Consider the following 71,098-nt stretch of genomic DNA (forward strand, 5'->3'; position numbering starts at 1 on the left):
AGAAAAAAGAAAGGAAAGGTTATGATTTAATAGTTTTGTGTTCATGTTTCAAGTTAACAAAAGGTTAATTGTGAGTTTTTTGGTTTTGTTTTGTTTTTTGTTTGTTTGTTTTTATTTTGTCGACTTGATACAAGCTAGAGCCATCTTGAAAGAGGGGACATTATTAGTCAAGGAATTGCCTGTATAAGATTTGCATTAGCAAACCAGAAACTTCTTGATTGGTAATCAATGTGAGAGGGTCTGAGACAGGTAGTCTTGGGGTGTATACAAGGCAAATTCATCAAGCTACGATGAGAAATGCAGTAACTGTCATTCCCTTGTGGTTTCTGCTTATTTCTGCTTCCAGGTTTCTTTCTTGAGTTTCTGCCCTGACTTCTCTTTATGTTGGACTGTAAGCTTTACGATGAAGTAAAACATTTTCTTCCCAAGTTGCTTTTGATCATGGTGGTTATCACAGCATCTGAAAGCAAACTAAGACAATTTTATAGTGTCTCATGTGCCATGGGAAAGACTGTATTCTATTTTTTGTATTGAATATTCAGTAGGTTCTGATCTGGGAAATATCTTAATTGACTCTTTATTGATTTTTTGTTTGGAAGCCTTATTTATTTATTTACTTATTTTTTATTTATTTATTCTCTGTATAGCTGTGGCTGCTCTAATGCTTGTTCTGTAGATCAGGCTAGCCTTGAACTCAGCAATCTGCCTGCCTTTACTTCCCAGTGTTGGGGTTAAAGGTATGTGCCATGATGTCTAGCTTGGAAGCTTCATTTAAATCTAAGAGTGGAGTATTAAACTTTTCCACTATTATTGTGTCAAGACCTATGTGACATTTTATTCTTTTAATGTTTTAGGAAATTGGGAGCCCCAATCTTTAGTGTGTAATTATTTATAATTGTTATATTTTTCTTGGTGAAACTTCTATGTAGTGGTTTAATTTATCTCACTGACTAGTTACAGTTTAGAGTCTATAAGATACAAGAATCATTATGATTGTTAATGGACTCCATTTGCTTGGTAGATTTATTCCCACTTACTAATTCTCAAGTTTGGACATCTAAGTGCATTTTTTAGAAACAAAGCTAATTGGATTTTGTTTAGTTTTGGTTTTTCAAGACAGAGTTTCTCTGCATAACAAAGCCCTGGCTGTCCTGGACTGAATTTGTAGACTAGGCTGTGTTGTTGTAAAATTATAAAAAATAAAACGCTGTCTTTTATCCCTCTCACCCACTCTGCTCCATCCCATATCACACTGCCAATGGCTACTCTCTGAGCCTGGCAGCAATCTCTCTACCCATCCAGTTCCCAAGGCAGGAACCATGCCAGACATATACATCCCAATTCTGTGGTGGCTTAGTGTCTCAGCTGCCACTTACGCTCTTAAACTTAATTCGCCACAAGAAAGAGCAATAACCTCTGATCCAATTGATAAGATATAATTGCCCACCTAAACATACAAAGCCCTGTACACATCCATCCCTTAAGAACATTCATAACAACCTGTAAAGGTGTAGAGTGGAATCTTAACATCCGCCTCCATGTTCTCTCTCAGTGGCTTCTTAGCCTTTCTCTTTCCATTCCAGTCTCCTCCTCTTCCCTCAAAGTTTTCTTCCGCCCATCCTTCCTTCTCATCTAACCACAGGCCTCGTTCTATCTTGTACCTACCTTCACCTGTATGATATGCTACAAGGCTGGACTTGAACTCATAGATTCACCTGCCTCTGCTTTTTGAGGACTAGGATTAAATGCATGTGCCACCAGGTCTGGCTGGATCTTGATTGTTTAATCCATTCAGTTACTGTGGATCTTTTTATTAGTGAGTCGAGGTTATTTGTATTTAAAGTTATTATTCAGAAGGATTTGCTATTTCCTGTGATTTTGCTACTTGATGTTTTGTTTGTTTGGATCATTGATATTTCTTTTCCTCTGCTTTATTTATGTTAGGTATTTGATTGTTTGCTTCTTTGGTGTGTTGATTGATTTATTTCCTATTCTTTGGTTATCTGTTCAACTCACAAAATGTATTGTTTTATGTTTTCTCATAAATGAGACTGTTACTTTTTTCTTCATGAGCAGTATTTCTTTAATAATTCTCTGCAGCAACGCTTGGTTTTCATGAATTGCCTTAATTCATGCTTGATTTGAACTCTTTTTAATTCACCATAGGGGTGAATAATTTATAATTAATTTTAAGATCCAGGGGTCATCTGGGAAGATGGAGTCTCAATTATATACCATTGGTTATATTATTGTGGTTTACACTGAAGTTATCTGTATTTTGATTCTAATTCCGCTGCCCCAAGGACGGCTGCCTAGTCATGTACTCAGGACTCAGGTGACTTCCTCAGAACCTTCTCCCCATTTAATTTGTAAAATACAGGTGAGGGGCAGGTACAGGATAGAAGGAGGCCTGTCACTGGAGGAGAAGGAAGGATGGGTGGGAGAGAAGTTTGAAGGAAGAGGAGGAGACTGGAACAGAAAGGAGGAGAGAAGAGGGAGAGAGAGAAGCCGTGGCAAGACAATATGGCGGTTGATGTTAAGATTCCATGCTGTACCTTTACAGGTTGTTACAAATATTCTTTTTTTTTTTTATTAACTTGAGTATTTCTTATATATATTTCGAGTGTTATTCCCTTTCCCGGTTTCCAGGCAAACATCCCCCTCCCCCCTCCCCTTCTTTATGGGTATTCCCCTCCCCATCCTCCCCCTCTTGCCGCCCTCCCCCCAACAATCTAGTTCACTGGGGGTTCAGTCTTAGCAGGACCCAGGGCTTCCCCTTCCACTGGTGCTCTTACTAGGATATTCATTGCTACCTATGAGGTCAGAGTCCAGAGTCAGTCCATGTATAGTCTTTAGGTAGTGGCTTAGTCCCTGGAAGCTCTGGTTGCTTGGCATTGTTGTTCATATGGGGTCTCGAGCCCCTTCAAGCTCTTCCAGTTCTTTCTCTGATTCCTTCAACGGGGGTCCTATTCTCAAATCAGTGGTTTGCTGCTGGCATACGCCTCTGTGTTTGCTGTATTCTGGCTGTGTCTCTCGGGAGAGATCTACATCCGGCTCCTGTCGGCCTGCACTTCTTTGCTTCATCCATCTTGTCTAATTGGATGACTGTATATGCATGGGCCATATGTGGGGCAGGCTCTGAATGGGTGTTCCTTCTGTGTCTGTTTTAATCTTTGCCTCTCTCTTCCCTGCCAAGGGTATTCTTGTTCCCCTTTTAAAGAAGGAGTGAAGCATTCATATTTTGATCATCCGTCTTGAGTTTCATTTGTTCTAGGCATCTAGGGTAATTCAAGCATTTGGGCTAATAGCCACTTATCAATGAGTGCATACCATGTGTGTTTTTCTGTGATTGGGTAACCTCACTCAGGATGATATTTTCCAGTTCCCTCCATTTGCCTATGAATTTCATAAAGTCATTGTTTTTGATAGCTGAGTAATATTCCATTGTGTAGATGTACCACATTTTCTGTATCCATTCCTCTGTTGAAGGGCATCTGGGTTCTTTCCAGCTTCTGGCTATTATAAATAAGGCTGCGATGAACATAGTGGAGCACGTGTCTTTTTTATATGTTGGGGCATCTTTTGGGTATATGCCCAAGAGAGGTATAGCTGGATCCTCAGGCAGTTCAATGTCCAATTTTCTGAGGAACCTTCAGACTGATTTCCAGAATGGTTGTACCAGTTTGCAATCCCACCAACAATGGAGGAGTGTTCCTCTTTCTCCGCATCCTCACCAGCATTTGCTGTCACCTGAGTTTTTGATCTTAGCCATTCTCACTGGTGTGAGGTGAAATCTCAGGGTTGTTTTGATTTGCATTTCCCTTATGACTAAAGATGTTGAACACTTCTTTAGGTGTTTCTCAGCCATTTGGCATTCCTCAGCTGTGAATTCTTTGTTTAGCTCTGAACCCCATTTTTTAATAGGGTTATTTGTCTCCCTGCGGTCTAACTTCTTGAGTTCTTTGTATATTTTGGATATAAGGCCTCTATCTGTTGTAGGATTGGTAAAGATCTTTTCCCAATCTGTTGGTTGCCGTTTTGTCCTAACCACAGTGTCCTTTGCCTTACAGAAGCTTTGCAGTTTTATGAGATCCCATTTGTCGATTCTTGATCTTAGAGCATAAGCCATTGGTGTTTTGTTCAGGAAATTTTTTCCAGTGCCCATGTGTTCCAGATGCTTCCCTAGTTTTTCTTCTATTAGTTTGTTACAAACATTCTTAAGGGATGGATGGTACTGGGCTTTGTATGTTTAGGTGGGCAATTATATCTTATCAATTGGATCAAAGGTTGTTGTGTTGTGTGTTCTTTCATGTGCAGATTTAAGTGTAAGGGAGTGTGGGGTGGCTGGTCTGGGCTGAGTTGGGATGTGTTTCTGACAAGATATCTTGGGGCACTGCGGTGCCAGACCTAGTGGGGTAAAAAGGCTCTTTTATTTTTATATTTTTACAACAACACTATATCTTCAGAGGAATTGGCTTCATTGTTGATTGATGTGGGAAGGCCCAGCCCACTATGGACTGTGCTGCCCCTGGGCAGGTGGTTCTTGGATGGATGAGAAATGTGGATGGGCCTGAGTCAGAATGAGCAAGAATCTCCAACACAAGGAGGGAAACTACACCCTAGAAGAAGCAAGAAAGTGATCTACTCTCGAAAACACAAAAGAAGATAGCCACACAAACATAATTCTAACTCTAATATAAAAAATAACAGGAAGCAACAACCATTTTTCTTAATATCTCTTAACATCAATGGAGTCAATGTCCCAATAAAAAGGCATCGATTAGCTGACTGAATATGTAAACAGGACCTGCATTTTGCTGCATAGAGGAAACATACCTCAGTGACAAAGACAGACAATATCTCAAAGTAAAAGGCTAGAAAAATTTTTTCCAAGCAAATGGTCCCATGAAACAAGCTGGAGTAGCCATTCTAATATCCAATAAAATCGACTTTTAACCAAAATGTATCAAAAAGACAAGGAAGGGCACTTCACACCCATCAAATGAAAATAATGAGCTCTCAATTCTGAATATCTATGCTCCAAATGCAAGGGCACCCACATTCATAAATGAAACTTTACTAAAGCTCAAAGCACACATTTCACCTCACACAATAATAGTGGAGATTTCAATAACCCACTCAGCAATGGACAGTTCATGGAAACAAAAACTAAACTGAGACAGAAAGAAACTAATGAAAGTCATGAATCAAATGGATTTAACAGATATCTATAGAACATTTCATCCTAAAACAAAAGAATATACCTTTCTCTAAGAAACTCATGGTACCTTCTCCAAAATTGACCATATAATTGGTCACAAAACAGGCTTCAACAGATACAAGAAGATTGAAAAATCACATGCGTCCTATCGGATCACCACAGACTAAGGCTGGTCTTCAATAACAACAAAAACAACAGAAAGCTCACATACAAGTGGAAGCTGAACAATGCTCTACTGAATGATAACTTGGTCAAGGAAGAAATAAAGAAAGAAATAAAAGACATTTTAGAATTTAATGAAAATAAAGGCACAACATACCAAAACTTATGGGAAACAATGAAAGCAGTACTAAAAGGAAAACTCATAGCTCTGAGTGCCTCCAAAAAGAAACTGGAGAGAGCATATACTAGTAGCTTGACAGTGTACCTGAAAGTTCTAGAACAAAAAGAAGCAAATATCAAGAGGAATAGACAGCAGGAAATAAACTCAGGACTGAAATCAACCAAGTAGAAACAAAATGAACTATACAAAGAAATAACAAAACATGAGTTGGTTCTTTGAGAAAATCAACAAGATAGATAAACCCTTAGCCAGAATTACCAGAGGGCACAAAGACAGTACCCAAAATAAAAGAATCAGAAATGAAAAGGGAGACATAACAACAAAAATAGAGGAAATTCAAGAAATTATCAGATCCTACTACAAAAGCTTATACTCAATGAAACCAGAAAATCTGGATGAAATAGACATTTTTAAGACAGATACCAGGTACAAAACTTAAATCAGGATCAGATAAACTATCTAAATAGTTCCACTACCCTTAATGAAATAGAAGCAGTCATTAAAAGTCTCCCCCTCAAAAAAACAAAAAACAAAAAACAAACAAAAAACAAACAAACAAACAAAAAACCCAAAAAAACCCAGAACCAGATGGGTTTAATGCAGAATTCTATCAGACCTTCAAAGAATACCTAATACCAATACTCTTCAAACTATTCCACAAAATAGAAACAGAAGGAACACTACCCAGTTAGTTCATTGAACCTCAATTATGTTTACACCTAAACCACACAAAGACCCAACAAAGAAAGAGAACTTCAGACCAATTTTTCTTGTAACTATTGATGCAAAAATACTCAATAAAATTCTCACAAACTGAATCCAAGAATACATCAAAACGATCATCCAGCATGATCAAGTAGGCTTCATCCCAGAGATGCAAGGATGGGTGGTTCACTATATAAACAAACTCAAAGGAAAAAAAACATGACCATTAGATGCTAAAAGGAAAAAGCATTTGACAAAATTAGATGCTGAAAAAGCATTTGACAAAATTCAACACCCCTCCATGTCAAAAGTCTTGGGAAGATCAGGAATTCAAGGCTTATACCTAAACATAGTAAAAGCAATATTCAGCAAACCAGTAGCCAACATCAAACTAAATGGAGAGAAACTTGAAGTAATCCCATTAAAATCAGGGACTAGACAAGGTTGCCCACTCTCTCCCTATCTAGTCACTATAGTACTTGAAGTCCTAGCTAGAGCAATCAGACAACAAAAAGAGGTCAAAGGGATACAAATTTGAAAGGACAAAGTCAAAATATCACTATTTGCAGATTATATGATAGTATACTTAAGTGATCCCCAAAAGGTTCACCAGAGAAATCCTAAACCTGATAAACAACCTCAGCAAAGTGTCTGGATATAAAATTAACTCAAATAAATTAGTGGCCTTCCTCTACTCAAAGGATGAACAGGCTAAGAAAGATATTAGGGAAATGACACCCTTCAGAATAGTCACAAATAATATAAAATACCTAGGTGTGACCCTAACCAAGCAAGTGAAAGATCTGTATGACAAGAAATTCAAGTCTCGGAAACTCAGAGGGATCCAACTGTCTCTGCCTCTTAAGTTCTGGGTTAAAAGATGTGAGCTACCATGCTGGGCATTGTTTTTGACATAAAAATATTAATATTTAGTGAATGTAGAAGGAATGGGAGGGAGGAAGTAAGTAAATTATGAGTGAGAAGGAAAGTATATCAGTTGAAGACATGAGGGGTAGTAGGGAGACAATTATAGGTGCAGGAATGTGGGCGTAGAAAAGTCACGAATGTCTTTTCTGGTAAGACAGAAGTCAAAACGCAGTAGTTTAATGACTAATATACACTATTTACATTGTAAATGATGCTAACAAATTTAGAAAAAGAATAAAACCTGAGGCAAATTTAGAAAGTCGATAATATGAAATTAAAACATTTTGCTCTTATTATGATTTTACCCCTCTTGGAATGATTCTCTCTTTCCTCCGAGTCTGTCATTTGTACCAATCTCAGGAGGTTCTGGGGTAGACTTGCTAGTCTCAATTTTCAGAGACGTGAAGTCAGGGTGCCCTTCCAGACAAGGGTTTCTGTGAGCATCAACCACTCTTTGCTAGAGCTTGCTGACCGATTTCCTTGGTGCCACACCCCAGTGAGGTGCAGTTATTCTCAATGAATCCTGAATGGAACTTTATTTGGGCAGGGCTTTCTGTACTCAGTATTCTGCAGGGAGGTGGGAGACCCTCCCGCCTGGGTGCAATGTCTACCAGCATAGTGCTGGATACACAGCCCAGAGCTCCATTATACTTCAGCTTGGCAATGGTGGGGGAGAAGGAGCCATTCTGTCTGATTTGCAGTCTCGCGGTCAGGGCCCCCTCTGTTCACCTTTATGCTTTCCTGCTCTGGGGTACTCTCCCTTTGCTTTTCATCAGACCACTGTTCATTGGCTGAGCTCTGAGGGGAGGGGTTTGATGGAGACGTCTCATTTAGAACTGAGAGTTCCTGCACATTGTTCAGTGGTAGGTTTCGGCATTTGTTCCCATTTACTGTAATAGGAAGGCGTGCCGGGTAGTTTTACGTCAACTCGACATAATCTAAAGTCATCTGTGAGGAGGGAATCTCAATTTAGGAAATGTCTTCATGATATTGGATTGTAGGCAAGCCTGTAGGGCATTTCCTTAATTATCGGTTGATAGGGGGAGGGTCCAGCCCATGATGGAAGGTGCCATCTTTGGGCTGGTGGTTTTGTGTTTTATAAGAAAGCAGGTCAGCAAGCCATGGTAAGAAAGCCAGTTAACAGTTCACTGCCTCTGCATGAACTCGTTCCTCCAGGTTCCTTCCTTCAGTGAATTCCCGTCCCGACTTCCTTTGATGATGACAAGTGAAGAGTAAACGAAATAAACTATTTCTTCCCCAAGTTTCTTCAGGTCATGGTATTTCATCATGGCAGTAGTAACTAACTCAGGCAGGAAGTTTCCTGATGATGGCTGAGCAAGACTGACTTATGAAGAAGTCATCTTCTTGCTATGTTCCTCTAGCAGAACAATAGAGTTTTGTTTTTCTCTGGGAACATGATACACCGAGGCTATGTTCTTGGCTACGTTGGGCAGCATCAGGAGTGTGTTCGCTCTCATGGAGTGGACCTTAAATCCAATCAGATAATGATTGGTTACTCCTACAACTTTGGGGCCACGATTACGCCAGCGATTCTTACAGGCAGGTCATGATCGTAGACCACTGGCTTTTCAGCTGTGTTGTTATTTATCTTTCTCCTCTGGAAGCAGGCACGGTGTCTTCCAGCAGCATGTACACTAGTCAGTAGGGGAGTGTGTGTGGGGGGATTCTAGGTGGGTACCAGCTCAACTGCTCAAGGTTCATTGACTTATATATGTGCTGTCTTCAGCAAATCTAATTTTTAGATAGCAACCAATGGCTATAACCTGGGCTCTTTGGGGGTGCTTATATGAACCCCTTTTGGCCAACAGCTCAATTAGGTGGAGCCCATTCTTGGAGGCTTCATTTGGTGGCAAGAGATGTCTAGTTGGGGCTTTTGTCTCCTTGTAGTTTTGGTGATTCCATTTAGATTTCTTATGAAGTGTCAGTATCAGATGGCCCCATGCTTGTGTGGAAAGTTTATTATATCACTCAAACCCCAACAGTAATTTTCCTTTGCAAATTGCCCCATTGGACTAAAATTTGTCAAGTGTATATTATGCAGAAAAAGAGCTAACCTCCCATTTATGGGGAGATATTTCATTGAAGAATATGTCATCTATATGAACAATACTTGTATAGGTACAAGTATTATTAACTCTTGTTTTATAAATGAGAAAATTAAGACACTGAGTTTAACTGACTTGTTCAAGGATGTACTAAACAAGTGATAAAATGAGTTTTAGACTCAGGCATTCTGTCTCCAACTGTTTCTCTGATCCATTGTACTTTATTACGTCTCATAGGAGCTGACATGTGGGAGAGTTTCAGTGGATATGAGAAATACATTTGCCCTTACAAAGTTTGCTGTTTCCCTCTGTGATCCAACTCCCCTGTAGGAGTCCCCAGTATATCCTCCATGAGGATGTTCTTGCAGGCCAATCCAGTAGCACTCTACAAACTGAGTTGCAGCTCCAGGTGCCCACTTCCTGAGTTTTTATTGTTCTGGAAAGAACTAAATTGAAGAACAATATAAAGTCTTAAAAACATATCATTAAAGATTTTGCCTAAAGGTGTCGATAGGACTTTTGGACTTGATTCCCTGCTATAGTGGTCTGCACATTCTACGTGCAGTCTTTCTGTCCACGTGTGTCTTATGAGGTTGGAGGCCTCCTCAAGTGAAACGCTTGGGGGAAATTTCCGTGCCTTGTGTCTGCACTGCAGAAAGCACGGCTTCGGCATTTTGTAACAATCAAGTAAGTTTAATTTTTGGAAAAAGACAACGTGAAAATCCTCTTTGTTAGCATTCCCTTGTACATGACATTAACCCAAAGAGGGTCCAAAAGGTGAAGGAAGGGTGTGTTGTGGTGAAAGGCTGCATTGTCTAATCTAGACGCACGAAGGACGTTCTTTAATGGTCTCTCATGGGGGTTGTTAGGTGAGACGTTGCTATGGAATGTCCTGGCATAGTAATAATAAATAGCAACTACTGTTAATTAATAACATTTCTAAATTGTATGCAAAAAAAAAAGGCAGAGGTAGAAATTCCCTCTAGATACACTGAGAACCGTTTTCGGTACAGGCCGATTGACATGTAAATCACTTTTGACTTTCTTAAAATAATTTTAACAGAAAGTCAGACTGATAAGAAAAACCAAACATTTAAAAGTTTGAGCAAACCATCAAGGCCACAGCCTGTTAATACAATAATTAGGAGTTAAATTCACATTTATGTGAGTCTCGAGTTTAAGCCCTTCCTGATAGTGTTTTGCTATTCTGCTTCCCCAGGTCTCTGCTGGGTCCCGAAACCGGGCAATGGATTCCAAACTCTCTCAAGATTCTTACTTCAGATACAAACCCTCAAAAATCACAAGTAACCCTCCGTGAAGATGATGGCTAAATTTTCTAATCCCAATTAGAATTGAAAAATACACCTTCACCTCCCCCTACATGGAAGGAGCAATTTATACAATGTCCACGGAGTGTTTAACATTTAAATCTCACTAACCTCCACTTCTCTTGCCAAATTAGTACCTGGAAAAAAAATCAATGTGATGACGAACTAGACTGTTTAGTAAGCAGTGTTTAACAACATTTCCTCTTTTTGTACCCACGTCCACAGTGCTGAGCAGTGCCATTAACTGTTAGTAGACAAACCGGAGCTTGTCTAAAAGATCTTAACTGCATTTGGAATGTGTTAATACGTCTACATGTTTTTAAGGACCCTCAAGAAACACTGTATCATATTTACTATATCAGTAAGGTATGGAGTCTAGAAATACTTTAATTCAAAGTCTGAGGTCTCCCAGTAAAGTAGATCGTAGCCCTGTGGATACAGACAACATGGAGAAATAGAAAAGCAGATCTTGCTTGCCCATTATTTTCCTTGTTTCTCGCCTTTTATCTAGAGGTGTGCTGCTGATAATCTGTAGCTTGAGATTCAGTGAACTTGATCACCTTTCTTTCCCCTGGCTGAAGTATTTTAAGTGTGAAAGGCCACCTGTCTGTTTCGCAATGAGACTGAGTGGAAGTCCCCAGTTCCTAGCTCCCAACTCTCTCCTGTACCCTCCTCTTAACCTCAGCTGAGCAGGGCCATGTCATTACTGTTGATGGTACACCCAGAGTGGCCATTTCTAGAGTCTTTTTGTGCTCAGTTGGACATTTTGGCAAAATCATTGGTGATGTCAGTTGCACAGGTAGTGGTGACACCAAGCACTCTGTGTTGGCAGTTTTTGAGCTTTGGATCAGTTTTATGCTTCTAATGGAATTTCTTTGGATAATTTATAAGAAACAAGAACGATTGGGTTGTGGTTCTGGAGGTTCAAGAGGATGATGTTGGCGTATACTTGGCCTTCGCCAGCCTCAGGGCAAGTGATATCACTCTGTGGGTGGGGTACCAGCAAGAGTAGTCAGCATCTGGAGGGGATTAGGGGCAGCGCCAAGCTCAAATAGAACAATTTGCTCTGTGGGGCATCCTGAGAGAGTGAGACCATATTTCCTTCAAGAAAAGTGTTAATCTTTCAGAAAGACCTAATGTTGACCCACTAAGATTCCCTCAGCCATGCTGTAACCCAAGTTCATCTTGAGCCATTGGGGGCTAAATTATACACAAACTATGTTACGGTCCATGCTGGAGATTTCCTGTGATCCATATGCAACTCCCCATTGTATGTTTGAAATATTAAAGGAGAGAATAATGAGTTTTGATTTGTCTGCTGCCCTTTCCACCTGTGTAAGACATTTTTGTTTGCCGAATCACTTGAAAATAAGTGGCAGATGCCGTGGTGCTTTACATGCGTCCCCCAAGAAGAAGGACATGAACATCATGCCATCATCATATGTTGGAAACACATGAAGAATTTCATGGAGTATAGTTCACATTCAAGTTTCCTTTATTTACAAATGCCCTTACTGGCTACTCTTTAGGCAGTATAATCAAACCTCTATGACCACTCTCATACATAAAAACATCTTCAGTAATTTTAAATGTGCCAAGATTCAACTCGCACTGATTTTCAATTTCAAATCTAAGTCCAACACTAGGTGATGTAAGGATATTTTTGATGGTATAACGTATTGATAATACCTTTGAAACTTTGGAATATTCCTACTTAATATTCTAAACATGCTAAACCTAGAAAGAAAGATCTCTTCCTTAACTGTTTTATTTTGTTGGTTGTTGATCCTAATGTCAAATATTAGCATTTTGAGGTGCATATTTTAGTGGTGTTAATTACCTTCACATTTGTTGAATAGCCAATCTCCAGAATGCTCTACACCTTGCAAAACTTAAACTTTGTATACATTAAATGAGAATTTTTATGTCTCTCTCCTCTCAGCATCTGGCAACGACCATTTTACTTTTTATTTCTAAGAATGTTCTATTTCAGGCACCTCATGTGCAGAGAATTAGATGATGTTTGTCATTTTGTGGTGGGATTATTCTTTTTAGCATAATGTTCTCAAGGTTAATTGTATCATAACATAGGCTAAAATTTTGGTCTCTGAAAAGGTAGAGAAATATTCTATCCTACATACATGCTAATTTTATTTATCCATGCGTCTGTTGGTCAACAGTTTACTTCTGCCATTTAGCACCTGTAAACAATGGTGCTATGACCGTGAGTATTGTTTACTACTTTTCCTCTTAAAACTCAGGATCCAAGTAAGAATTATACATCTAATAGTCTGTTTATAAGCATTATTTCTGCAAACAATCAGTTGGTTTTGAATTTTGCTAGTTACTAGAGACTCAGACACTGCCCAGATATGCATGGTACAGCATTACAGCTTGTCCACAGTTGCATTTGAGTAATAAACAGCACAAATTTTGTTAACTCAGGACAGGTGTTGTTGAGCACGAATGCTGTCTCCTATTTCTAATGCATCCTCACCTTATATCGGCATCCTTTCTGCATCCTGTTCCTCCTTTATTCTGCCTCAGGGATAAGGATGGGTAAGAAAACAGAAAATACAAGTGCGGATCTAACTTACTCCCTTCATCTTCCTTTGGGAGCTGTTGTGTGACACAATATTCCTGGGGAAACATGAACAAATGTCTACCCACTCATATAGGGAACCAATGACAGACCAAAATAAGGATATTATTGAAGTCTAATTGGTGAGCCAATGAGCTTTATTTGAGTGTCTTACAGGAATATGGGTGAGGAGTTACAGGAGCAGAAATGACTTAAAGACAGCTACCAAAGTCTATGACAGCACAGGTGACAGCTCACAGAAGTGGGAAACTTAGAGCCCACCATACAACCTTCAGTTTGCTGAATAGGCTGGAGAGTATTTTTTCCAGGCAGCTTGATGGGCCCTTGTGTCTTCTAGGTCACTTGGTTGGTCTGAGAGTCTTCTAGGAAACACGGCCAATTTGAGAATGTATCTCAGCAATCCTTACTACCTGTAAATCCATACTACCTGGGGAAGGAGAGCCTGATGTATCTGCTCAGTTTTAGAGACTCTCTAAAACTTATGAGTTGTTTATGTTTTGAGCTTAAGGAACTTCCCTGAAGGATGGAATGTTTTACCTTCTTTTAGCGCATCCTTTTTCTGAAAGACTCTTCCTTCTAAGATGAGGTTTTATCTCAGAGTAAATTGCTTTACAACAGGGGCTGAATATTCTAACATTTTCTTTGTAGTTTTAAGATGAGGTAGGAGGCAAGGGTCTGTTCTTGTTTAGTGCTACCACAACTAGGAAGAGGATAATGTAATGATTATACAGTATGGTTCCAAATCCACTAGTACTAAATTATTTGTCTTCAGATCCTCTCTGAAGACAAAATGATTTTTTAAAAAATTCATTCTTACAAAATATTTGCTTTTAATTTTTTTTTTTACTTTTGGAGACTATAATGCAATTTCATCATTTCTTCCTTCCCTTTCCTTTCTCCAAGCTTCACCCCACATCCCTTCTCCCTCACTTTCAAGTCCATAGTTGCTTTTTTCATTAAATGTTGTTGCACACACACACGTGTGTGTGTGTGTGTGTGTGTGTGTGTGTGTGTGTGCATTTCTAAATGCATAAATACAAACTGCTCAGTCTGTACAGTGTTACTTGTATATATCTTTTCCAGATTGACCATCTTGGTAGTGAATAAATCAGATGTGCTCTACCGTGGGGGAGACTATTTCTCCCACTCTCAGCATTCCTTAGTTGCCTATAGTTCTTTATGTAGGGTTGAGGTTTTACTCATTTTTTTTTTAACTGACTTTCCTGCCCTAGAACTGCTTGACCAGTTTTTATTTTCTGTTTTTATCACTCCCTCTCTACCACACAGTACTGGGATTACAGACAAATGCTACCGCACTCAGCTTTCATGTGGGTGCTGGGGATCTGATCTCTCTAGAACACAGCTTCTCTGTGCTCTCAGAAAATATTTCCCAGAAGATTTTCTTTACTTCAGTGATGCTGGTATCTTCTTAACCACCACTAATTTCTTAGCTCCAGCTAGCGAGCATCAGTTGTCCCAGTAGACCCTTCTATTCTTGACTCTGAGACATGGCTGAAGCTGCCACGTTCTGCTGCTTGCTGGGGCTGGAACATGATATCTCTTACCTAATACGTTGTCACTAGGCTTCTGTTTTCGAGCTCCATCACTGTCTAAGCTTGGCTGTCCTGGGACTTGCTCTGTAGGTTGACTTTGAGCTCAGAGATCTGCATGTATTTGTCTCCCGAATGCTGGGATAAAAGGCATGTACCACCATGACTGGATTTAAGCTTTCCTCAACTCAGAACTTTCTCTATACCATGATGGCCTAGAACTCAGAGATATGCTTGCCTCTACCTCCTGGGATTAAAGGTGCATTCCACTGTGCTTGAACCTAAGCTGAGTGGGATCTTGTCTCAACGTCACCACTCCCTTAATCCGTTTATCTCCTTGAACATAGGATTTAGCTCAATTTCTCTTCCTGGTGCCCCTTTATTACTTGAACCATATATTTTATATTTTTCCTTCCTCAGCTCGCTCCTATTCATTAAAGTGCTCTTCATAAGAGTGAACTTTAGTAACCACACCACAGAATTTAAGCCAGGCTGCTTTCAGACTCGTCAAAGCAATTATTCTAAACCTCTTCACTTTAGCCTTAGGCAGACTTTTCAGACATTGGCAAAACACAGCCATGTTCTTCACCAAAATACCACAAAAACAGTCTTATGCCACATACTGAAATTCTTCTCCATTCAACCTGGGCCAGGTTGCACAGTTCAAGTCACTCTCAGCAACAAAGTCTTCAATATTCCTATTAGGGTAGCCCATTAAGCCCCACTTTTAAAGCATCCCAGGGCTTTCTAAATCCAAAGCTCCCAAATCCACCTTCCTCCAAACAAAGCATGGTCAGTCCAATCAAAGCAATACCCCAATTTTTGGCACCAGCTTCTGTCTTTTTTTTTTTTTAATTTATTTATTTCATGTATATGCTTACACTGTAGCTGTCTTCAGACACACCAGAAGAGGGCATTGAATCCCATTACACATGGTTGTGAGCCACCATGTGGTTGCTGGGAATTGAACTCAGGACTTCGGGAAGAGCAGTCAGCACTCTTAACCGCTGAGCCATCTCACCAGCCCCACCAGCTCCTGTCTTAGTCATGGTTTTACTGCTGTGAAGAGACACCATGACCAAGGCAACTCTTATGAAGGACATTTAATTGGGGCTGGCTTACAGTTCAGAAGTTCAGTCCATTACCAGCAAGGCAGGAACACGGCCACATCCAGGCAGGAATGATGCAAGCGGAGCTGAGAGTTCTACATCCCATTTCAAAGGCAAACAGCTTCTAGGCAGCTAGGATGAGGGTCTTAGTGCCTATGCCCATAGTGACACACTTCCTCCTACAAGACCACACCTACTCAACAAGGCCTCAGCTCCTAATAGTGCCATTCCATGGGTCAAGCATATTCAAACAACCACAACGTATAAATAAACTGTTGTAACATTTGCTGTTTACTCATTAAACCTATGATACAAAGCCTCATGTGTCGCCTACTAGGTAAGGAGAAGGAGCTGACATCTGGCTATGTTAGTGGTTTTTAGGCCATCTGAAAAATAAAGATAAAACAATCAAGGAGTTTGGTGGACACAATCATGAATGAGAAACTGAATCTCGTTCTATTGTGTGTGTGTGTGTGTGTGTGTGTGTGTGTGTGTGTGTGTCAGGGGGAGGTAAGGCGGTAGAACAGTTTTTGGCCTCATGCCCATAATTTGAGAGAGTATGGGATACAAGTTGCCATGAAGGACGGTTGTTAGGCTCCAAAGGGGTCTCAGACAGTGGAAGACAGAGAAGACCTCATGCCCATTTTTTTCCTGAAGTCTTGGGTTATTGAAGCAGGTATAAGGAAACAGGTGATAACTGGAAGCAGAGGTTTGCTGCCTACGAGTGTGAGGTGGGAGAGGACTAAACTGTACTCCCGAAAGATACAGAGAAGCTACCCTTTCTTTCCCAGATCCCCGTTCTACACTCCCACTTGAAGACATTCCTAACCCTGTGACAATCCTCAGAAAGAAGAGGAGGAGTTGGTGGCGTTTGTAGTAACAGGATGAGAAAGTGTGAGACTTCCTGTTATGTATGTGTGACAGCTGGTGATAAGTGGAGGGGCCTGTGCAGGAAATCCGTTCGGCTTCTGCAGTGTGACCTCCCCGAAACTTGGCAGCTCCTTTAGTCTAGACGTTGATGGCAGGACAAAGAGGTGCCTGCACCATGAGCGATGTGGTAGAGAGGAGCCTGGAAGGACCCTTGGCACTCACTACAGACAAGTCCTCCCAGAAACGGGGAGACTTCGTGGAAATATTAACTGGGGAGAAGGTAAAATTTGACGACACGAGACTTTCTTTAATTCTTCAGAATGGCTTGGAGACCCTGCGAGAGGAAAATGCTTTGACAGATGTCATCTTGTGTGTGGACATTCAGGAATTCTCTTGCCATCGTGTGGTGCTTGCTGCAGCCAGCAACTATTTCAGGTCAGCCTGCTTTGAGTCCCTGTCAAACTGCACGCATATTGCACAGAAAATAACTGTAGACGTGAGAGCTCTGCAGTCCACAAGATCGAGCAAGTTCAATCTGATTTGCTGATGCACTTATGGTTACATATATTCTTACATAAAATATGTTATGTATCTTGTCATATATTACTTCATATATTATATAGACTGTAAATATGTGTGCATATACAGTAAGGTTTGTGCTTACTTAAAATATAGGAAAGGAAACTCTCAACCTTTAGGGTTGATTTGGGCCAAGAGAAACTGGGACAATTTAGAAGCAGTATTTATTTATTACTTGGAACCTTTCAGTGCCATCCTTGGTCTAATTCCACCATTTTGATTCTTTTCTTCAAAAGATTTAATTATTCTCTGTCTTAATATTCTTTATCATATCTTAGAGTCAAGATACTTTTGACATACTTTAAAAATATGTTGTTATCTTTTACCTTGCCAAGTGTATTTTAGTAATGATAAAATTGAAAATATGCTTTAAAACCTTATCTCCATCTATTCTCCTCTCTCTCTCTTTCTCTCTCCCTCCCCCCTCTCTCTGTGTGTGTGTCCTTATACATATACAAGTATATAATTTTATAAATATATAAGTATATCTTTAATTTTAAGGATGTGAAATTACTTAAGTCAGGGGGATTTTTTCCCCCTCTCTCTCCTCAGTTTGACTAATGTGTTTAAAACACGATATTGTCTTTGTTCATCGGTAGAGGTAGAGAACAAGAATGTGGCCTTGCTTTTGGAGTTACCACATAACTTACTGAAAATTGGGGGTTTCTGGTGTGCAAGGAGAAGGTGGGAAGGACAAACAATGCAAGAAGTTTCTGGATGTAAAAGGCTTCTGAGGTGTCCTAGTGAGATGACGACCTGGAGTTAGAAGACTTGTTTTCATTTCACTTGAACCTTTCCTGGCCATGAATTTTAGGCGAGTTTCCTGTTACTCTGAATTTCTTTTTTTGTCAACTGGAAGATGAGGACAGTGACAGTTTCTCATCATCGTTTGTAACAATTCTCTTAGTGGAACGGTCTTACACGATGTCTGGCAGATACATAGGCTCATAAGGTCTCTGTCAAAACCCTATATGAATACAGCTGCACCAGCACTGTGAGCACCAGTGTGGTCATGTAGAGAACCAGTGAGTAAGGGAGGCATTTCAGAAAGTAGGGGGGAAAAATCACTTTATTTTTAGTGAGATTTTCCTACCTCTCAGCTCTGGTTGAGGGTTTTAAGAAAGTATCATGTGAATACATATGATATTTTCAAATATCACACATTTCAAATAAAATGTGACTGTATACAGTCAAATATATAAACATCAAGCAAATATACATATACATATATAGCTCATATCATTCATATATACATGTGTGTGTGTATAAGATAGTATTTTATTTGGGGTAGTTAGGAGAAAATTTTTCTGTAGAATTCGAAGAGCAGAGTCAGAAGGTTGTTGTATGTAAAGAGCTCCCATATGTTGACAAGGCAAGGGGCAGGGCCTATGTGAGTTTGAAGGAAGTCATGCCTGCTCTCTATCACAAACAACGGTCACTGGTTTCACTCTGCACTGGCACGATGAAGTTGACCGACGCCCCCTTTTTCAGATGAGGAAATGAAAACTGCACATTACGTACCTGGCCGTTGCAGGAGTGAGGATTCCACACATTCTAAGAGTCCTTGTTTTATTTGCAGTACGAGCTGCCACGAAGAGTGAAGCATCATTCTCTTGGCATCATAGCTTGGTAAAATATAAGCACGTCATAAACATGGGTTGACACAAACGCACCGCTTCACCTGCCCCTGTACTGGCCAAGAGCTTTCTCATTCAGGAGGGAATGAAGGCCAGTCTGTCTCAGTGCCCTGGGTTTTCATGCTTTCAGTTTATTCTTCAGGTTTTGAGTCACTGAAAAACTGTTATCATTGGTTGGTAGTTTTATAAATGTGTTTGCTTGCTTACCAGACAGGACTATTGACTGTCTTCCCTTGAGACACTACTTTTTTTGGTCCATAGATTTCTCCTCATAAACAGAAGGTGCCTTAGCTCAGATCTTCTGTCCTTGCCAATGTAGAAAACACTCCGCTGGTCCTCAGGGCTGGTATGGCAGTAAGAAGTTGGAGCACACACAGTTGTGAGTGTCTGCCTGTGGATGCAGACTTTCTTAACCTTTCTTTAGATTTACATCTAGGTATTTCCAATGTAGATTCCCCCCTATAATGGATACAGGACTCTGGAGATTACATTCTGTTATCTGTTCACTGAGCAATTGTGTGGGATAGATAGGCTTTGTACCACACGTACTTGACTCATTTAATGTGTACAAAAATTTTGTGTACAACTCTTTTGTGCACACAATAATACTGTGTTCATCTTACGGGTGTGTGTGTGTGTGTGTGTGTGTGTGTGTGTGTGTGTGAAGTCTAGGTGTCAGTTAATTAAAAAGAAATAGTCAACTTGAATCCTAAGACCAAGGACCAGCATCCGGTCTGACAGTGGCTCACTGCCTCTTTGCTTTGTTTCTAAGGTTTTGGAAGGGGTGAGACATCTGTTATTGTTCTGACACCATGGCAGTTCAAAACTAGCAGCCTCTGTGTGTGACACAGAGCAGGCACCACTTCCCTCAAACTTAGCCCCTGGCCTTGTCAATAAATATGTGGGAGCCATTTGACCCACAGCAGCCTGCTATTCCGGCTCATTGCACACATAGAAAAGCAGTTGGAAGAATTTATGTGTGCACCAGAAGAATGATAGGGTAGGACTGTGTCAGCCAAACAAGGACAACATTAGTCACCCAGACAGTGATTTCCCTTTGTCGGTCTATTTTAAAGTCTTGAGAGAAACGAGGAAGTTGGAGAAAAAATGTGTTTTGTGAAGAGTGAGAAATGAACAATGGATAGTAAACCTTAAAAGTTAGCTTCTGGGCTGGAGAGATGGCTCAGCCGTTAAAGGCTAGGCTCACAACCAAAAATATAAAAGTTAGCTTCTTGGCTTTGTAAATCTGGGAGGAACTATTTGGCCTCTTGAAGGCCCAGCAGCCAAATCTGCAACTAAAGATTTGCAGGTCTACATTTACAAGTGAGTTGTCATAGAATGCAAATAATAAAAACAGTTCATTTATTAATCTGCTTAAAAACATGTTATGTTGCAGTAAGTCAGATTTTTTAGTTTTTGTTTTGTGATCAGAATTGCCTCTGGCTCACTTGAGAGGATAAATGTATGTGTGTGATAGTATAGACTTAGAAAATCCCTCCCAAGGAGTACAGAGAAGCAAACCCAGAGAAAGGAAATAGGTGCAAGGAGGTCAGGCAGCAGTTGAGATCTCAGCCATTCAGCGTGTGTCAGGAGGAGCCCAACTGCTATAGAATCCTGAAGGCCACAGTATAGAACAGAAGTTCTCAACCTGTAGGTCATGACTCCCTTGGCAAACCTCCAATTCCAAAAATATTTATATTATGATTTGTAACAGTAGTAAAATTACAGATTCCAAGGAGTGGGAACTCAAATGAGGTCAGCTTTAGTACAGTACTAAATCATAGGAAGACTGGAATGTGGCAGAGAGCAGGGAGGGCAGAATTTCAGGCCTTCAGGGCAGTTGGGAATCTCTGTCTGTCTGTCGTCTCTCTCTCTCTCTCTCTCTCTCTCTCTCTCTCTCTCTCTCTCTCTCTTTCTCTCTCTCTCTCTCTCTTTCCCCCTCCCTCCCTCCTTCCCTCCCTCTTCCCTGGCTGTACCTCCTATTGGACTTCTCAGCTTAGACTTCTGCCACATGGTTGAAGTTTGCTTTTTGGTAGATCTGAGACTCATTTCTTGCAGCTTTTGCTCCAAAGGGAACTAAGGGATTCTCTGCTTTTAGTACAAAAAGCTCCTGGGAAAGTTGCTGATTGACTTAGACTTCAATTACCGTTCCTGGACCAATAACTGCATCAGGGAATTGGGACACAATGATCAATCTAATTTAGGAGCTTAGCCAAAGAGATAGGGGTGTGTGTGTGTGTGTGTGTGTATGTGTGTGTGTGTGTGTGTGTGTGTGTGTGTGTGTGTGTGAGAGAGAGAGAGAGAGAGAGAGAGAGAGAGAGAGAGAGAGAGAATGAGAATAGTCACACATCACTTGAACAGCATAGTCTGAGTGAATTCTGGCTAGAAGAGGCAATGTCCCAGAAAAGGAAGACACTGAGCAAAAAGAAAATTCTGCTTTCTTCCTTTTACTGGACAATTTACTGTAACTTTGTATTGCTTTGACTGTCTGGAAGCTCATGGACTAATTACCTTAGCCCTACTTTCAGTGCAAAGGTCATACTAATTACATGAGTGATGATACCATTATGATTTTAAAACATGATGAATCTGAAAACTAATGGTTTGCATGAGGGAGCAACGAAAAAAAAACTAGATACAATGGTCCATGCCTGGGGTCAAATAAGAACTGACCAGATCCATGGGGTCTTTGGTCATATTGAGTAAGTTGGATTATCTGGGGCATTTTGGTTTGGGAGGATTTAGGAGAGGGTCTGAAACCCAGTGACTATTCTGGAAAAAGGGATTACTAGACAAGGGCACATGCACATGGGCACACATGGACACACACACTGTAGTGTGCACAAACAGGAGAGATGAGAAGAGTGTCGATTTACTTAGCAGCATCGTAAGACTCAGGCTGGCAGACCCACGGTGGACCTTCTAGAGAGGTAACATGCATACACGCATGCAGATCACCAGAAGTAGAGTAGATGTGCAGTTCAGTAGAGCCGAGAGACTCCTAGGGTCAGACCATGAAAGGTTTTGTTAGAGCTGGCTATGGAGTGGAATGTATCTTACTGGCATGGGGAGTACATGAAGTACTAGAACATTAAAAAAAAAAAAAAAAAAAAAAGACATGATTTGACCTCTGTGTAAAAATGCCCTGTTAGGTTGTAAGTAGGGAGAGCCACATCAGAGAGACCCTCTAGAAGTTGCAACAAGTTACAGTGTAGTTGGGCATAGTGACACAGGTTTTCGGGAGGCTGAAGGAGATCCCTTTTCTGACCTTCTCAGGCACCACGCACACATGTGGCATGCACAGATATATGTGGGCAAATACTCGTACACAGAAAATAAAAATCAATAAATCTTAAAAAAAAATTAAATCAAATAAAAACATGGGTTGTTCTTGGCTTTTTGGTGAGGTGGCGGTTTCCTCATTAACCACTGGCACTATGGTAAGCAGCTGGGAGAGTAGCACTAATCTATTGACATAAACATGATCTGAGATCTGTTGGCAATTAACAGCTGCTGGAGAAGGAGATAACCAAGGTTTTTTGTTTTTTTTTTTTTTTTTAATGGTGTAGCCTCTAATAAATTGCCTCTACTCCAGTAAATGCCCACCTATACTCCCACAGTGGCGAGAACAATCTACTTAACTCAGTGGGCCACACATAGGGAGGAAGCATAAAACTAGGAGGGGAACTTGGGAATAAGAATATTTCACTAGGAAGCGCAAGGCCCTGGGTTCGGTCCCCAGCTCCGGAAAAAAAAAAGAACCAAAAAAAAAAAAAAAAGAATATTTCAGCATGAGGAGAGAGGTGATGGAGGGGAAGCGGTGTGTGTGAAAGTGACCACAATCTATTATATACACGTATTAACCATAGAAGACTTAGAACCCATGGATTACTTTAGATCAAGGATTGACACAGTTGTTCTGTAAGGGGCCAAGAGGCAAATGTTTAAGCTTTGGAGCCATCTGGTCTCTATGCTAATTGTTCAACACATAAATAAATGTGCATTGCTGAAACTTTGTTTCCAAAAAGAGGGTTTTGTCATTGTTCCACAGGTGTGGTTAGCCCACTGGCTGTGGTTGGCTGGCCTCTAGATCCAGCTATGTGATTTAAATAACGACTTAGCAGATCTAGAAGCCTCCTCCTTGTAAACAGCTTTCCTTTTTCTATTGTGTTTAAACATTGATGGTGTTTCTATGTCAGGAAAGCAAGCATTGTGTTTAAGAGACTGCTATATTCACTCGGCATCATCCCTCTCCTCTGTCATCTCCTCTCTTCCACAGTGCTGCTCCTCTATTGTTTCAGTTTTTAGTTACCCAGAATCCTCCTGTGCAGAAACCTGGTTTTATATTTTCTATATTTTCTTGTACCTACTACAGTAAGTAATCCTAACATTTAAAAGCTTGTTTTCTATTACATATGGAAGTCATACTGATTAAAGCAAATCTGGGAAAAAAGAACAACATTTAAAGACTAATAAATATGTACTGAATGTTCTGATGTATTGAGCTATAAATTTACAGATAAACTACCCAGAAGTATTTTTTTTTTTTATTCTTTTTTTCGGAGCTGGGGACCAAACCCAGGGCCTTGCGCTTGCTAGGCAAGTGCTCTACCACTGAGCTAAATCCCCAACTCACCAGAAGTATTTTATTATCATTTAATACTATCAGCTCTTTCTTCCAGGCATTGCAAAGTCATCGTGCTTGTACCACATACTGTCCTTTATTATCCTTTATTTCCAACTCAATTATATAGTGTAAGCATTTTCCTTGTTATTCCATACTTTCTATAGACATAGTTTAATGATTTCTGTCAACTGTGGATGTATTCTGATTCACTTACTACTTAGTTGTGAACACTTCCATAGTTGTAACAGCTTTTTGTATAAACTTAAATGCTTTGATAATTGGTTAGGAAAAGTCCTAGGTGTTGACGAAAGGAACAATTCTCACCTCACAGGAACAGGGGCAAATTCTGGAGGCAAATATGAGAGACTGTAGCCTAGGAACACAAAATATGGTTTCTTCCTGAATGCCATGTTTCCATGAGGTAGCAATTTCATGAAGCTTCTACAGAAACAGAACATGTTTTGGGTCAACATGTTTGCCCAATACACTGATGGGTACATTGGGTCAGTATGTTCTTAACAAGGTGAGAATCCACAGCTGGATGCTATCTGTTGAGATTCTTAGCCTTTCTGTTGGTAAAAGTTAGTGTACATCCCAAAGCTTATCTAATAGTCACAAAGATGTTGGGTAACACACACAAGAGGGTGATAAATGGCTGCTGAGGGCACTGATAATGGCTCAACGTAGTTTGGAACTTGCAGCATTCTAACATCTCTCCATGATCTCTCCACGGTGATGGATGTTCTAATCCATCAGTCGTCCCTTGTAGTCACAGCTTCTTCCCAGGAGCTCTTGTTCCCATGGGTATGGAGCTATGGACCCAAGGGATACAAATATTTGAAGACAAATGAAGCATATGGCCCAGTCGTTACAAAAGACAATCAGAGGTATCCCAAGAGGCTTCTGTGAGGGTCTTCCCTCACTGCTCAGTAGCCCTGAAAACTGCCTGCAATCTTTGAATACATTAAGGAAGTACTACAGCTATTACACTCAGTGCCCTGTGTCACCCAGGTTAGCTTAGGCATTTGGGGTGCTGTACTTTGAATCTTTAAAAAGTTCTCTACGAGGGAGGACCAACCAGAAGTAGAGATTCTTTCCCTGTGTGCTGAAGAAGTCCATTCAGGGCCAAAGCCTGGCAAGTGTCATGGGTGCTGATTGGCCCTTGTACAACTTCCCCTCTTCCTCATCCACCCTTCCTCTTTTTCTGGTTTTGCTGTTGCTCTCTGATAGGGGTGCCCAGCTTTGTCCTCTTGCCTTCTGGTGTCTGTGTCATCGACAGCAAAATCTCAGTCTTGTGGTCCAGATCAGTCTGGCGGCTGTCAGGGGGAGCACCCTGGAACATGCATGTGACTATCACTGTGCTCCGCAGTAGGGGTACTCTGCTACTAGCAGATCCTCTACGTCTTGGGAAGAAGATGTGGACCAAAGTCTGTCTGTAGGGTTCTAAGTAGTTAAGTCAGAGACTGATCCCTAACTTCTGGATAATGATGTGGCCATCACAGCGAGCTTCTACAGGGTCCTGTGTGAGTCGAGATGGGACAGAGAAGAGCAAGAAGATGTTATGAGGTGCATAGGGCTGGAATGTGGCAGTGACCAGCACGTGCCAATGCTCATCTAATCTAATTAAGTGCTACTCTAAGAGGACCTCGCGGAAGTGGTCTGGGAGGCAAATGGTATTTGGTTAGGGCAGTGGTTCTCAACCTTCCTAACACTTCAACTCTTTATTACTGTTCCTCACATTGTGGTAACCCAACCATAAAATATTCTCATTGCTTCTCTGTAATTGTGATTTTGCTACCGTTATGAGCTGTAGTCTAAATATCTGCGTTGTTTGATGATTTTAGGTGACCACTGTAAAAGGGTGCCTTTGACCCCCACACAAAGGGTCATGACCCACAGGTTGAGAACCACTTCCAGTGGTGAGTGTGAGATAAACCCAAAGGAAAATTGAGTCAAGTAATAGCCACCATGTGCGTAACACAGAAGAACAGTTAGAAGAGCACAGAGTTAGCATCAGGACCTTGGAGGTCTGATTCCAAGAATCGAGTTCTCATTACACTATAACACGTATCCGTGCAAGGTCATGCTGTAGTTCACTGCTATTTATACTCACAGTACTTACAGTGTAGGTCAGAGTGTGGAGTGGCGTAGTTAAATCTTCTTGGCCTTAACTGTCAGTGTGGGTGCCTTCTCATCTCTCTGTTCATCTATCTTTGCACCCAACAGTTATTAAAAAGTGCTTGCCATGACATTTTTAAAAGACTCAAGTGTACTAACTCATTTATGGTTTAAAAATCTAGGTCTACTGCTTTCAGGTCCAGATGGATCTGTGTGTCCAAGCTAATCTCTACGTGTGTCTGTCTCTTTGTGTGTCTCCTTTCCCCTCCCCTTGCATCTGTTGAATAGAGACAAGGAGGTCACAAATGTCTTTGAATTTTGACTTCTGCCAGCTCAACAATTTCAATGGGAAACGAACTTCTTATAGTAATAGTTCCGGAGAAGGTTCTGAAACTGGCTCTGCTTGGACCCACTTTGTTCTGCACTCCGCCCTCACTAATCACTAAGGCTTGGGGGATGTAGTATATGACTTGGATTATGTTTGCCACAAGAACTGAGGCTAGCTCCACACGGACATTCAAGACGGTATAAGGGGAAGGGTGGGTCACAGTGGGAAGCCTGGTGCTCCAATTCTGTAGGACAGAACGAGCCTTTCTCTCATACATTTGGATAAGAGCCCCATGGCTTGCTGAGTCACCAGTATTGCCCTGGTGGGATTTTGAGGGTTCTGCTTGCACAGTAAGCAAGCCAACTTCTGCTTCTCTAGAGCCATATGCAGTGACTTTGAGGAGTGGTCAATTTGAACCAGAAGGTTGGCAAACAGAAGTTCTTTTAAGATCTGATGCTACTTACAGTCAGTGGAGGGAATGCTCAGCTTTAAGATCCTTTCTCACTTTACTTCAAATGGGATGCCGTCTGTCAGATATGTGTCTGTAGTAGAAAGAAAGGTGTCTCTGAACTTTCAAATGTTAGTGTTTTTTTTTTTTTTATTACTATAACAAATACTTGAGGCTGGGAACTTTAAGAAGAAGGAAGAGTTGTATAGTTCTGGTGGTACGAAGGCATGGTGACAGCACTGGCCTGGCTCTGGCCTTGACAGTTACCTAATAGGCTGTATTATGGTGGGAGTATGTCAGGGAGCAAGGTCCCATGGTGAGACAAGAAGCCAGACAGCTGCGTGGGTAGAGCCAGTCTTCCTCTTTCAAATAGCCCTTTTTGACAACTGAGCAGTGTCCCATGAGAACCACATTGGTTCTTCTGATGACTGTGTCCTAACAGCCTCACTGCTTTGGTACTTGGTTTTGTACTCGTACACTGCCACATTGAGGACCATGTTTATAACACGCAAACCCTTGTGGGGAATGAACCACAGCAGAAGCTGCGCTTCCAGATGTGAGTGGATTTGCATGCACGTAACAGACAAGATCAAAATCTCATGTGATTTATTATTAATAAGGCTTTTATATCAGGCTGTTTATGGAAACTCTGAGCTCCAATGAACTGTGCTACCTGAGTCCAGGCTGCAGAGCTTTTTCTGAGTCTATTAGCTAGAGACATAAGATGCCAGCGTAAGGCCTGGTAGCAAGAGTTTTCCAGGCTGAGAAGAGGAGGTTGCTTGTACCTCTCTCCTTCGTGAAATATCCCTAGGCCTGATGGGATCCTGGGATCTCAAAAGGTGGAAGAGAACTCTACTACAAAAACAAACATGAATTTCCAGGCAAATATTTGTCCTAGCTCTAGCCAATTATCTTAACTTTGATCTTCATTGTATCTCCTTGTTAGGTGGGAGCCAAAGGGGCCTGTCTTAGGGGACCCCTCCCCCCCAGGTTCTCATTCGGTAGCTGTGGCCATTTGAGTGAGACTATCCCCAAGGCTCACATATTTGAACGCTTGATCTCCACTTGGTAGAACGGTTTGAGAAGAATTAGGAGGTGTGGCCTTGTTGGAGAACTTAGGTCACTGGGTGGGCTTTGAGGTTTCAAAAGCCCATGCCACACCCACTTAGCTTTCTCTCTTTGTCTCATGCTTGTGAATTAGGACGTAGGCCCTAAGTACTATTGTTCCAGTGCCACATCTGCCCGTCTGCAGCCATGCTACCTGCTGCGATGGTTATGGACTCACCTTCCGAAACTCTAAGCTCCCAGTACGCTTTTTCTATAAATTGCCTCGGTCATGGTATTGTAACACACCCATAGAGAAGTAACCAAGACAGTAGCCCAGGCTTGCCTTGAATGTATGGCCCTTCCGCTTCAGTCTGGGATTACTATCACACTTAAATTAGGGCAGCGGTTTTTAAGTTTTGGTTTGCTAAGGAATCGTGGCCAGAATAGAGTCTAGTAAGATGCATCTAGTTAACCCCATTGGCAAAGATTTTAACTCATTTGGTTTAGGCTTGGTAAAGTTCAGGATCCTGGTCTCCTCACACAGTATTCAGATGTGGCTGGCCTTGGAGCTTACATCATGACTCACCCCGTGAGTTAGGAGAGTAAGGCTGAGTATTAGGAGAACAGAAAGCTTCCCCTTCTGACCCCGGATTAGGCACAAACCATACCCAAACACAGCAGCAAATGACCTTGTAGGTGTAAGTTTTGAGAAGACAAAAAGGGGAAGGCTGTGTTAGAATGGGCTAGGATGTGGTGGTGTATTTTATTTGGGCATGTTAATGAGGTGAACCAAAGGGCGCTTTTGGTTGCTGGATTTAAATACTTTGATAGCTGGACCTTCATAGTCAGGAGGAGAATGTGGCCAAATAAAGGAATAGACCTTGGTGGCTAGCTTTTGAAATGCAAGTAAATGATTTTAGCAGGGAGAAGGGAATGGTGGAGAAGGGCAAGGCCTGCCGGAGCCATGCTGGCCAGAGTCACTTCATTGAAGGTGCAAGTAGGACTTCAGAGAATAACTAGAGATCAGAATTTGGACTAAGCTGAATGCATACATCCTTCGTTTAGCTAGACTTGGCTCGGGGAGGGGCTGAGAGATGGCTTAGCAGGTAGAGCACTGGCCGCTCTTGCAGAGGACTGAGGTTCAGGACCCACATGGCAGCTCACAACTGTCTCTAGCTCCAGTTCCAGGAGATCTGATGTTCTCTTCTGGCTTTCATAGGTACTGTGTGCATACAGTACACACCACACGTGCAGAGAAACCATCCACATTTTAAAATAAATAAATTTAAAAAGAAAAAAAAAGGAATTGGGTTAGGGAATGGAAGGGTTCAGTGCCTGCAGCTCAGTGTTTCTGGCTGTCATAAACAGCAAAATCATGTTACTTTCCATCACAGCTGGATCTGCTGACTCCTGATCTTTTTGCAATGGAAACTCCTTTGATTGGCTACCCTGAGAGCATATTCCTTTTTTATCAATGCTGCTCTTAGTACCTTACATGATGAAACTGAAAATGATGTCTTAACCTAGTTGCATATATGTGAAAACACACACACACACACACACACACACGCGCTTTAAAACAGATTCTTGATAGGTATTTTGGGTTGATCTTGATTTTAAAATCCTCTCACTTCAATTTTCTGAGCACTGGAATTGCAGGCTGTTATTCTGTGTTATCTACAGACAGCTACTTGTTTGTATTCTTGAGTTGAATTTTATCCACTTTGCAGTTAATGTTAGTGACGCAACACAGAATATCTTCGTGTAGCAGAGAAGTTAATCCTTGATATGAAGGGGACGTGAAGGGCTGAGCAGGGAACTAAGTAGGGACAGGCATGGGTTAAAATGCATGTGACAGTAGATGTGACTGGGGAGTACTTGTTTGCAGGCCTGGTGTTGAGGCAGGGAGGGTGCAGGAGAGGGTAAGCCACAGGTCAGTTGGAATGGGTGAGAAGTTCCATCAGGGACATATCAGGATGTTCAGGAGCCCGCAGAGCTCATCAGAGTAGAAAGTGGAGTGCTTGTGGAGATTTCAAATGCAGGCCCTGTGTGTCTGATAGGAATTTTTTAATGGGAGGATGACCAACAAGAAACAGTTCTAAGGATCTCAGATAGAGCATCCATCAACTAACTAGCTCACTCACTCATTTATTTTCTGATTTTCTATAGAGATGGCATCTCCACTAGCACTGTGCTAGGCACTGGGGATTCAGCGGCAGTGACCGTCAGTTCGTTCTGTTCATAGGGTAGCAGAGAGGGTGATCATTAAATTAGTGAACAAGTATAGTACAGTGTCAGGCTGTGAAGGTTCTATAAAGAAAAGGAAAGAAAGGTACAGTGATGATTTTTGATTGGGTACAGCATGAGGGAGAGCATCTTTGAAGAAACAATATTTGAGAAGGGACCCGATTTGAGGGCTAAGCCCCATGGTCACTGAAGGGCTGTGTGGCCCAGGAAGTGTTCTCAACTGGGTCTGACTTCATGTAGATGAGTCATGGGCCTTTGGCTACATCCATGGTTGTGATGGGAGACTGGAATCACCGGCCCATGGCTACATCTGTGTATGGGAGACTGGAGTCATGGGCCCATGGCTACACATCTGTGTGGTAGGAGATGTGCTGAATGACTCAGGCTCTGCACTGAGGTATCACTGAGTCACTGTACTGGACAACTGACTTACTGCTCTGAAACTATTTTTGTTTTAAAATGAGGATCTCATGCGAGTTGGTCCACATCTTTCTAGAAATTATTTTTTATTATGTAATATTTCACTTACATGCTAAGGGGTACATTTTTTATTTTTATTTTTGTTATTGAGAGAGGTGGATACATGGGAGAACATGTATGTGGGCTTATGTATGGAGGTCATAGGACAATTTCTGGGAGTTGGTTCTCTTTCTATCATAAGGGTCCTGTGGATTGAACTCACACCTTCACATTTCTTACTAGTCCTCCTTGGGGCTTCCTTATTCTTTTCTTTTCCTTTCCTTTCCTTTCCTTTCCTTTCCTTTCCTTTCCTTTCCTTTCCTTTCCTTTCCTCTCCTCTCCTCTCCTCTCCTCTCCTCTCCTCTCCTCTCCTTTCCTTTCCTTTCCTCCTCCTCGTCTTCTTCCTCCTTCTCTCTCTCTCTCTCCTTCTCTCCTTCATTTCATTTCATTTCTTCCTAACTCTTTGTTATTATTGTTTTAAAACAGGCAAGTCTCAAACTCACAGAGATTTGCCTGCCTTGGCCTCTCAAGTACTGGGACTAAAGGCTTATGCTGACACACCTAGCCTACAAAAAGAGAAATATATCTATCTGACCCTCCTACTTCTGCTTGTTTGGCATATCCTACTGGCAGGTACCATCACAACCTGCTATTATTCTTAATTATTCTTATCTCTTTAAGTTAGCATACAAAGGGTGGGGTTCATTATGGCATTTTCATTCCCCCCTTGAGATATTTAGCTTAGGCTGAGTTTGAATTGGCCGTGTAGTGGGAGGGTGGTTGACCTTGAGCTCCTTATCTTCCTGCTTTCACCTCCTGTGTACTGGAATGACAGGCGTGTGCCACATATGTCTATACTTTATTCTTATGCATCACCCCTCTATATCCCCACTACCCCCACTGAGAGGTAAATTGCTAACAACCAAGTTGGCTCTGCTACCAGAGAGCAGACCCTGTTTAGTGTACTCAGTGTCAATGCTGAATTAATTCCCCAGTGTTTGACTTTGTATCCTACTGATTTTATTGAGTATTGTCTTCTGTTAGGCTCCAGCAAGGGCCCTAAGTTCTACTTATAGTGTCTCTTCTGTGACTGGCCATCATAGAGACCAAAATTTGTTCATGAATGTGCATGAATGAATCTCTGGGGTGGGGATAGCAATAGCTGCCTGGGGGTTCAGTCGATGAAGAGTTTGTTGGCTTAGCTTTAGTTCCCCTTTATTTGTGTTCAACATGCTGGCCATGGCCAAGGGCAGTGACAACATGTTGGAGGAGAGAAAGGAATGCTGAGACATTGGGAGTCAGATGTATAGAGAGACCTGGAGAGAAAGACAGTTTTCTTATACTTCTTTTTGTCTTCTTTCTTGCGTCCATAAAGGGTTTTAGAGTTGGTGCTACCATAACCCTGGCTCCACCTTTGCTGTAGATATAGGGTGGACAGCATGCAGAAAGTCTGAGACTAGGGACCTAAGAGAGACTAGGACAAGCTAAGAGAGACTGGCAGGCTCAGGGCTGAAGCTGTGTATGTCCTGCTCTCAGAATTTAGATGTCAATAGTCCTTAGCATGCTTGTGCGTTTGAATGCTTAGTTCCTAGCTGGTTGAGCTGTATAGGGAGGATGTGGGACCTAGTTGGAGGAAGTGGGTATCTGGGAGTAGGCCTTCTTGCTTACGACCCAGCTCCACTTCCTGTCCTCTCTCTGCTTTGTGATTTGAAAATACAAGGAAGTGGTTCACCTTCCTGCTACCACAATCATCCTTGCTGCTGTGCTTTCCCTCTCATATGACTGTGCTTTCAAGACAGGAACCAGAGAATTCTTCCCTTAAGTTGATTCTTGCTATCTGTTTGGCTGCAGCAACAAGAAAATTAATTAATTCATCCATCAAACACCATGTCTCTCACCAGCTAAAATCCCTCTGATCTGGCCTGGAATGGGAATGTCTTACTTGTTTGAGTTTTTATTTATGTATGTTATCTTACTTAGTCTTCAAATACTTCAGGAAATTTATCAGTCAGTGGGAATTTATCAATTACCATCAAGCAGATAATTGATTTGTATTTTCTCATTTATTGGATGATGTGAATGAGTCTAAGCTTTGTGTGGGCTCCAGGCTTCTGCCTGCCACAACCATTGGGCAGCACTTCTTTTTGGCTTTCTTCTGGGCTTTTGAAAAAACCAGGTTGCTTGAGAATTATCTGTTCCTGGAGGAGTCCTTGACTGTCAAGCAATGTCTTTATCTCTTGTGATAGTTGTGAAGTGTGTCCTCTAGTCCCTCCAGGACTAGGCTGAAGCAACCTTCTCTAAGCACCTGGTCTTATTTGGCTTCCTCGTGTATTGCTTATTGCATGCCAAATTCCTTTAATTTTCTGGGAAATCCAAATGTGAGTTAAACTGGAGTAGTGCGTCATCCACTGCACGTGATTCTAAGAGAGAATTCAGAAACTACATTTAGGAATTATGTTCAATTAAGAGTATAGATGATCTTAGAGAGACTAATAATGTGTCACCTTGAAATACATTGACTTCGTTTAAGAACTCTTCTTTGCGATAGTCATTGACTTAGCATATTCAAGGAGAGATAAAGAACCAAAGGGGAAGATATCAAGAAGCCAGCAAGTCAAATGGCTGTTTTTATGTTGGCAATCAGTTTAGGTCCTGACCTTGGGACTTCACTGTTGCAGGAGGTCAGATTTAAAGGGGGAATCTGTTCAGGTTTGGAACACAGGATCCTGGAAGGATTGACATCACAGGTCTCTCTTCTAGGGCCATGTTCTGCAACGACTTAAAGGAAAAGTATGAGAAGAGGATCATTATTAAAGGGGTGGATGCTGAGACCATGCACACGCTCCTGAACTACACATACACAAGCAAGGCTCTGATCACCAAGCAGAATGTTCAGCGGGTTCTGGAGGCTGCCAACCTTTTCCAGGTGTGTGACCAAACAAGTTCTGTACTCTTTGAAACAAATGGAAGCAGGGAGCCCCCAGAGACCTGTTTAGGGTGGCTGCCAGACCTGTATCTGAGATTTGCACATGCATGCAAATACACACAGACACACACACACACACACAGAGAGATACATGTACACAAAGTCAGACAGACTGACAGACATAGACACAGAGATACAAACACAGAGAGAGACATAGACACAGAGATACAAACACAGAGAAACAGAGAGAGACAGAAGAGACACAGAGAGAGACAGACAGAGAAAGAGAGAGAGTGACAGAGAGACAGAGAGACAGAGAGAGAGACAGACCTAAGAGACACAGAGAAAGACACAGAGAGGCACACGCACAGGACAAGGTTACCTGAAGGTCAGAAGGTGTTTGTTTGGATAGTTAGTGGTAGGTCATGGGATGAGGCATTACCTATGTCATCAGATGAAGCGGGGAATGTATTGCCTGGTTCTACACTTAATATCTAAGTGTAGAACAGTGGCTGCCAAGTGTAGCAGCCCAGTTAGAGCCGGTGGTGGAGCCCATGCTTTCTGTACAGAACATCGGAGTGTGAGTTGGACAGGAAATTAAGGGAACACAGAATATGACGGAAAGTGCTGAGAGTTGAAACTGGGTTTTCTGATTGGAGAAAGCACTGCTTGCCGTCACGCTGTGCAGCTTTCAGGCAGTGATGCTGTCTAAATGTGGGGGAATCAAGATACATGTGACAAGCACTTGGTGGCTGTGAAAGGAGAACATTGAGAGGTAAGCAGTGTCACAGAAGAGAGAAGAGTTCAGAATTATGATTTATTTTAAAATAATATATTGTTTCTATTCAATGATATTTGCTTCAGTATGATTATAGCAATTACACTGGCTTCATAAACTAATTAGACCAGGGGTTATATCAATTGCATCTATAATTATAACAAAGGTCCCGTCTAAATTATCACCTATGGCCAGGACTCCGATTATTCTGTTGAAGTTGGTTTCATCATATTAATGTTGTCTTGTTGCCTAGATGTGTAAGAAACAGAGTCTGGGGATAGGCCAAGTCACACCTAGGAACCAGAGATGAGCATCAAATCTTATGTATGGCTTGGCTCTTATGGAGGTGATTTTTGTTTATGTCATAATTGGCTTGGTACTTGAAGGGAACAGAACCCAAAGTATGGGAAAGTAAGTATCCCTGAAGGGTTCTGGATCTAAGATGGTTGGTAGCGGGTTTAGATCTGTTGAAGTTGGGGTTAGGGATTTATTAAAAAATCTGGCAAAAGACAGGAGTGTGGAAAGGAAATCCATCACAATTCAGCCTTAATGAATTTTGAGTAATAGTCAATTTTATTGTCTCAGTTCCCCGGGGCATCCTGAAGTTGCCAAGCCAATCATTTCCAGCAGGTCTGCTTTCCTGGTAATGTTGCCAAGTCATTCTCCTGACCTGATGTCTGTGCTTGCCATTAACCCCTTTGATTGGTAGGAAACTATCCCTCTTTATGGGATGGAGAAATCACTAACTTCATGCCTATTTGTAACTCACCCCCTCCTTCCCACTACTTTAACAATATGACCTTCATTGAAGTAGAAGTGTACATCTGGGATGAAGCAAAGAAGTGCAGACCGACAGGAGCCGGATGTAGATCGCTCCTGAGAGACACAGCCAGAATACAGCAAATACAGGGGCGAATGCCAGCAGCAAACCACTGAACTGAGAATAGGACCCCCGTTGAAGGAATCAGAGAAAGAACTGGAAGAGCTTGAAGGGGCTCAAGACCCCATATGTACAACAATGCCAAGCAACCAGAGCTTCCAGGGACTAAGCCACTACCTAAAGACTATACATGGACTGACCCTGGACTCTGACCTCATAGGTAGCAATGAATATCCTAGTAAGAGCACCAGTGGAAGGGGAAGCCCTGGGTCCTGCTAAGACTGAACCCCCAGTGAACTAAACTGGTGGGGGGAGGGCGGCAATGGGGGGAGGGTTGGGAGGGGAACACCCATAAGGAAGGGGAGGGGGGAGGAGGATGTTTGCCCGGATACCGGGAAAGGGAATAACACTCGAAATGTACATAAGAAATACTCAAGTTAATAAAAAAAAAAAAGTGTACATCTGAGTAGGGTATCTAACAGCCTCTAACTTCACTAGCTGGGATGTGTAAAGGAACACTGTGTATGCTCCAAGTGCTGACAGATCACATCCTCTTATTTCCTGGGTCAGGAGTTGCCCAGCAAGAAATGTGTGTACTAAGGATATGTGAGGTGTTGGCACACTTCTCTTGCTTCACAACTGAGGTACACCCAAGGGTAGTAATAGAAAGGCAAGGAGATCCTGAAGCTGTGGCCTCATGGTTAGATTTGTTTTTCTCTTCAGTCTGTAGGATTCTTTCAAGGAATTTCTCAGAACTAGCTTAATAGTCATAGATTCTTTTAGCTTATTTTTATCATGCAAAATTTTTATTTTTCCTCTCATTATAACAGATAGCTTTGCTGGGTATAATAGCCCGAGTTGGCCCTTGTTTATAAGAATTTGAAAATATGTTTTTTCCAGGTCCTCTCTGCTTTTACATTTTTTTTAAAAGATTTATTTATTATATATAAGTACACTGTAGCTGTCTTCAGATACACCAGAAGAGGGCATCGGATCTCCTTACAGATGGTTGTGAGCCACCATGTGGTTGCTGGGAATTGAACTCAGGACCTCTGGAAGAGCAGTCGGGTGCTCTTAACCGCTGAGCCATCTCTCCAGCCCCCTGCTTTTACATTTTAATTTGAAAAATATCTGTTACTCTGATGGAACTGCCTTTATATGTGACTTGTCATATTCAGAAGGTGGCATTTTATGTTAATCCTCTCTATTCATCATCTCCTTCTTCCTGTCTTTTCTTCCACCTGCTTCCTGAGCCCTGGGGTTGTGTAGTTAATGTAAATGTCCCATTTAGGATTGAGAACCCAGCCACCCATTCTCAGCACCCTGCCCAATTATGCATCTTTCCATTGACTGCTGCCCACTGCAAAAAGAAGCCTCTATGACCAAGGTCAAGAGCGGGTATAAGGATAATATTTAGAAGGAAAGTAGGCATCATGAACATTTGAATATATAACCCCAGGGCCCATGAGTTCCTTACTCATGGGGTTTTGACCCAGGCATGATTTCCTCCTGTGGGATGGGCCTCAAGTCCAACCAGGAAGTTGTTTTCTCATAAAAGTCAATCTGCTAGGCACCATTAAGCTTATTATGACTGGTAAGTTGAAACTGAAGCAAGTGCTAGGTAAGACCATTGATGTCTTTTCTTCAACAGCAGCCTGCACCGGAGGATCCCAGTCTGTTTGTGATTGATTTCTATATTTTCCTCAACCAAAGTATACGGTGTCTTCAGCACTGTGGCCTTACATTGTAGTTATGGTAGGCAACCAAGAGAAATAGGAATGGCTTATGCTCTGTTATAGACCCATGGTGCCTAACCGAGCTATAACTTCAGGGAGGTATCTCACTCCTTGTACGTTCAAAATTCTTTTAAAACTGTATTCTATGTCTTCAGAACTATATTCTTTTGCGCCTGTTATCCATAGATTTATCTTTTCAGAGTGTCGCCTACATCCCGCTGGTACTTTATTCTTTTATTCGGCCCTGTTTTGACTGCTCCTCTTTTTCTACATTGTCTTTAGGCTAAGTAAGCTATTCTAGCCTTTGTAGATCTATTCTATTGATGTAGAGCTTTTGTTTTGACTGGGTTTTTCATTTCCAGCAATTCAGACTCATATTTCTTCATTATTTCTCTTGTGGAAATTAGTTTTTAAAATTTGCATCAATGTCCTTATTTCATTCCGCTGGTTATGTTCTAACTCAGGTGCCTCCTTTCCTCTTTGAACATACTTATGATTGTTCATTTGAGTTCAGTGTCTGGGATTTTATTTAACTCACTCTCATTAGATGTCATCACTGTGGAATTAGTAGTTCTTGACGGAGTTATGCTATCTTGGCTTTTCATATGTACTTCAATTGGGCTGACTGTACTGGTGTTATTTCTTTGCTTTTTTTTTTTTTAAATCAAATATTAGTTGAAGTATTTGCAGTGTTCAAATAGACTTAGGTGTGGTAGAGTTGAGTGTTCAGAAAATAGTTCAGTAGTCCAGCAGCTCCATGGCACCTGGATGCCTTCTGTTAAATATATGTTACTCTTTGAGTAGGTTATCAATCATGAGAGCAACCATGTTGGCATTTTGATATTTGACATTACCACTATGCAAATGTACTATACACACACACACACACACACACACACACACACACACACACACACACGCCCTGAAAGACTTCAAATGAGTCAAGAATCTGAATAGATATTCCTCAAAAGAATACCTACAAATGGCCTCTTTAAGGCAGGCACTTCTTATGGGAACTGTGGTCATGTCTTTGATGGTATTTTAGGAGTTCCTGTGTAGCCACCGTCTGTTTGGTGCTATTTCAGGAGTTCCTGTCAAAGAGTCAGGTGCTTACTGTAACCTTTTATTCATGTATCCCTCTAAACAGGAAATTGGCTACCTGTTGCCATTATACATCATCTCTCAGTTCTGAAAACCAGGTTCATGGAGCAGTAGTTGAACACTCATCCAAAGACAAATATATGAGCAACAATTCCTTGTTCTCATAGCTGTCTTGCATGCCAGCAAATTCCCAGCAGCTGGTTAGGTCACTCAGAAATTCTTGTTGACACATATTTTGGGAGAACTTAAGCAATCAGAGAAACCTACCTTCCCTTGTGGTCATAAGGTCTTTAGAAAAGCTTCTGGCTTTTTGTTAGCTCAACAGTGCAAGCCTGAAGCTGTAATTAGCAGTTGTAAGTGACAAGCTGGATTATCTTCCCATCTGCTCTGTGACTTCAGGCAACATTGTTTACTCTGAACTCTCTATCCCCTCCTCTCTAAAAATGTAATCTGAATATTTTCTTTTTTGCTAATTAAATAAAAACAGATTAGTTGAAAAGTAGTTTGTTACATTCAATGACAGCTGAAAAAGTGCACAGGTCTTAGTACATCCCAGATGCCTAATAGATCTTTTATTCCTTTGTCTTTTCTAACTTCTGTTGTCAAATTTGGAGAAGGTATTGGCTGGAAACAAAAAACCCAAAATTGTAACCTAGAACCTGAGTTCCTAGACTTGACTGGGGAGAGCACAGAGCCAAGCTTCTAAGGCTCCCTACAGATGGGCTGAGGAGGGGATGAAAATAATTCGTTGGAGAAGCCATCCTGGAGAACCAGCTTTTAAGGAGCTTCCAGGGGAGGTGGCATTTCTCTGCTTTCCCTATTCCTCCTTTTCTCTATACGCAGTCGTTTACCCGGGACTGAAACGTCCAAGATGAGCCAGATGCTTCATTATATCGCCACAACAATAATTAGCTCATAGAGTTTCCCAGAGCTGGGCACAGTGACACAAGCCCATTATCCCAGTATTTGGAGGGCTGAGGCAAGAGGATGAAGAGTTTGAGGCCACTTTGGGCTGCTAAAATAAACAAAACAAAAACAAAACAAGCAAGCAAACAAAACCCCCAAACCTACAAAACCAAACCACAACAGCTACAAAGAAACATTTTCTATATAATCAGTTGGAAGATATGGTCTGATAGGGAAAAATCATGTTTCATAATTGAACAAAAGACTGAGAGTTGGGGATGTGTGTCACAGGCTACTCTAGTATAAAGACTGAACTCCACTCAACCCAGTCTGCCAGTTCAAAACCGACCCTAAGACCACTTCTGCCCAACTCTCCCTATATCCCAACAGCTCCCCCTCCTCACCTGAACCTGTACTTTGCACACCACACTCCAGGTCTGTCAGGTCTGTCCCCTTATCCACCAGCACCTGCCTTCAGATCAGTTTTCTCTCCTGTCCTACCTGGGATCTCCCTTTTCTTCCCCCTTAAATGGTCAATGCAACTCAAGCACAGGGAGAATGTGACCCTGTGGAGCCCAGTGGAGAAGGAGACTGGACTCGTTCAGAGCAAAGCTCCAGAGAACAAGAGTGAACTGAAATGTTTGTGAGATGTTGTCAGCGAAACGAGCACGTATCCTAAAGGCTACGGCAGTGCTTTGGAATTTGTAGAATGCTGTCTAAACATTAAGCTCACACACACACACTCTTGATGAAGTCAATAGCGTTAAAGTGGGATGTGGGATCCGATCAATGTTTTTTAATTCATCTGGGGAGGGGTAAATAAACATAGACATTAACAAAGATACAGAAAATATCCTTATAGCTTTATTAGTGAGTCTGATGCCTCAAATTATATTCCCTTGTGGGACCGGTTTCTGTGGAGATTTATTGTCCTTGGATGGAAGAGATTGCATCATGGCTTACTCTGGTCAGCTAAGTATGGATGGCAACTGCATGGGCTACCTCTGAAGCTTTCAGAGAGTTTGTGTGTCCCTGCCAAGGCTGTTTCCTCTTCTATTTTGGGCCAGTAGATTTCAGTTAGGGCTTTCTGCTACCTTAGGTCCTGGAATGAAAAGTCCTGTGAAAGCCAGTGGGGAATGGACACTAACGATTAGTTCTTGAGGCTGTGTGGCTTATTTCAATTTAATTTGCCACAAGATATGTGATATTTAAACACTTATTAGTTCAATTTATGACATTTCAGTTCGTTTCTGTGCTTGTGTAACTTGCAATCATTTTTTCTTTGCTCACAGTCAGCTACTTTTTTTTTCGGTGTATCTTTAAAAGGCAAGAACTCTTTCTAAAAGTGTTATGAGTAACTCGAGAGGGAGACAGACCTTGAGAGAACGAGGAGGAAAGAGAGAAAATGGCGTCTGCAGATTGCAGTATCTATAGCTAAGCCGGGTTACAGTGCTTACACTGCCCAGCCAAGTCAAGGATATGCACAGACCACCCAGGCATATGGGCAACAAAGCCATGGAACCTAGGGGACAGCCTACTGGTGTCAGCTATACCAAGGCTCAGAGCACTGCCATCTACCGGCAGACTGCATACGCAACTTCTTACGGACAGCCTCCCATTGGTTATACCACTCCAACTGCTCCCCAGGCATACAGCCAACCTGTCCAAGGATATGGTGCTTATGACACCACCACTGCTACAGTCACCACAGTGCAGGCCTCTTACGTAGCTCAGTCTGCATATGGGACCCAGCCCGCCTACCCTGCCTCTGGCAGCCATCACACTAACAAGACCACAGGATGGTAACAGACCTGCTGAGACTAGTTAACCTCAACCTAGCACAGCGGGTTACAACCAAACCAGCCTAGGATATGGACAGAGTTAGGGACTACAGTTCTCCCCAGGTACCTGGGAGCTACCCAATGCAACCAGTCGCCACACCTCCATTTTATCCTCCTCACAGACTAGTTTCAATCAGAGCAGTTACTCTCAGCAGAACACCTATGGGCAGCAAGCAGCTATGAACCGTTGAGTAGCTATGGTCAATAGAGCAGCTATGGGCAGCAGCCTCCCACAAGTTTCTTCCCTCAGACTGGATCCTACAGCCAGGCTCCAAGTCAGTATAGCCAACAGAGCAGCAGCTATGGGCAGCAGAGTTCATTCCGACAGAACCACTCGAGTAGCATGGGTGTTTATGCGCAAGAATCTGGAGGATTTTCCGGACCAGGAGAGAACCGGAGCTTGAGTGGACCTGATAATCGGGACAGGAGAAGAGGGGCATTTGATTATGGAGGCATGAGCAGAGGTGGGCGGGGAGAAGGACGCGGTGGAATGGGCACTGGAGAGTGAGGTGGCTTCAATAAAGCCTGGTGGACCCATGGAGGGAGGACCAGATCTTGATGTAGGCCTTCCTGTAGAACCCAATGAAGACTCTGACAACAGTACAGTTTATGACAAAGATTAAATGACACTGTGAGTCTGGATGATCTGGCAGACTTCTTTAAGCAGTGTGGGGTTGTCAAGGTGAACCACAAAGGTGACGCCACAGTGTCCTATGAAGATCCACTAACTGCGAAGGCTGCCGTGGAACGGTGTGATGGGATTTTCAAGGAAGCAAACTTAGTTTCTCTTGCCTGAAAGAAGCCTCCAATGAACAGCATGCGGGGTGGCATGCCACCTTGTGAGGGCAGAGGGACGCCACCATCACTTTGTGGAGGTCCCAGAGGACCCATGGGTCACATCGGAGGCTGTGGAGGAGACAGAGGAGACTCCAGAGGGAACCTCTCTGGAGGAGGAAATGCCCAGCACCGAGCTGGAGACTGGCAGTGTCCCAGCCTGGGCTGTGGAAACCAGAATTTCCCTTGGAGAACAGAATGCAACCAGTGTACAGCCCCTAAGCCCGAGGGCTTCCTCCTGCCACCCTTTCTACCTGGGGTGGTGATCGAGGCTGAGGTGGCCCTGGTGGCATGCGAGGAGGAAGAGGTGGACTCATGGACTGTGGTGGTCCTCAAGGAATGTTCAGAGGTGGCAGAGGTAGAGACAGAGGAGGCTTCTGAGGTGGCCGTGACGTGGAACGAGGTGGCTTTGGTGGAGGACGGTGAGGTGGTTCCTGGAGGCCTCCTGGACCTTTAATGGGACAGATGGGAGGAAAAAGAGGTGAACGTGGAGGACCTGGGAAAATGGATAAAGGTGGACACGGTCAGGAGCACAGAGACCCACCCTACTAGACACCTGCAGAACTGCACTGACGAACAGATCTATTTTTTTAAACCAGAAAATGTTTAAATTTATAATTTCATATTTATAATGTTGGTGACAACAGTATGGCTATTCCTTGTCTGTACTTTAGGATTTTCACCATTTGTGAAGAAACACTGAAACAAGTTAAATGGTAAAAAAAAAAAAAAAAAAGTGTCATGAGGGGGAAGGGCAAGGAAAGAGGGAGGGAAGGAGGGAGTGAGCTATGCACGCATGTCGTTGTATATCGGTGCAGGTGCATGCATGCCATAACCTGAATGTGGAGTCAGAGGACAACCTTTGAATTTGGGCCTTACCTTCTACCTTGTTTGAGATAAGGTGCGTAAACCAGGCTGGCAGGCCCATGTGCTGTAATGCATCCTCCTGTCCCAGTCTTCCATAGGGAATAGTGGGATAGCAGATCCTTTCATCATTAAGCGTGTGATTGTGGGTTCTGGGGATCAGAACTTGGGTCATCGGGTTTGATTAACAAGCACTTCTATCCGCTGAGCCATCTCCATAGCTTAAAAGACAAAGATTCTTACTTAAAATAATGATAAAGCCATTATCGCTCTTAAAAATAATAATACTTTTTCATGCCCCTAAATATTAGTGCCTGTAGACACTTCTCTGACTTCGTTACTTAAATCGGTGATCCAAATATGGTTCATACGTTGAAGTAAGTTGATATTATCTCCCCAGTCTCTCGTCTTTAATATACTTTTATTCTTTGATAATCTATACATGGATAGAATGTCTCTTCATCTTATTTATATCTCACTTCTTCTCTAATTCTTTCAAGACTCATCCTGACCCCTCATCCCTCCGCCCAACTTTAGGATCCCTCTTTTAAAAATAACTACTGCATCCATCTTGTGCTGCCCATTGACTTGTAGATGTAGGCGGAGCTCAGGTTCCTACATCCTTTTCCTCCTTTTCTCTCCTTTTTTTCCCCACTTGTAGCATATTCACAGAAGAAATTCAATCACTTGTCCCATGGATTATCCCACTGTATAGCTATAGCTGAATGTCTATTTATGGTATCATTTAACAGGTATTTACTTGTATATCATTTCTGTAAATTGATGATTAAATACAGAGGCTTAAATGTGGGAACTGCAGCTTGATGGCAGAACACTTAGCATGTGGTGATGTGTATCTGCCCTCAGCACTACAAAATAAAATAAAATAAAATAAAATAAAATAATCTAGGGGTTTGATCAGATTTGATGAAGAGGTTTGAAAATCTTTACATTTTCACGTGACTTAAGGTAATCTTAAACACGCTCTTAGACTATTTATAGAGTTGTTGTTATACGAATGTATTATTTTTAGACTCTCCCCTTGTGGTTGAGCATTTACGATGTGTCTAAGTTTGGCTGGCACACGCAACTCACTGATAAATGTTCTTGAAGGATGATCACTTTCTGGCCTGACTTTCTTCCCTTCTCTTAGTTTCTACAGCTGGTGGATGCCTGTGCCAGCTTTCTCACAGAAGCATTAAACCCAGAAAATTGTATTGGAATACTGAGGCTGGCAGACACACATTCCTTGGACAGTTTAAAGACGCAAGTTCAAAGCTACATCATTCAAAACTTTGTTCAGATTCTGAATTCTGAGGAGTTCCTCGAACTTCCCGTGGACACCTTGTACCACATTTTGAGGAGCGACGACCTGTGTGTGACTGAAGAGTCTCAAGTGTTTGAGACTGTGATGAGCTGGGTCCGGCATAAACAGTCAGAACGACTCTGCCTGCTCCCCTGTGTCCTTGAGAACGTGCGCTTACCGCTTCTGGACCCCTGGTACTTCGTGGAGATGGTGGAAGCAGACCCTCTCATTAGACAGTGCCCTGAAGTCTTCCCCCTGCTTCAGGAAGCCAGGATGTACCATCTTTCTGGCAACGAGGTGAGTTGGACTTGAGAGATACTGCATTTTGTGGGAAATGTAAGGCATTATAGCCAGGGACTCTCCTTGTCCACAAGTCCGTCATTCCCGAAGCTGGGTTTCAGTGTAATGAGGATGACATCACATTTCCATACAGCTGTTGGGAAGCTTAAGTGAGACCTGGAAAGCTGTGGCCCTGTGCCTTCACATTCATCCTCTGCCCAGGTCTGTGTGGTCTAGTCAAATCGCCATTATGAAGGGGTTCTACTTTCTTCCATTTTCCTGCTGTTGTGAGAATTTGTATCTGTTGTTCTATTCTAACATTGCCTAGATCGAGAGTCTCATCCTTTCTTTCCAGAATTTCTGAAAATCCCTTAGACTTCATCACTGTGCTCCTAGTCTGTCCTGCCTCCATCTCATTCCTGCCCCTGGTCTGGTAGAAGACACGGGTGTGAGCTTTGCCCCTGGCCGTTCGGCTCTTCACTTTCAGGAAGATACCCACTCTTTCTGCTACAGTTTCCTAAACTCCACTTTGATGGAATATCTCCTGCCCAGGTCTCCGCCATCATTTACCACCTACTTCTATGGTGTTTTATTTTTTTAATTAAAAACAAATTTAATTAACATGTATTTTTAAATTAAAATATAACTCCATTATTTCCCCTCTTCCCTCTTCTCACTCCAACTCTTCTGCTGTGTCCCTCTTTTGATCAAATTCATTGCTTCTGTTTCTTTAATTGTTGATGTATACATTCTGTTGTAGTTTTGATGTAGTTCCTCCAAAGGATATGTTTTCCCAGCCTTTAAAACAAGGCAGATACTATCTAAATGTCGTCTTCTTTTTACTTCCTCTACTTAACTTCTGCTTCTACTCTAAAACTCAAGCCAAGGTCAACTTCTCCAAAGAACCCATTGTTTTCTTATGGCTATTGATTCAATCAAATACCACATGATAACCATTGACTTCATCATTTTGTAAATAATCTAAAGTTGTAACTTGCTAAAAATAGGAACTAGGACCTACTGAACTTTTCATCTCTAGATCTTAGAAATCCCTGGTGTGTTGTGAATGTTCCATATTTATGATTAAATGGGTACCAAAATGCATCGACTCCTATGTATTCTCCTTTGCAATTTCTGAAGATGTCTTTTACTCAGCATCTTATAAAGACAAGGTAAGGTTTAGTGGAGGAGGAAGCTAATGAGAAAGCTATATTATGAGAATTTGCTATTGATTTACACACATGAAACCTCCCGTGTGCCTATCAATGTGCAAAAGCTCTAAGATTAGCCATTATGGTAGAAACTTCAGCCAAAAGTTTGGAATGGTATCTGTCTGGGGCTCCTCTAGAGGATGTCCCCTTACTCATGTAGATCTCTCAACTTTTTAGTTTTTCTTAAACCTGTCACCTGTCTGTTCTTCACAGGTGTTCTGGGTGTTTGGTATTATAGCATTTCCCGAGCCTGGGGTTTTCTTTGAGAGAGGAGGTTTTCACTTCAAATTGCATCACAGTAATGCTGCTGGGGTTGTCTGTTTCTTCTTACATGGAGTTGCAGACAATTTCTTCATCCATATAAGTAGTTGAATTTAGTGGCATAAAACTGTTCATAAATTCCCCTCATCAACTGTACTGTAATATTTTAGTTAGAGAGACTGATTGTGGACAGTATAAAAGGAACTACATGTGCTCCGAGTCCTGGGAGGAGGACGTTACCTAAGGCCATTTTGGAGAGTGGGTACTGTAGTGATTTACATTATAAAAAGCAGTCCACACAGAGACCTTGATTACCTGTCTTGTTCATCCATCCATCCATCCGTCCATCTATCCATCCGTCCATCCATCCATCCATCCATTCATCCGTCCATCCGTCCATCCATCCATTCATCCGTCCATCCATCCATCCATTCATCCGTCCGTCCATCCATCCATCCGTCCATCCATCCATACATCCGTCCATCCATCCATCCGTCCATCCACTGACTCATCATGGAAGACCACAAGATCCATGTATGGTTCCTGGTGCTGAGGATCCACTAGAGGGAAGGGGCTGTCCTTATAGTAAATTACAAGACTGTCCTTGAACAAGGATGTCTGTTTATGTTCTAGGTTGTGTCTTAGCTGTGGGGAGGGAAGGTTTGGAGACAGAAAGCAGGTGAAGTTGGGAAGAAAGGTGCAGAGAAGCAAAGTGTGTCTTTGGTACCAACGCATTGCATAAGTGTCTCCGAATTCTTTATCCCTCTGGTCCCATTCTTCCTCCATGGATTTTCTGCTGTATATGCTCTCAGGCTCTGAAACAAAGGCTCTCTTTTGTCTCTGTGTCTGTGTCTGTGTCTGTCTGTGTGTCTGTCTGTTTCTCTCTCTCTCTCTCTCTCTCTCTCTCTCTCTCTCTCTCACACACACACACACACACACACACACACACACACACCCCTTTAAGACCACAATATAGCTGTCTGTGGACATGATGCTTCATTTCTCATTCGGAAGCTTCTCTTTGAACCTGAAGGCCTCCTGTTCCCCGCAGGGCCCCTTTCTCCTACTAAAGCTCTTCGGAAGGGTGAAGTTCCTACCCATGGATTTGCCATTCTATTCTTTCTTTTTTACATTATGATAGTGGATACTGGATAAATATTAACTTTGACTTTCATTCCAGGAGTTCAAGTTTCTGATGAGGTAGTAGAGGCAGAAAATGCATTTGATGGCAAACAGACTCTTGTCTTAAAATAGCAACAAAGATGACGGGTAACATTTACTATTATACAGTAGGCTCTGGCTCAACACATTCCATATATTTTGCTATTTAATACAACAAACCTACTGAGTAGTTAAGATCAAATTGCCATCAAATCATGGTCAAAGAGGTAAAATCACTTGACTGACAATGGTGGAGATGGAAATTGTGACCTGCTTTTTGTGATTCCACAGCCTGAGCTCTGCTGTCGTATTGTACATCCCTTTGCCCACACATCCTCTCCTTGATTTCTAGATTATTTCGGAGCGCACCAAGCCCAGGATGCATGAGTTCCAGTCTGAGGTGTTCATGATCATTGGTGGCTGTACGAAGGATGAACGGTTTGTGGCAGAGGTAACCTGCCTGGACCCCCTGAGGCGCAGTCGCCTGGAGGTGGCCAAGCTCCCACTGACAGAGCATGAGCTGGAAAGTGAGAATAAGAAGTGGGTGGAGTTTGCGTGCGTGACATTAAAAAATGAGGTGTACATATCAGGTAAGCAGGAGGCTGGCACTAAAGCAGTTCCCCAGTAGCAAGCATCCCCCCTTTACCTAAGTGGAAAACTAACCAACCCCCCTATAAGAATACCCGAGTTCACAGAGGTCTAGATCTGTCTGGCTCAGGATATGGAACCAGGAGCTCAGGTAGTCTTTCTTATTCTTGAGAAGACATTATCACTTAATAAACACTGAAATATGAACAACACTGTACTAAGATATATGAGGACAGACAGCTCTAGCCCTCATGCAGGAGCAAACATGAAAGTTATGTTGGGGTTTGTTCGGGGCACTGATCTGGATGTAGTACTAGAGTAGAGAAATTCCTTATCCTTCCATAAACCTAACCTTTCCAAATTTCATAATTTCATAAATTCTATGATACACTCTTCCTGAAGTACTGAGGAATATAATACTTTTTCATCACTAAATCGTTGCTTAACCACTAAGTTACTTGTGCTTGTCTTCTCCTTAGAATTAAAATTCCATGAGCGTTAATACCATCTCACACCTAGCAATGCAAATGCTCAATAAATATTTTTGAATAACACAGTCTCCACCATCTTTACTGTATAATAGGTAAATCTGCACTTTAACAACACTAACCCTAACCCTAACCCTAACCCTAACCCTAACCCTAACCCTAACCCTAACCCTAACCAGTCACAGCATGGGAAGGTACATTATAAGGTTGGAGAAAAAAGAGCTCAGAGACATTCTAGAAGGTAGTGAAGGTTACATCCTGGTGTTGGTCAGGGTCACAATCCAGGGGCTAGGCCCAAGTCTTAGCCCTCATTCAGATCAAAGGAGGATGCAAAGACCCCCTTCCTTCTATGTATTTAGTGTCCTCCAGAGGTTAACATTAGCCATTCTTTAAGTCTATTCATGACATTGATTAGGCTATATACATTTCATTTTATTCAAATGTTTTAGGATTTGAAAAATACAGAGAATAGAAAGTAAAATATGGCAGTCTTTCTGTTCCCCATGTATTCATTTTTTTATTAAATATTTTTATAATCTGTTAGAATAAGTAATGCTATTTCCGACAAGTCCGAAAGTCCCACTTAATGAATGAACACAAGAGTGACTGGCAATGGCGGTGTCAGGAGTCCATTCAGGGACTCGGGCTCCTTCTGTCTTTGATTCTGCCATCTCCCACACGTGGCCTGACTGAGAAGACACATCTATTCTATAAAGCCTTAGCCAGAAAGGCCACAAAGAGTTCACTGGGAAGAGTCAGCCACGTGCCCTTGTTTCCCAGAACAGATGTGGGTTTGGTGATGTAGTTTATTATAGATCCAGGAAGGCGATCAGAACTGATCTCGGCCCTTACACTGCACCTGTACTTGCTGTTTGTAGTCTCCTTAAGAAAATACTGTAGCAGACCTTTGCGCACACAATAGTTTATGGATTTGTAGGAAGGCTCCTGGACGTGGTCTTCAGGTGAGTGAATTGAGAACTCGCCAATTGCTAAATTGTCCTCCACAAAGATAACACATTTCGTAGCTTAACCAGTGCCCATTTTCTACATTCTTACTAATAGTGATCATCACCGACTATTTCTGATGTAATAGACTAGAATATTTTCATTTATACTCTTGTATCTTCAGTGATGAGTTTATTTTCATATAATTATTGGCTAATTGTATTTATTTTAAAATATGTCTGTTTACACCCTTGGGTTGTTTCTATACCATCGTGTGATGGTTTTTCCCTTACTAATTTTTGTATCCTTTGTTAAATATAGTTTGCTTTGTGGAATAAATGTTTTTCCTATAGATTGTGGTTGTCTTTTAACTTTGATTTATATTTGTACAACTGTTTTCTTTCCTATGTGATTCTGAATTTCACGTCACATTCTCCAAATCACTGCGTTTGTCTCTTATAGTCTCCAGTTGCTTCTTCAAGTCAGTTGGCGGTTGTTTTAAGTATAAAATATCTAACTTGTCTCCAAATGGCAATCGCTAAATACCATTTATTTAGTATTTTCTATATATTTGAGTTGTTTTCTGTATTCATTTTTAATTGATCAGTTTATCCAATCTTATACTCACATTACACTCATTTTATTATGCTGTCAGTATCTTTTCCTATTTGGTAAGGTAGCTTTTTTCTTTATCTTCTTTTCCCAAGAGTACTCTGGCAGCAAACGCTTGCCTTGCATGTGCTCTGTCACTCAAAGCACAGAAAGCTTTTCCCAGTGACTGTTAGCATTACATTGTAGGTTCCCTAAGTGCTCTTAAAAGAACAGAAGACACAAACACCTGAGTGAGGTTGGACATCTACAGTTGCAGTTCTTCTCATCTGGGCACACAATACGCTTTCCAAACTAACCAGGTGCTAAGTCTCTAAATAACAGTTTTTTTTTAAAATAAAGATCTCATTGAAAGTTTTCATGGTGCTTCGTAATCTTTAATACCACCCAAAATGTTATCAATATTGCACTGTCTTGAACAGAGGCCTTTGAAAGGTACAAAGCAAAGGCAGATGCTCAGGGTACAAAACACTAAGAAAGGAAGTGCAGCCCTTCGCAGTCATAGGAGGCACAGTCTGCGTACCAGGGAGCCATTCTTACCCACACTTATACTCAAGAAACCAATTAAAACAGCCAAATTAGTAGCAAAAGCAGGAGAAGATTTATTCGATGTAGCCACATTGGAAAGAACATCCTGTGACCCTGTTCAAGTTTATCTTTGGGAACCCAAAATGAAATTACAGGTGTTTGATTTGTTTTGTTGAGATAGGGTCTCACTGTGTGGATCTGGCTGCCTTAGAACTCTGTATAGGCCGGGTTGGCCTCAAGTTCATAGAGATTCCATGCTTCTGCCTTCAGAGTGCTGGGGTTAAAGGCATCGCCATACCCGGTCAGCTTAATGTGAGTGTGCACTTCCAAGCAGGCCTGGTCAGCATGTGGTGCTTCCCATTGCAAACCCATTCTTGTCTGGGCTTTGATCTTACCTGACCAAGTGTTCTAACAACTTGTTAGAACTCCATGACATCTCTTTCTGGCGGACAAGTTCTTGACTTGGCTGGTGCTAGGCGCTCAGTCATTTTCTTCTCCCAAGATGAATTCCCTGGAGAAATTCTCACTTCTTGGGGGCCATGGTTTCCTTTCAGTAGTAAGATAGACGGAGGGATACAAGCATCTCTTCGGATTATCTTCATTCCTGGCAAGCTTATTACATCGTTATAACAACGGTGGGACTCAGGCAGTCCTGAGGACTATTGGAAATACCTATAAAAATTCACCAGCCTGTGTTTTTGACCTAGATACCATAATTTTGTCTTCTAAGAGAGTCTTAAAAGAAAATATTGGCCATTTCATTTTCAAATGATCAATTGTCAGTGATGTGTTTATAAAAAGGTAAAGAGAAGGTGGATATGCTCTATGGAGGTGTGGTGAGGTATGGGGGAAGGGGTGCCTCTGGGGGGCCCATGCTGAGACATCTCTTCCTCCGAGGGACCAGCCATAGGATGGTATAGTATAGAATAGAGTTTATTCAGGGCATGGGGAGGGGAGTTAAGAGGGTAGGGGGGGGGAGAGAAGAGAAGAGAAGAGGAGAGGAGAGGGGAGGAGTAGAGAAGTAGAGGCCTGCCATGAGTATGTGTAGAGAGAGGGCGGGGAGGGGAATGGGAGAGAAGGGACAAAGGAGGAAGAGGGTAAAAGAGCAAGAGAGAACAATAGAATGAGGAGTGGGGCAAGCAGCCCTTTGTATAGTGTTAGGCATACCTGGTTGTTGCCAGGTAACTGTGAGGATGGAGCTTAGAATGCTAACAGTCGGCATTTCATATTTCCATAAAAAAATTAATTTAAAAATAGGACACGTCCTACTGCTGACTAGTGGGTGCAGGAATGGGTTCTTTTGCTCTGCCAGCTAAAGAAATAAAAAAATGACCAAGAGGTGCTGTTAGAAATTTTAGGGAGCCCCAAAAGAGCCACCAGATGGCAACCAAGAAGCCAGTGTTCTCTATTTGGGATTCTTGGTCTTATTGATAAAAGATTTTAAGAACAGACACAAACGGAAGCTAAGGACAGTTTATTAGAGTTTAAAAGAAACCACAGGAGAGGAACGCAGTAACTCTCACTGTTCTCTGGAAGGGAGAAGGGAGGAACAAACAAAAGCCATGCTCTTTAGATAAGGTCTCTGGAGGACAGGCAGCTGAGCAGAAACAGCTCCTGTGCTGGTAGGGAGCTTTCAAAAGAATACAGAATCCAGCAGTGTTGGTTAGGGATTTTAAAGCCTTAGCCAGCAGTTGACAGAAAAAGACAAAAGAACTAGAACTAGTTGGGCCTCAGAAAGACAGGCAGATGCAGCCCCATCTAATGGTGACTTGGCTTAAGGGGCTGCCTGACTCCAGGAAGGCTCTGGGGTGGGAATTCTGGAAAGGAAAAAGCACATTGTCTTAAGGTAGAGCGGCCTTCCTGGGAGTGTCCCCCAGCCAGATTGCAAGTTGCTCCACTGGGTTACCCCTTGAGAAGAGACAAAGGCTTGTCTCTACCTTGAGATGGACTCCATTCTTTATTCGGTTTACTCTTTTATATAGATTGAAGATATAAACTCGAATAGTTTTGTAAGATCTCTTGACAATTTCTTCTAAATTGTCACCCCAACCCCTTTACCCCTTTTATAAGTAAGTACACTTAGAACCTAAGCTCCTTTCTAACTTCCTTGCTGTCAAGGCCCTACCACCCCTGCCCAGCCTTTTGGTGGCACAAACCCTAAATTAGTGGGCTCTGACCCACCAAAAGGCTGACCTCACTGAAGCCTCCTTCCCTGGATCCTCTCAGTTTTCTCCCCATCTTGAGTGGTGGGAGGGAATTGCTCATCTCCCAACCTTTGTGGCACAGCTCCCACCCTAGCTGTTGTGGCATCTGAAAATTTAGTACTTTGAGAGTTTGGGAAATGCTGGGGAAAACTGTATTTCGAGACGTCTAGTGTTTTAAATGCACTGTATTTCTTGCAGGTGGTAAAGAAACACAGCACGATGTCTGGAAATACAATTCCTCAATCAACAAGTGGATTCAGATTGAATACTTAAATATAGGCCGCTGGAGACATAAGATGGTCGTGTTGGGTGGCAAAGTCTATGTAATTGGGGGTTTCGATGGCTTACAAAGGATCAATAATGTGGAGACGTATGACCCCTTCCACAACTGCTGGTCAGAGGTATGGGAGATTGTTTCTGTAAGTAATTTCAAAGCCCAAACAATAGCAATATCAACAAAAATACTGTGGGTGGTGGCAGCAGGCTTTTTGACTACTTTGCTCCCTCAGATGCTTTGACCTCCTCTCTTTCTAGTAGCCATGGCATCAACGGTGCTAATCCAGTCCCAGTAATAAGGTGGAGGGGCTCTGTACAGGCATTGTTCTGCATTAGCCAGAGCCTCAGCTGTAGAGGGAAGGCTGGGCCTATCCAAGATGGTTAGCTCTGTTGGTGGCATAGCCTGGCCCAGAGTCTGTCTCCTCAGATGCCTTCTGTCCTGTTCCTCTTCCTACCAGAAACCCCAGGACCCATTTCCTGCACCATTTGTGCACCCGAAGTCTTTGGTTATGGCTAGAAGTCAGCCATATTTGTTTTCTCATTAACGATGAGCCATTTACAGGCCTTGGTGCACCCAGCAAAGCCACCGCTGGTTAAAAACTGCCCCAGGACAAGGAAACCACCTTAGCGCCAGCGTTTCAAGATCATTGTCAAGTGCAGATTTTCTTTCTTACTATCAGACCACGTTGCAGCTTCAGAAAGTTTGAAACGTGGTCACCGCGGGTCAAGGGAAAGTTATCATTCACATTGCCGGGCAATCCAGCTAAGGCCGGCCGACCTGTGGGGGTTGGGCCTAAGCAAGATCTAAACTCATCAAGTCCCATCCTTAGTCCCCAAAACTAAAAGGGTTGTGCAAATTGACAAGAGATTCTTGGAGGTCTCCTTTAGTGTTCTGGGGAAATCACAAACTTCAGAAACGCAAATCTGCCTTAACCCCCCAAATCTGCAGGGTTTCCCCAGACTGAGAGTATCTGAATATGTGCATAACTTTAACCCATTGTTGGCACCTCATATTCAGTCACCACTGAATGAATATGAATATGCCAGCTTCATGTACATAGACATTCAGTATTCCCTGTATTCCTCCTTCCCTGAACTCCAGGATAAGCAAGCAGAAACAGCCAATACATGGCTTGCTGTCTAGAGCCTAATGAGGTGCTGGGCTTTGTTTCTCTCTGCATCTTTAGGGGGAGCCATGGGCTTTGTCATTTTAGACAAACATTTATGTGCTGTGTGAGCTTCTCCAGCAATCTGAGCAGCTCACTGACTTCTCGTGCCCTCTGCCTCTGCAGGCTGCACCCCTCCTTGTCCATGTCAGCTCCTTTGCAGCCACCAGCCACAAGAAGAAGCTGTACGTCATTGGAGGAGGACCCAATGGGAAGCTGGCCACGGACAAGACTCAGTGTTACGATCCTTCCACCAATAAATGGGTTTTGAAGTCGGCCATGCCAGTAGAGGCTAAGTGTATCAATGCAGTGAGTTTCCAGGATCACATCTACGTTGTTGGTGAGTCAGGATGACTTCTAACTTCTCTGTAGCCCCTCGCCCACGTGGCCACCTGGGAGACCAGGTACTAACCCCTTGAGAACTGCAGAGTGAGGTGGGTGGGGATGGAAAGGAAGAGAAGATGGTTTTGGCTTAGGCCTTGGTGGAATTTCCCTGGAAGTCTTGGAGATAAACACAGCCACACAAAGCCTAAAGACGGTAGATCAGAGGAAGAGGCCAGAGTCAAGTTGTATAACAAAGGAAGCAAATACACAGCACCTGAAACGCGCAGTGTAACAAGTGCTCAGCAAATAGGGAACATCTGCTCTTCTCCTGCTTGGTTTTAGGGACCTGAAAAAAAATGTACTTAGTTGAGAGGAAGCCTGGCAAGACAGACTGCAGTTGGCATGTAATTGTTAGAGATGGTAATCGTCACTCCTCATCATTCCTTAGGATTGAGTCTTTTTATAAAGATACGACAGCTGTGCCTTACATCAGATATGTGAAATGGGAAGAGGAAGGAGGGTGTCTGAGACTAGTACAACTGTAATTTTTTAAAATTCCAGCTGATTTTAATGTGCAGCTACACCAGAGAGCCACCGATGAAATCAGTGCCAGAATACAATTAGTGACTAATCGGGGCTAATCGGAGAAGGCACTGGGAGGAAAACACTGAAATACATTAAGGGAGACACAGCTCTCCCTTGTTTCAGGTTTTGTTTTCGGTCAGGCTCCTGAAGGTTTCAAAGGTCCAGTATCAAGACAGGCAACCAAGGTTGGTGTCTTAGACCATACTTAATCTATAAAGAGATGCCATTCCTAGCTAATGCCAGGCTGAGGACTTTTAGGAGCCCCCTGTGTGCACAGTCCTTTTGCTACTTTATAACCACTGTGATTCTAGTGCTTATGGTTGCAGATGATCAGAAAGTAGCTATGCTGAGGTACCTGAGGCTTTCTTCCAGGGAGCCAGTCTTACAGTACATTTTGCAGCAGTGACAAGTCATGTGTCTTTTAGAATCAGATTCCCGACTGATCAGAATTTAAAGGGGATGAAGTTTATTCGGGTTAGTAGACTGGTGATCCCTTCTGGCTTTCTGGAAAGGAAAACCATCAGTCTACTATTTCTCTGGTAAGATGGTAGGTTTGGCTTAATCAGAAGTATAATTGCGATTCGTGAGAAAAGATCCAGAAAGATCTTTCTCCACCATGCATGCTCTTTTTTTTTTTTTTTTTTTGGTTCTTTTTTTCGGAGCTGGGGACCAAACCCAGGGCCTTGTGCTTCCTAGGTAAGTGCTCTACCACTGAGCTAAATCCCCAGCCCACCATGCATGCTCTTTCTCCACAGGTGGTGCCATGAGAGCGCTCTATGCTTATAGTCCTCTGGAAGACAGCTGGTGTCTGGTAACACAGCTCAGCCATGAGCGAGCCAGCTGTGGCATTGCACCCTGCAACAACAAGCTGTATATCACTGGTGGGAGAGACGAGAAGAATGAGGTCATTGCCACTGTGCTCTGCTGGGACCCTGAGGCTCAGAAGCTGACTGAGGAATGTGTGCTACCACGAGGAGTGTCCCATCACGGCAGCGTCACCATCAGGAAGTCATATACTCACATCCGGAGGGTTGTCCCTGGAGCAGTGTCTGTGTGACAGCAAAGGGAATCAGGGGTGCCCCTGGAGTCTCTGAGCACTGATTCTGTACCCTAGCCTGCCCATGTCGTCCCTTGTGAGTCATAGGCTTGGCTTAACGTTCACCATGGGGCACCTAGGAAGATAAAGCTTTGGGATATGTGAGACCAGCCAGGAATGCTTGTGTAAACTACCTCAGGATGAAGGGTAATGTTTAACATTCCATACATGCCCTACTTACCCTGGCCTGTGCCAGGCACTTACCCATTGTAATTTACTTACCTATGGTAATAACCTGCTGCCAGATAGTATCATGCCTGTCTTAGAGGCAGGGAAAAGGAGTTTTGGACAGGCCAATTTTCATGGGCTCTCTCTGGAAGCAAGTAGCTAAGCCAGAATAAACCCAGGTCTTTCCATGTTAGTCAGTGTATATTCCAACACACTGCTTAACGTAGACAGGAAAACAGAAAGCCAACCCCAAACTCGGCTGGTGTCGCTTGCTGGCAAGTTTGCTAAAGATAAGGGATAAGGATAATTCTCTGTGCTGTCTCCCTTTTATTCTTTGTACATAAACAACAGGAGAACCCTGGTCTGAGGGCTTTTCAGGCCACTTTGTGTCAAGAGCATCCCCTACTGAACAGGTCTGTTGTGACTAGTCTGGGCAGGCCCATTTGTTTTGAAAGAGGTGAAAGTTGTTTTGTCCTGCTTCCCGATACATCTTAACTGTTGTTTTTGATTATGCCATTTTGGACTAGAACTCTCACTGCCATTCCTGGCTTGGGGTGGCTCCATGCACTTGTTGTATAAGAATGGAGACCGGTGTTAGGAGCCCTTGAGTCCCCATGGGAGCTGAGCAGGCATGGTAGCTGCCTGTGGTCCCAGTACCTGGGAAGTAGAGACAGGGGTTCCCCATGGCAAGCTGGATCTTTAGTCAGAGTTGAGGACTCCAGTTCATCCCTGCCTCAGTAAATGAAAATGGAGAGTCATTGCTGGGAGAGTGTGTGTCCAAGAGTTTAAAAGTGGAGAATGACTGAGAACGCACTTGGCATCAACTTTGGACCTTCATACTGTGAACACATAAATACAATCACGCCACAGGCACATTAAAAAAATAAAATAGAATTAAAAGTAGAAAGTGTTTTTGTAAGTATTTCTTTACTTTCTCAATGGTTTGGTGTCCTGGCCTCTCAGTGTATAGCTTCTGTTTTATTTTTACTTTTGTGTTCTCCTGAGTCCCTTCCACCTTCAGACAAACACTTCCTAAGGGATTTACCTCACTCCTGTGATACCTGCAGAAGAATCCACCTTAGACTCTACCATTTTCTACACATGAACTAGCAACTGTCCTTTACCCATATGCTTCCTGTAAAAAGGGAATAACTACCTTTTACTACTGGTAAATACATTTCCCGGAGAGGTTGAGGCTTTCCTAACTACTTAAAAAAAAAAAAAAAAAAAAAAAGGCCTCTATGGTGTCCCATATCTTGTTCTCTAAATTTATTTCCTAATTTAGTCTCCCATCTTCTTTCCAGTGAGGCAATTGCCTTAATATAGATCCATGATCACCCAAGGACTTGTGACCTTCTTCCAGGTTTCCTGAAGATTCCATATCCCATATCAGCCCAACCGTCAGAGAAATGCATCACTGAGCCTTCAAAGAAACTCACATCAAAATAACTGTAAAATATAATAAAACTGGACCAAGCTCTAATGCCTTATCTTGCTCAGGATGATTTTTATTTTCTGGTTCCATCCATTTGCCTGAAAATTACATGATGTCATTTTTTAAGAGCTGAGTAATACACAATTATGCAAATATTTTTTAAATCTACTTTTTCTGTTGAAAGACACCTATGTTATTGTCAGGACTCAAAGGGATGGGGGGGGGGACCCTAGATGAAATGTCCTACAGTGGGGAGAGGAAACTTATTGAACCCACCTCCGGCAGAAAGACAGGGCATCAAGTGAAGGATGGGGTTGGTATCCCACAGTCAAAGCTCTGACCCATATTTCTTCCTGTCTGGAAGAAATGCATGGATGGAAAGGAGAAGAGCCTGAGGAAAAGAAAGTCCAGTGACAGGCCCAAAGTGGGATCCAGCTCAAGGGGAGGCCCCAAGACCTGACACCATTACTGAGGCTATGGGGTGCTTACAAAAAGGAACCTAGCACGACTGCCCTCCAAAAGACCCAATGAACAGCTGAAAGAGTCAGATGCAGATATGTGCATCCAACCAATGGACAGAAGCTGCTGTCCCCGCTGGCTGAATTAGGGAAAAGCTAGAAGCAGCTGAGAAGGAGGGCAACCCTGTAGGAGGACCAGCAGTCTCAATTAACCTGGAACCCCCAAATCTCTCAGACACTGGATCACCAAACAGGCAGCATACACCAGCTGAGATGAGGCCCCCAACACATATACAGCAGAGGACTCCCCGGTCTAGGTTGAGTCAAAGAAGATTCACCCAATCCTCAAGAGACTGGAGACCCCAGGAAGCTTAGAGGTCTGGTGAGGTGGGAACATCCTCTTGGAGACGGAGGTGGGGGTGCAGGGGAGGTATGGGATGTGGAACAGTTGGAGTCTGGATCAGGAGGGGAATAAAATCTGGAGTGTAAAAAAATAGAGTAGTAATGAACATGCCTGAGCAATTGTCTCTGTGGTAGGATGAAGCATCATTGGGTATATTGGTTATACCTGTATCTTGAGGTGGATGAATTCCCATCTTCCTGAGATACTGCCATACTGATTGGATTCCATAGCGGTTGTACCAGTTTGTACTCTGAACAGCAATGGTGCAGTGTCTTTCTCCACATCCTGCATCTCTGGGATGAAGCCTACTTGATCATGGTGGATGATCTTTTTGGTGTGTTCTTGGACTTTCTTTGGCGAAAATTATTATTTTTGCATCTATGTTCATAAGGAAATTTTGTTTGTGGTTTCAGAATGAATTGGGCAATGCTCTTTCTGTTTTATTTTGTGGAATAATTTGAGAAGTATTAGGATTAACGTTTTTTGAAGGTCTAGTAAAATTCTTCACTAAAACCATATGGTCCCGGGCACTTTTTTGGAGTGGGGGAAGATTTAATGACTGCTTCTATTCCTCTAGTGGTTATAGGCCAGTTTAGATTGTTTATCTGATCTTGACTTATTTTGATGAGTTGTCAGATATGATTCTTTACTTTGGCTCTCTATTTTCTCCCATTCTTTACCTACTCGTTTATTCTGCTCGCTTACTGCGGTGCAGCACTCTGCATCCTGAATGATTAAACCTGGAAGAAAACCAAAGTTCTACCATTCTTTTACCTTGCTTATATTACAATCCTTGGCTTCGTACACTGATACATTTAGTTAAGCTCTGTTAGAGTTCCCTCTGTTTCTAATTTTTTTCATAGTAAAAGCTTTGTGACACTCAAGGAAGAGCACAGAGAGAGCACCTAGAAGCAAGGGTGGAGAGTCAGTGGCTTCCCTTGTAGGTGGTGAACTGCCTGTTTGCTCTCATGATCCAACTACAATCTCACCCAATATTTTAATATCTTTTTACTGACCACACCCTTTCATTTTCCCCCTCTTTTAGCCACAGTTATAATTCTTCTATGGACTATATTCTTACTCTCCTCTTAATCTTTCAAGAAAGTACTGGGTAGCTCTCTTACACCAAACCCACCAGATCCTAAAGGTGGCCAATTTTACTCACTTATCCAACTGCTGGGTTTGTCTACCCACTAAAGTCTAGCATTCCTGGGCTTCTCCTGATCTGTCAACACTGTTTATCTACACCCCTCCCTCTCAAGCTACATCTTTACATAATGACAGATTCCTTCCAAGGCCCTATACCCATAACAGACCTCTGAGATCACTTCTTTTCCTGATTCCTCGCCATTCCCTTTCTAGAATGTCTAACTATATGCTATCACTCTCTTCCTATATATTAACTCAGCATCCTTTCCATTCAGATCTGACTTACCTCTGTCAAATATCCCCTCTCACTTGAGACACAATACAAATCCTTCCCTGACACTATATGAGAGCTCATATCTACAGATACTCACATTCTTTCCTTTTAAAATTGTTCTTCTCTTTGTCTCTTCCTTCTTCTCTTCCTTCCTTATTCAATCTTCCTGGTCATTCTCTCAGTTTTGCTCTGTCACTGTGGCTTATTTATTGATCTCAACTTGGTAGAAATTTTTGAGCTGGATTAAAAAAGTATGGCCTTATTGGAGGAAGCTTGTCACAGTGGGAGAGCTTTGACGTCATTCATAATTAGTGTCCTCCTCGCCTCCTGTCTCAAGCTTGTGGATCAGATGTAATCTCTCAGATTCTGCTTCAACAGTAGGCTTGCCTACCTGCAGCCCTTGCTTCTCAGCATGATGGCCATGTACTCTAACCCACTGGGACAGTGATCCCCAAATCAAAGGCTTTCTTATATTTTTGGTTGTGAGCCTAGCCTTTAACGGCTGAGCCATCTCTCCAGCCCATCAAAGGCTTTCTTAAGTTGCCTCGGTGTCTTATAAGTTTCCATGGTATCTTTTTATAGAAAAAGAAAGTTATTTTAGGAACCCAAGCTATTTTCAGCCCTTTAATGATTATGTAGATACAGACCTTTCCAGAAAAACACCAAATTCTCTGGCCCACTAAGACATCAAGATGATAAATACGACCCCCCCTTGGAGTCTCTGCATGTCTTGCAATGTCTCCCCCATGACTCTTACCTGCCCTTGCATGACAACCTTGACCCATTGTCAAACCGCCACCACTGCACCCTGAATATACTATGGAACCTCAAATTATTGGATCCTATCCATTTCTGACTCCTTTACCAGCACATCCTATTCATTTACAGGTAAAGTCTACACACCCCCAAGACCTCCCTCTACCAACCCCTTCAAGCAGTACACTGTCAAAAGAACATCATGTCTGACAAGATGAAATTACTGTCTAAACACGTTGGTCTGTCAGAAGGAAGATCTTTTTTCACCTCCCAACACTCCCCACTTCATTCTTTAATTCCTCAAGAATTTTTCTTTGTGACTCAGATAGCTACGTATGTCTGTCAGCCAATTTGTCAGGAATCTCCACCCTAGTCTTTCAATAGTACCCTGATATAAAGGTTCTCACAACCAGATAGCTTTTTTCCCCAAACAATGTCATTAAATCCACACTTTCAATCAAGGAGAACACTCCCCCTCCTGCTCATTCTGGTTGTGTTAGGCATCTCATCCTCCTTGGGGATAGGCACAGCAAGGATATCTACCTCCACTTACTATTTTCCACAACTGTCAAAGGTACTTTCTAATGCCCTAGCTGATATGGCAACCACTATCAATACTCTCCCATACAAAATAGATTCCCTTGAATAGGTTACTCTCCAAAACAGGAAAGCCATAGAGCTAATGGAAGAAAAAGGGGGTGGGACACATGCTTCTTTCTTCAAGAGGACTGCTGCTTCTACCTCAACCAATCAAGAATCATCTGAGACACCACAAAACCCCCAAGACCAAGCATAGAAATTACAGGAAACACTGGGAGCATAGCTCACAGTAGGACAATGGCTACCTTGGGTAAGACCCCTACTGGGTGCCTTACTCTTCATTCCCACTTAGATCCTGAAGACAGACCCTAAAAACCCAACTCTGCCTTCACTCAGCATGAAGCAATCAGAGGAATACAGTGTCCTTTTCCTTTTTATACTGTCAGGATCAGGAATAAAGGGCTGTGACCTGCCCTTCCTGAAGGTTCCTGGGAGGGAGATAAGGGAAGTCTGTAAGTTGAATGTTGACCCTGTTCTCTGCAGAATCTCAAGATACCTCCAAGTGTCTTCCAGGTTACATTTCTTTCCTCTACAGTGACAATCCCAAATGACAAGAACTTAAAGTCTTGGGTCTTATCTCAATAGATTTAAATTAAAGAATGAGATGCCACTTGACACAGCCTAAGAGGGCAAAAAGCCAGACTGAGAACTGTCCTACCTACTTTACCTAAAGGCTAAACTCTCATCCTGGAGTAATAAAGGATTCTAGTCAGACTGAAATAATAGGTTCTTTCCGTTCTCAAGACTGAATTAATTATATACTCCATGCTTTATTTTTTCCTGGTCTATTATATCCTAACTAATGTGTTTTTAAAACTCAGGATATGTTTTATAGAGCATGGTATGGTACAGTGGGAGGGGATTCCTCAGCGGGCCCATGCTGAGACATCCCTCCCTCCCTGAGGTACTAACCATATGACAGGTCTAGAATAAAATAGAGTTTATTTGGGGGCATGGGAAAGGGGATTGAGAAGGGAGTAGAAGCAGAGAAAGGGGGAGGGAGAGAGAGAGACAGAGAGAGAGAGAGAGAGAGAGAGAGAGAGAGAGAGAGAGAGAGAGAGAAACATGTGGATAGTGAGGGGGAGGAGGAAGAAGGAATTCGGAGAAAAAAAGAGAGAGTCAGAGTCAGAGAGACCAAAGCGTCCCTTTTATAGCAAGCCAGGCCTACCTGGCTTTTGCTAGGTAACTGTTGGGTGGAGTGTAGAAGGAATGCCAACATTAACTGCTTTTGAAGCACATGGTAAACAAAGACAGTGAAAGCAGGCTTCCTGAGATGGTGGCTTTTTCTTCTCAGAAGACTGTGAAGAGAAGGCATGAGGGCACAGGTTGGCTCTGAGTATCTAAACAGGACCAATAGGTGAAACAGGAGGACACAGTCATATAGAACACCCACAACAGAGTTGATTTAATGGACTTCCAGCATCAGGCCTCTCTAAATTCTGAAGGGTTAAAGTTGCTCCTTTTCCTTTGGGGGAGAGGGTTGCTCTTCTGTCTTTCCCAGATATTCAGGAGTTTGCCTGTGCCAGAAAACAAACTTGGCAATCCATTAGACATCCCCCTACACCCGTTATACCTTCAATTCTTGGTTGTTCATTACCTATGGGTACAGAGATATTAAGCCATTCCCTTGAGCAATATATCCAAAGGAGGTAATACTAGAACTGCACTATGGGTTCTTTTAGTTTATGTAGTTATTACACACACACACACACACACACACACACACACACACACACACACACGCGTGTGCGTGCTCAAGCATGCATACGTGTGCATGGTGGGTGCTATGTAATTACTGGGTTTATGGCAAATAAGATAATTTAAATATTTAAAAATGCAAAGTAGATTTACTTTATCCTGTGCCTCCAACACGTTGTGGCCAGAATAGGCAGCCTTTTCTTTTAAACTATCCTCTTCAACATCTCAAATACTTAATGACAGATCTGAGAGAGGCAACCATACATTTTCTACAAGGGAGGGAAAGAGTAGATCTTGGTACTTGCTGATCAAGGCTGGTTGTGGCTCTTAACTCTTGCTGATTAGGAAGCTTAGATTTTGTTGATTAATGTAACTCTGGAATTGTGGGGAGAGACATGCACCCCAGTTCCCGGTAAGATTTTGAGTCAGTTTTGTTTCTTCCCACTAAACAAAGTAACTGTAGAACTAAGCAGTTATGTGGGTTGCTGATTTCAAGGCAACCTGTAGGTCTTCCCCTGTTGGTCAGGAAGCAGGGTCTGCAACTAAACTGACTCTGGATTCCTTTCGCTTGGCTTTCCAAATGCATTCTCTGTAGCAGGCTCCGAGACCTTGGCACAACTGATCCCATGGTGGAAGTGCCATTCAGATCATTAAACGCAGGAGTCGACAGCACCGTCTGCCAAAATGGAAACAAAGACCTAATCCGTCAACGTCTGCAGTCCTGGGAAAGCCTCTAAATTCCTAACTTTGCTTTTTGGCTTCTGTAGTTCCTCTTCTGGCAGCCGTTCTTGTTCACTGAAGCTGCATGTCAACCTAGAGTAGGGTTTTTTTACTTAAAGGCTCAAAGAAAGGCTCGGGTCTACACTGGGATCCCAAACACTTAGTGTAGTCACCAGCTGGCTAGTAATGTCTTCTTATTGGCTTAAACCCAAATAGTGTGCTGGTGGACACCCCACAACACTCTCCACAACAAGAAAGTAACACCTAAGCAAACAAATCCTTGAGGATTAAATAAAACAAAACTTAAAGCACAGAAACTAAGCAACCACTTTGAACTTGAATGACAATTTACAATAAAAGAACCAAAGGCTTTTAGACATTGCCACTTAGGTTTGCTTTGTTTGTTTTGGTTTTCTTTCCTCCTCCCCCTACTCCTCCTTCTTATTCCAAGGAAACACTAAACAAAACAAAACCCTCAGAGAGGCTCATATCAGACATTTCCATCAAAAGTTTTATAATCTAATCTAGAGAGAGGGAGAAGAAGGCAATATAAGACAGTTGTATAAAAACTGGCTGTTGGGGAGAGGGAGCCCTAGAGTATGCAGATCGCAAGCCAGTGTTTCCATTTGTTTTGAGGTTCTGCTCAGGAGTCTTCCTCAAGGACACCTAGAGTAACTGAAGCCAGGAAGGAAGTTACTCTAATCATCTGGAAAGGCAGAAATGTGCATGTTACTTTGGTATCTGGTTTTAAAGACTGAAATTGCTGTTGTAGGATCAAATGTTTAAACTAGTAGCTTTGACATGCATGCAAGTGGCCAGATCTCCTGGTCTTTAAGTTCCTTAAGCAAATAGCACCCTGCACGCGGTACTCAGCCTCAAACCCGTCAGCCAGAGATACAGACTGGGCTTCACCTTATCTTTCTGAAGATCAAGTCCGCACTGCCCAGATGACCCAGCCCTCTGTTCAATACCTTCCTAGAATATGTCAAAGCTGTCAAAGAATTTATAAACCATGCAAACCCTCAGGAGGCTGAGTCAGAGGGACTACAAAGTTTGAGTCCAACTTGGAGTACATAGTAAGATTCTGTAAATAGGGCTGGAGAAATGGCTCAGTGGTTAAGAGCTCCGACTGCTCTTCCAGAGGTCCTGAGTTCAAATCCCAGCAACCACATGGTGGCTCACAACCATCTGTAATGGGATCTGATGCCCTCTTCTGGTGTAATAAATAAATAAGTCTTTAAAAAAAAAGATTCTGTAAATAATGGAACCTACTGCTAGGTGGAGATTCACTCTTGTCTATGCCTTCAAGGGTTAATCCAATGGGCAGGTCAGCTTTGAGCCTCTCCCAGGGAGGCTGAGCACAGTCCTTAGGAGCCAGGTCAGCTCTGAGGGCTGAGATAGCAGGAGGCTCAGCGGAGTCTGCCTGCCCTTCTGAGGCTGCCTTTTGTCAGCCTACGTCTGAAATGCCTTCAGTTCTGTAAGATGGCCATGGCATAGGTGGGTTCTCCAGGTTTCCTTTGTTTAACAGAAAGAATAGAATGTTCAACAGCTAAGCATGTGAAGCCGGGAGTTTCTGTATTATTGAAAGACCTTGTGTCAACCTAGTCAATTGGGTTATTAAGTTTTTAGGAATAGTCTTTAAGTAGTAAAAAGAAAAACCGTCCTGGGGCAAAGGCTATACCCATTCAGGAAGGCAAAAAGATAGGAAGCTGTTATGAAATGGGACAGAGAATTGGGGCTTGAGGAGTTCCCATAAGGAAAAGAAAAGAGAGAGGGAAAAGTCCAAAGCATTAGTTACAGAGTTTAAAAGAAGGCTTGAGCTCTGGCTAATATCTGATAGAAAAAGTCAGGAGAGAATGAAAGGAAATAAGGCTCTTCTTGAGTCAGACCTCAGACTGGCATTGGTGGACAACAGCTGTCCTGGGTGGTGTGGGAGGACTCAGAACAGCCTTCCAGCTTCTTGTACCATGAGGGTTTGTGTTTAAACAGAAATATGGGCTCTAGTTATTCCTGAAAAGCTAGACATTTCCCTTGGGGAGAATTACTGGAGGCATAGAAGGAAGTGCATATGTGAAACATTTTTTTGCTAGTGTGTGCTATAGAGCCTAGATTCCCCCTATCCTGTAGAGAGCCACAAAAGTCTGTATATTAGGCACCTTAGATCATTTCCCTTGATTTCTATAAAGTAGCTGTATTGCATAGTATTAGAGGTTAATTTTTTTTTTGCCCAAACTTTTCTATCACCCAGCCTGTATTGAGGCCAGAAAATATTATAGTAAAATATTAGCCTCTTTTTAAAAAAAAGGTTTTCAGGATCTGACTTATCCTAACTCTTGAAGCTATGTCATATCAGCAAGACTAGGCACATGTCAGTGATGATCCCAAGGATAGAGAGACAAGCTCTAGAGCCATGGCAGTGGACCAGGGCAGCCCTGTTTGAGTCAGGGTTCTCTAGAGAACACAACCAATAGGACGAACTTACCATGTCAGATTTGAAACAGTAATAACAACAGCCTCACATGTACCAAGACAAAGCGTAGTATTCTGCATTTCTCTACAGTGTTATTCGTAACCTACCACAGCCCACCCAATGCTCCAGACAATTAATTGTCTACCATTAGGAGTCACAATATACACCCAAAGACAACAAGCTGGAGGGAGTTGACTGTGCGAAGACGATGAGAGGAAAGAGTTGGTGTGATTTAACCCCCAACAGCAGCACTCTATAAAAAACAGAGGGACCTATCTGACTGCAGAGAAAAACACAAGTGTGACCTTAGACATGAGTTCTGTGGGTGAAATTCTATTCTTTCATAATGAAAATGTAGTAATAGGCATATCTGTTGAGTAATTTCCCAGAAACACAAGGCCAAGTGAGAAACAGGAAAAGGGAGTAGGCCAGGGGCAAATAAATGTAGGGTCTGAGACGGGCTGTAGACTACAGTATGTGGTCCATATCTCTAGGTACTAGGCTTTAGAAGGCACGAGTGCTGAGTACTTTCATCTGCCAAGTTGCATCCTGGTAGACTGTTGCTGTCTTAGTTAGGGTTTCTGTTGCTGTGGTGAAACACCATGAGTAGGTGTTTCATCTACTGTTGTCAAAAACAACTTGAGCAGGAAAGGGCTTATTTGGTTTACATTTTCATGTTCATCATTGAAAAAAGTCAGGGCTAGTACTCGAACAGGGCAGAAACCTGGAGGCAAGAGCTGATACAGAGGCCATGGAGGGTGCTGCTTACTGACTTGCTCCTCATGGCTTCCTCAGCCTGCTTTCTACTAGAACCCAGGACCACAAGCCCAGGGATGGCCCCACCGCAATGGGCATCTCCTACACCAATCACTAATTAAGAGAATCTCCTACAGGCTTGTCTGTGGCCCAATCTAACAGAATCATTTTCTTTTTTTTTTTTAAGATTTATTTTTATTTATATGAGTACACTGCAGCTGTCTTCAGACATACACTAGAAGAGGGCATCGGATTCCATTATAGATGGTCGTGAGCCACCATGTGGTTGCTGGGAGTTGAACTCAGGAACTCTGCAAGAACAGTCAGTGCTCTTAACCACTGAGTCATCTCTCCAGCCCTGGAACCATTTTCTTAATTGAAACTTTCCTTTCAGAACACTTCAGCTCATGTCCAGGTGACATAAACCTAGCTATTGCAGTTGCATTCTCATAACGATTGATTTCACTGTGGAAACCCAGAGAAAAAGGCATACTGTAGACATTGTCCTAGGTCTTAAGCAGACAGTGGAGTGGGAAAAAGTTGGTTGAGATTTTATGAAGTAGTGAACAGATAGTTAGTGAACACCTACTGTGTGACAGTGACACGTTTAAGCACCAGGGTTCCACAAGAATGTAAGAGAGAATCCAACTGCTGTTAGGCCACAGGACCTTCAGCAGCCTTCCCTGTCACAGGCACCCTCCAGAGACATGGTCTGTGGATTCCTAGTTATCAGATTGCTAGGATAAACAGGGACTTTGGCAAAGGTCCTGTTTTCAACCCCTTCCCTGACTGGGAGTCAGAGAGGCTTGACAAAAGGTTATGCTGGGAAACCACCTCACCCTCAGAAAAGCCTAAGAGATTCTCACTTCTCCACATGGGCCATGATTTCTTCTGTGCAGGGTTGTATCATGCTGTCTAACTCTGATGCTGGGTCCAGAACTTTCCTTGGAGCTTCCACGATGCTGTTGTTTAGTCTGTCTGTCTGTTCATGACATTAATAACTCTTATAATAAACTCTTTATGCCAACAATCTGTCTGAGTGTTGAACCTATATCTGAACCTATATCTATCTTGAACCTATATCTATCTTGAACCTATATCTGAACCTATATCTATCTTGAACCTATATCTGAACCTATATCTATCTTGAACCTATATCTGAACCTATATCTATCTTGAACCTATATCTGAACCTATATCTATCTTGAACCTATATCTGAACCTATATCTATCTTGAACCTATATCTGAACCTATATCTATCTTGAACCTATATCTGAACCTATATCTATCTTGAACCTATATCTGAACCTATATCTATCTTGAACCTATATCTGAACCTATATCTATCTTGAACCTATATCTGAACCTATATCTATCTTGAACCTATATCTGAACCTATATCTATCTTGAACCTATATCTGAACCTATATCTATCTTGAACCTATATCTGAACCTATATCTATCTTGAACCTATATCTGAACCTATATCTATCTATCTTGAACCTATATCTGAACCTATATCTATCTTGAACCTATATCTGAACCTATATCTATCTTGAACCTATATCTGAGGTCTTCCAGGTTCCATCTGTGAACAAAGAAAGCTCCTGCTCTCTAGTTTTGGATAACCAAGTAGGTGGTTACACACACACACACACACACACACACACACACACACACACACACACACACTATTGTGACAAATGCTGTTTGTTTAGCAGGGGAACACTGCGCTTGTCACTTGAGATAGTATGAACAGAGACACCTTTGCTTGGACAGAGACTTGAGAGAAGGGAAAGGGTAAGGCCTTCCGCTTGCAAATCTGAGTTGCCTGGATTAATAGGTGGTTTTAGGAAATTGGCACAAAAAAACCACCAAAGTTTTGTGAACTCAATAAACTTTGACCTCATGTATTACTGGTCTTGTTGACCCTGCTCTGGTCACTCACATCCAGCTGGGCTATAGAAGGCTCTTCAGACTGCTTGTCAAGTTGTCCTAGGGTGTCTGGGGTAATTGTCTCAGATGACAGAAATGTGCTACTCACTGCCCGTAGAAATGAGGACAGAAGTATTCAGACCACACCCACTCATTCCTACTGAATCCTACTGGGGTCAGGACCCAAAGCCCACACTTCTACAGTCAGTGACCTCCAGGAAGCCCAGATCCCACACATTAAAATACAAAAACAATGATGGGCTCATTTTTGTCTATGTTTCTGCACCCATCGATTCAATCATTGATGAAAAATACTTAAAAACAAGTTGTATTTCTGTGAAAAATGTTGACTTTCTTATTATTGATCCCCAAAGAACATAACAACTCTATTTACATCACATTTGTATTATGTCAGATACTAATTTAGACAGGATCAAAACTATTTGAGATATACATGGGTGATAGGCAAATATGGTATCATTTTATATAAGGAGCTTGAGTATTCCTGTAGCTATGTAGGCTCCTTAATTCAACTCCCACAGGTACTGAAGGAAAACACTAATAAAATTTCTCAGATGTCAAGCACTAATCTATTTTTAAAATAGCTGGAAACTATAGAGAGAATATCTTATGTCTGTATGGATGTGGCACCTGTCAATAATAAATCTGATGGCCTATGGCTTAGGCAGAAAATAGGAAGTGGAACATCTAGGAGGAGAAAGAATTCTGGGATAAAGCGGGGTGGGCGATTTGACCCAGAGGATGTGATGAGATGGACATGTGGTTCCTGAGCACAGGTAACTAGCCAAGAGGAAGACTGTAGGTTAAAATAATCGGTTTGCTTTGGTTATGATCTAGAGTAGAGCCTAACTATATAGCCAAGGTATTTGTAAACGTATTTTGAGTCTAAGTCTTATTTCTGGGAGCATGGGGGCTGGAAGGAATCACTACAGGAAACAATATTTAGGTGTTAAAAATGTTATTTCCAGGTGATTTTAGAGAATGCATCTTCTTGGGTCACAATCTTCAGTGCAAACCAAGGCTAGAGGTGTGTGCTGTGAAACTGCCACCCCAGAAGGCTGCCTGCTATGTCAATGGGTTCCCAGCTCCAGTGGCCACATCTTGAAAGCAGGGCAACATGAGGGTTTCTTTAGGCTTTTTAGGTTTATTTTAGAAGTGATTTAGTATACACATCTTACTATTTATTTAAGAGGAAAGCAAATTCAAACACTCATAGGGTAGATTGTTTTGTTTTGTTTTTGTGTTTTGGTGGGGGACAGGGTCTCTCTGTGTGGTCCTGGCTGTCTTGGAACTTACTTTGTAGATGAGGTTGGACCCTCAGAGATCTGCTTGCCTCTGTCCCCCAATTGCTTGTGTTAAAGGTGTGCACCACCACTGCCCAGCATGCTTATTTCTTTTTTTTTTTTTACATAAAGAATTAAACCTTGGAAGAATACGTGGTATGGCAGGGCACAGGGCATCTCTGACGTATTTAAATTTGGCTGAAACTTTTATTATTTTGTAATTGTCAGTGCTGAGGATGCTTCTTGACATAAACATTCAGAATAAAAGTGGCAGATGTATGTTTAGGACCATTTTGAGATAGCGTCTCACTGTAACCATGACTGGCCCAGAACTCAACATGTAGATCATGATGGTCTTGATTTTATACAGGTCGGTCTGTCTTTGCCTCTCAAGCTCTGGGATTACAGGCACATGCCACCACACCTGGCTCAACCAGAGTTGTTGTGGTGGTGCTGTCACTGGTTATTGTTGTTGTTCTTTTTTATGAAATTTAAGCCAATAACTCAAAAAAGCAATTTTAAAAATTAGGCAATCTAACGCAGTCCACTACAGGAGCTAAGCTTGATGATCTGAAGCTCACATGCTAAGTGAGGAATGACGGAAGAAAAACACTGAAGGGTTAGTTCTGCTCTGTTTACGTGTATCAGAAAATGTGTACCACAAAAACACTGCACAGAATGTGTAGTCTGTACTCAGCTAAGGAATCTCAGGAAGTGTTTTCTAGGCATGGTGGTGTGTGACATATGCAGTACAAAATGTACATGTTGTGTGTTTAGAAACAAGACTGCAGTATGGCTGCAGGACCAGCATTGCTAGAACATCTCAGATTCATTATGGTTTACCTCGAGTTTTCTTGGTCATCTTGTGTCCAGAAACCTTTTACTGTTGCCAAAAATTTACCTGTGGAGTCATATCCCACAGGCTAAGAAGCCGGCGATTTTGAGGTTGCAGGCCTGCAACTCCAGCACGTGGGAAGTTGTTCCTGAATAGTTCCAGGTTCTACTCAGTTACAGAGAGTGAGCTGGGGGCTAGCCTGGGCTACATGAAACTGTCTCATAAGATTCAGCACAACAAAACAACAAAGAAGAATCTGGGTAGTAGATTGAATGCAGTATGTTTTGAATGAGAATTTGATGAGATCATTCTTAAAAGATGACCTCATTGCCCGATGTTGTAAATGTTCCAAACGTACCAGGGGCTAGAACTGTCCTTATTTTATACAAAAGCTCCCAAGCCTGAGGACTGTCTTGGCAGTCTCTGTGTCTTCAGCATTGAGTACCCATCAGGGGCCAAACTAAACACTCAACAAATGCTGTTGCATCAGCACCTTTTGGGAATCATGAGTAGTAAACAATAAAGTTCTGTGAAACTGACACCCAGCAATTACCCCATTATTACTGAGAACATTTTTTGCATATCAGAAAAACATAGATTTCCAGACTGTGTAATATTTTGCAAATCCACAGCACAGTGTTCTATTCCTAGTGTATGTCCAGAAATAATAAAATATTCTCTATAAAAGTTCTGTCTGTAGTGCGTCTTGACTCAGAAAACAGTTTTGACAAACACCATCTTGCGTACTCTTGTATGAACTCTGTGTGTGAATTGATGCTGCCTGGGTTGAGAAAATTAACACACAGAACGATGGAGCATGGAGATACTGTCCTGACCACCAAGGCTTATTATTGATTATGTGATATATGCTAAGTCATATATATGCCAAATGAAAAGAAGGGCTGGAGATGACTGCACTTTCAGCCTTAGGACTTTCAGACAGAAAGTAGGCTGCACTTTTTAAGTGTTTCCACCAGAGGGCCAACAATGTTCATAGCTACTCAGTTAAGGTCCTATGATGCGTTATTAATG

At 42.3% G+C, this 71,098-nt stretch overlaps 1 protein-coding gene and 2 pseudogenes across 3 annotated transcripts; all 3 read left to right on the plus strand.

Annotated features, from left to right (window-relative positions):
- The first annotated feature begins 16,787 nt into the window (after nucleotides 1–16,787).
- On the plus strand, nucleotides 16,788–56,179 carry Klhl6 (kelch-like family member 6). Of its 3 annotated transcripts, XM_063270327.1 has the most exons (8): nucleotides 16,788–17,164; nucleotides 31,263–31,338; nucleotides 32,972–33,137; nucleotides 43,231–43,680; nucleotides 46,648–46,885; nucleotides 51,856–52,058; nucleotides 53,226–53,439; nucleotides 54,764–56,179. In XM_063270327.1, exons 1-8 carry the CDS (start codon nucleotides 16,870–16,872, stop codon nucleotides 55,063–55,065), a joined length of 1,944 nt encoding a protein of 647 aa, XP_063126397.1. In that variant the 5' UTR covers nucleotides 16,788–16,869; the 3' UTR covers nucleotides 55,066–56,179. The 3 variants fall into 3 exon arrangements, with proteins under 3 accessions (XP_063126397.1, NP_001099337.1, XP_006248656.1); NM_001105867.1 differs by lacking the exon at nucleotides 31,263–31,338 and having other exon boundaries at nucleotides 16,840–17,156; nucleotides 54,764–55,590; XM_006248594.3 differs by lacking the exon at nucleotides 31,263–31,338 and having other exon boundaries at nucleotides 16,865–17,001.
- Nucleotides 39,897–42,982, plus strand: Ewsr1-ps5 (EWS RNA-binding protein 5; annotated as a pseudogene).
- Ewsr1-ps3 (EWS RNA-binding protein 3) lies at nucleotides 40,916–42,982 on the plus strand (annotated as a pseudogene).
- Nucleotides 56,180–71,098: the final 14,919 nt, after the last annotated feature.

The sequence above is a fragment of the Rattus norvegicus genome, chromosome 11 (assembly GCF_036323735.1).
Source record: "Rattus norvegicus strain BN/NHsdMcwi chromosome 11, GRCr8, whole genome shotgun sequence".
Taxonomy (NCBI): Eukaryota; Metazoa; Chordata; class Mammalia; order Rodentia; family Muridae; genus Rattus; species Rattus norvegicus.

Bases quoted from the DNA above. Each gene is read 5' to 3' on its own strand.
- Klhl6 (XM_063270327.1), top strand. From the start codon at position 16,870: ATGGCAGGACAAAGAGGTGCCTGCACCATGAGCGATGTGGTAGAGAGG. The intron at 33,138-43,230 runs GTGTGTGACCAA...CCCTTCTCTTAG, and splicing joins AGGCTGCCAACCTTTTCCAG to TTTCTACAGCTGGTGGATGC. The intron at 52,059-53,225 runs GTATGGGAGATT...CTGCCTCTGCAG, and splicing joins TCCACAACTGCTGGTCAGAG to GCTGCACCCCTCCTTGTCCA.